At 46.1% G+C, this 70,210-nt stretch overlaps 5 protein-coding genes and 1 long non-coding RNA gene across 12 annotated transcripts in view; 2 read left to right on the forward strand and 4 right to left on the reverse strand.

Moving 5' to 3' along the window:
* Positions 1–14,767, reverse strand: part of LOC100273467 (Protein kinase superfamily protein) — a 14,839-nt gene extending 72 nt beyond the window's left edge. The window contains exons 1-3 of one of the 3 annotated variants that reach the window (XM_020551365.2): positions 14,365–14,767; positions 12,471–13,495; positions 1–595 (exon numbers count right to left, since the gene is read on the reverse strand). The exon at positions 1–595 is cut by the window's left edge and continues 72 nt beyond it. In XM_020551365.2, the coding sequence (XP_020406954.1) occupies positions 256–595; positions 12,471–13,402 (1,272 nt within the window). In that variant the 5' untranslated portion in view covers positions 13,403–13,495; positions 14,365–14,767 and the 3' untranslated portion in view covers positions 1–255. Of the gene's footprint in view, positions 596–12,470; positions 13,515–14,092; positions 14,147–14,364 lie in introns of those variants that run through there. The other 2 variants (XM_035966762.1, NM_001147904.1) reach the window with 2 other exon arrangements.
* Positions 2,877–12,624, forward strand: LOC118476887 (uncharacterized). Its single transcript, XR_004857689.1, has 2 exons — positions 2,877–2,952; positions 7,929–12,624. It is a non-coding gene; the product is annotated as an uncharacterized lncRNA (long non-coding RNA).
* A 16,791-nt stretch (positions 14,768–31,558) lies between the features above and the next one.
* On the reverse strand, positions 31,559–37,615 carry LOC100273562 (uncharacterized). The gene is made up of 6 exons (NM_001147980.1): positions 37,469–37,615; positions 36,510–36,631; positions 34,064–34,162; positions 33,892–33,944; positions 31,981–32,054; positions 31,559–31,899 (listed from the first exon to the last, which is right to left on the reverse strand). The coding sequence occupies exons 2-6, from the start codon at positions 36,562–36,564 to the stop codon at positions 31,848–31,850; spliced, it is 333 nt and encodes a 110-aa protein (NP_001141452.1). The 5' UTR covers positions 36,565–36,631; positions 37,469–37,615; the 3' UTR covers positions 31,559–31,847.
* A 1,477-nt stretch (positions 37,616–39,092) lies between these two features.
* Positions 39,093–46,074, reverse strand: LOC100501714 (putative alcohol dehydrogenase superfamily protein). 3 transcript variants are annotated; one of them, NM_001323298.1, is made up of 9 exons: positions 45,820–46,009; positions 45,244–45,651; positions 45,017–45,160; positions 44,794–44,896; positions 44,503–44,602; positions 42,275–42,351; positions 42,121–42,199; positions 39,592–39,710; positions 39,093–39,460 (listed from the first exon to the last, which is right to left on the reverse strand). In NM_001323298.1, the coding sequence occupies exons 2-9, from the start codon at positions 45,632–45,634 to the stop codon at positions 39,367–39,369; spliced, it is 1,107 nt and encodes a 368-aa protein (NP_001310227.1). In that variant the 5' UTR covers positions 45,635–45,651; positions 45,820–46,009; the 3' UTR covers positions 39,093–39,366. The 3 variants fall into 3 exon arrangements, with proteins under 3 accessions (NP_001310227.1, XP_008677719.2, XP_020407317.1); XM_008679497.4 differs by having other exon boundaries at positions 39,128–39,460; positions 45,244–45,688; positions 45,820–46,046; XM_020551728.2 differs by having other exon boundaries at positions 39,128–39,460; positions 45,244–46,074.
* A 14,975-nt stretch (positions 46,075–61,049) lies between these two features.
* On the forward strand, positions 61,050–61,973 carry LOC100304148 (uncharacterized). The gene has a single exon (NM_001165619.2). It carries the CDS (start codon positions 61,161–61,163, stop codon positions 61,770–61,772), a length of 612 nt encoding a protein of 203 aa, NP_001159091.2. The 5' UTR covers positions 61,050–61,160; the 3' UTR covers positions 61,773–61,973.
* A 698-nt stretch (positions 61,974–62,671) lies between these two features.
* LOC100272473 (uncharacterized) lies at positions 62,672–65,841 on the reverse strand. Of its 3 annotated transcripts, none has more exons than XM_008678518.3 (10): positions 65,609–65,841; positions 65,396–65,489; positions 65,038–65,278; positions 64,775–64,936; positions 63,923–63,964; positions 63,705–63,776; positions 63,525–63,604; positions 63,265–63,359; positions 63,105–63,152; positions 62,672–62,990 (listed from the first exon to the last, which is right to left on the reverse strand). In XM_008678518.3, the coding sequence occupies exons 1-10, from the start codon at positions 65,685–65,687 to the stop codon at positions 62,821–62,823; spliced, it is 1,083 nt and encodes a 360-aa protein (XP_008676740.1). In that variant the 5' UTR covers positions 65,688–65,841; the 3' UTR covers positions 62,672–62,820. The 3 variants fall into 3 exon arrangements, with proteins under 3 accessions (XP_008676740.1, XP_008676741.1, NP_001140417.1); NM_001146945.1 differs by having other exon boundaries at positions 62,679–62,955; XM_008678519.3 differs by lacking the exon at positions 63,105–63,152 and having other exon boundaries at positions 62,672–62,955.
* Positions 65,842–70,210: the final 4,369 nt, after the last annotated feature.

The raw sequence follows: 70,210 nt of genomic DNA on the forward strand, positions 1-70,210 counted from the left end.
GCCGCATGATGATAAACACGCAAACAGCGACCAGCAAGAACAGGCACTTTTACAACGGCGAAGGGTATTTGGTCAAGCATAAAGCTACCTCTATTACAACCACTCTGGTGTACTCTACGGTGACATGTCAAAGACAGAAGGCAGACTGAGGAGTCAGCTTCCTGCTTCTTCTGAAGCACAACTCTAATAATATATATTATAAATACATAGGAGTAAACGGCACTCCAGGTTATTTTCCTGGATTTTGTGGATGACTCAGTCCAGCGTCATCGGTTGGGCGATGCAGCAGCGGAACCGAGCCTTTCGGACGGTGGTCAGAACCTCCATCTCCACCTGTTCCAGCATCCTCACGATCTCAGTGAATGGGGGACGGACCTCAGGGTTTGCGTCCCAGCACCTGGTCATGATCTCCCCAAGGGCAGGGAGGCAGTCGTGGGGTATGGCTGGTCGCACACCCTTGTTCACCACAGCAAATGCAGCTTGCACTGCAGTCATGTTTGCGAAAGGGACATTCCCAGTTACCAACTCCCACAGGACAATGGCGAAACTGTAGACGTCCACTTTCTGGTTGTATGGCCTGTGCTGGATCATCTCGCTGCAAGTGGGAAAAAAGCAAGTTGTCACATTGGAAACAAACGAAACAGAACATGATAAATGTATAAAAAAAACATCCAGAACGGGTATTCTAAGAATAGTAAAGACCACCTACAGACGTTAAATACATATTACAAACCAAGGAACCAAAAAACAACCAAGCTCACATGCCTATCAAAAAAAAAAAGATTGTTCATCAGTAATCATGTGGCTCACTAAGTTACCAAATCAGCAAAATCTAATGTGATATCAAGGAAGCTGAACACACAAGATTTGTTGCGCAATACCTTATAAAACACTTCAAAGATGCTATTAATAGACAAGAAAATAGTAATAAAGAGAAAAAAAAGAGTTTATATGAAACGGGGAAAACATGGAAAAGGAATACAATGATGTGAAGATTCTTATCATTATTGACTTGAGAGCATCAGCATCACCAAAACCAGCCACCTAATAATGAATTTGAACATACAACTAGGGACCCTATATGTGGATCTTTAGTGGATAACATTTACAGTATGCATCCATGCAGATATACTACAACTACAAACCAAGTGGCAAATGAGAACATTTGAACATGCCAAAACCTTATGCTCCTCAAAATATACTTAACATAGTGTGGGCTCTGGTCATTTCACGCCATCCAATAATGCTATATTACTTAATTGGGTGAAAGGATGTCATACTATTCAATCCATACTGAAATTTCTATAATGGTGTTTGCATTTGATCATCATTTGAATATCTCCAAGAGCCACATCCATGGGCAATGGCTTTCCACTAACACATGGTAGAGAAGGGTCAGATTTAGGCCATGTTACCCAAGTTGTTTGTGGGCTTTGAAGTTACATCAGAGGACAAAGGAATAGGCAAAAAAGCAACCATCTTCAACATGGACATTTGGGATTGGATCCTCTGTAACTTTTATCTAGCTGGTCAAGACCAAACTTGCCAATTTTAGGATAGATGACACAACCTCTTCAACATGGACATTCCGGTAAGCTAGGAAAGTTTTTTTTCGCCATTTATTGTTGTGAACTGCGATGCACTCGCAAGATAGTCCTGGTACTCAGCCCTCCCATAGGAGACCCTAAGAGTAAACCAGATCTATTCTTCTTGCTTATCCCTACTAACACCCTGCCCCTCCTTATATAGAGAGGTAACCCTAAACTTAATAGCTAAGCAACATAACAAACGACACTGTTCACGTGCTATAGTAACCGCGCGTGAACAGTGACCACTGCTAACCTAACCCTAATGACCTAGCGAATGGGCTTAAGGCCCATAACATTCATTCATATTGCAGAAAAGATAGGAAAACAAGCTTGAGGACGATGCTTAGTGACAAGGACAATGGTATCCCAATAGTCCATCTTAGCGAAGGAGATCATTGGTTGAGTTGTCTAACCTTAAATAGCTTGAGTGCTTGGATATTATGAAGTAGGGGCCACAATAAACTCAAACCATAGAACTATAAAGCTTGGTGCATAAATAACCAGTCACGGTCATTTTTAGAATGATAAGCACAATGCACATAGGTAATGTGTCTAGCTAGCCGAGGAATTAAATGATGAATTGACAACAAATGTTCATCTACCAATGGTGCCATTTAATTGTCGTGAAAGGTACAATGGCTTGGATATTTACTAAGGTAGTGTTTGGTTCCACCCCTAGTCCCCTACAAACGTAACTGCAATGATATCATATCATAAAGGGAATCGAAGAGGATGAGGCAAAACGAGATGTGCAAGGTTTAAGCATGTAACAACATTTGTTACCAGTAGTTCATATTTGCCAAGATAATTCGAATCTAACAAGATGATGCATAGGCCTTTTAAACATGAACAGGAATAGATAGTGGGGCACAACCTCACTACCTTGGTCTTCAGATGCAGAGCTGCCCCGATCAAGCACATGGGCCACCGAGCACATCTGCATCCACCACTCAAGCTAATTGCTAGCAAGCGAAGCAACAATCAACGGCAGTGAGACCACCATGGAAGCTTCATTGTGTGGGTGGTAAACAGAGAAGATGCAGGATTGAAGCCACTAATGCAGCCAAAAGGAGAAAGGAAAAGTACTTTGCAATCACAATATGATTACACCATGGCGGGAAGGGTAACAAGTTTACATATGGCGGCATATGATTAGGTGGGAAGCAAATACAACCGACGCCGAAACAAACATCTAATGGAATCGGTTAACGGTGTTATCCGTTTACATTACAAATACGATAACCAAACACTACTTAAGTAGTCGAGTGGACCTTCGGGATTGTTAAGGCCCATTAGGCCTGGCCCACTATCTATATGTATATAATAGTCCTTAGGGACTGGGTAATTATCTATCAATTCTCAGGTTTGTAACATGGTATCAGAGGAGGTTTAGATTAGGGTTTTTTTCCTTGCCGCCGTCGCGGCTTCCCTGCCCGGCCGCCGTCGCGGCCTCCCTGCCCGGCCGCCGTCGCGGCCCTCCCCTGCCCTGTCCTCACGCCATCCGCCGTCGCGGCCCTCCCCTTCCCCGTCCGTCTGCGCGTCCGCCGCCTCAGTCCGCCTCGTCCGCCGCCGTTTGCGCGCCGTCCTGCGCGCCGTCCTCGGCCATCCGCTGGGTCGTCCGCCGGATCTGCGCGCCGCCGTCCGCCTCGTCCGCCGCCGTCTGCGCGCCGTCCTGCGCGCCGTCCGCGGCCATCCGTTGGATCTGCGCGCCGTCCGCGGTCGTCCGCCGGATCTGCGCGCCGCCGTCCGCCGCGTCCGCCCCGCCGTCAGCGTTCGCCGCCGTCTGCGCGTCAGACTCGCCAGGGAGGATCCTCTGCCTCGCCAGGGACGCCGCCTGTGTCGCGGCTGTCTGCGCGCAGCTGTCTGCGCATCCGCTGCGTCGTCTTTTGGCTCCCCAGAGTCGTCGCCAGGGGTCCTCTGCCTCGTCAGGGACCGCGCGCAGCTGTCTGCGTGTTCGCTGCGCCGTCCCCAGGGACGTCGCTGACTTCTTCTCTGTCGCCGTCCGCGACGTCTGCCACGTCTGCGAGCTCTCGCTGTCCGGGCAGCCATCTGCGCCCAGATCTGCTGCGCATCAGATCTCCTGCTCGCGCCGTCGTCTCGGTTGCGGCGGCATATCCACTGTTCATCACCTGCAAACAGGGGTTTTTGGTACCATCAAGACAGTCTTTCTCAGATCCGTTATTCTTTTGTCCTTTTCCTGCTCTTCAATATGACGTCCAATGCTATTGTTGTCAATATTGTGCTTGATGGGCAGAATTACCCAGAGTGGGCTTTCTGTGTTCAAACTGCATTAAGAGGTCATGGTTTACTATTCCATTTAACTAAAGATTCACCAGTTTTAGCAACTGATAGAAGCAACGCAGCTGCAATCAAGACTTGGCAAATCAATGATGGCAAAGTAATGGCTGCAATGGTCAATAGTACTAAACCAACTATGATTATGAGTCTGTCCAAATTCACCACTGCTAGGGCTATCTGGTCTCATCTGAAGGATCGGTTTGTTCAGGACAGTGGGGCTCTTTTACATACTCTTATGCAGCAAACTCATGTCATTGAGCAACAAGATATGTCCATTGATGATTACTATTCAGCTTTTGATCGTCTTATGAGTGCTTTGACCTCCATGGTGCCTGCTTGTACAGCTGTGCCTTGCCCAGCCCATAAGTTCATTGAGAAGTTCTTTACCTACAGATTTGTTATGGGCGTTCGACCTGAATTTGATTCTCTTCGTGCAAGGTTACTACACACTTCTGATACTCTCACCATGGCTCAGGCGTTGTCTGAATTACTTGCTGAAGATACTCGCCTTAAGTCCATGTCTTCTATTACTGGTGTCAGTTCGCACAGTGTATTGGCTACTGCTCAGAAGTCCAGGAGCACCTCCTTTCTGCCTTGTGAGCATTGTAAGAAGACCACTCATCGGTCTGAGAACTGCTTTACTAAGTATCCAGAGAAGCTGGCTGATTTTCGTGTCCGTCGTGCTACTCGTGGTCGTGGTACAGGACCATCTCCTAGAGGCTCAGTTGCTGTTGCTGCTACTTCATCTGCTGGTGCTTTGTCATCTACTTGGGTTCTGGACTCTGGAGCTTCATTTCATGTGACATCTGATCAGTCACGCCTGGCTTCTACTGCACCTGTCACCGAGGGTACTTCTGTTCAGACTGCTGATGGTACATTATGTCATGTCACCCACAAGGGTTCTCTTTCCAATTCAAACTTTACTGTCCCAAATATTTTCTTTGTACCTGAATTATCCATGGATCTTTTATCAGTTGGTCAAATTACCGATCACAATTGCTTTGTTGGATTTGATGACTCATCTTGTTTTGTACAGGATCGGCTCACAGGGGATGTGATTGGGACTGGCCGTCGCCGTAAATCTTCGCCTCGCCTTTACATCTTGGACACATTGCGTCTCCCTTCCCATCATGCCTCTACAGCTCGTGTGCTTGCCGCTTCCGGTCCCGCACTGTCGTTTGCCCAGTGGCATCATCGTCTTGGTCACTTATGTGGGTCTCGTCTGTCTACTCTAATAAAGTCAGGATGTTTAGGTCCTACACATGTTGAGTCTAGTTTTCATTGTAAAGGTTGTCATCTTGGCAAACAAGTACAACTTCCATACTTTACTAGTGATTCTCATTCTGCAAAACCTTTTGATCTTATTCATTCTGATGTTTGGGGTCCAGCTCCTTTTGTTTCCAAAGGTGGTCATAAATATTATGTCATTTTTATTGATGATCATTCTCGTTATACTTGGATTTACTTTATGAAACGCCGCTCAGAATTGCCTTCTATTTACAAGTCTTTTTCTCGCATGATTCACACCCAGTTTTCTGCCACTATTAAAATTTTTCGTTCTGATTCTGGTGGTGAATTTTTATCTGATAATTTTCGCCAGATATTGTCCTTAGAAGGCACTTTAGCTCAACTTTCTTGCCCTGGTGCTCATGCCCAAAATGGTGTTGCTGAACGCAAACACCGTCATATTATTGAGAGTGCTCGTACTCTTTTGATATCTTCTTTTGTTCCTTCACATTTTTGGAGTGAAGTTGTTTCCACTGCCGTGTATCTCATTAATAGACAACCATCCTCAAAACTTTCTGGCAAAACACCGGGTGAAATTCTTTTTGGGACATCTCCACGATATGATCATCTTCGTGTGTTTGGCTGTCTATGTTATGTCCTGTTACCACCACGTGAACGGACTAAATTGACTGCTCAATCTGTTGAGTGTGTCTTTCTTGGATACAGTCCTGAACACAAAGGCTATCGTTGTTATGATCCATCTACTCGTCGTATTCGAATTTCTAGAGATGTGAGTTTCAATGAAAATCGCCCTTTTTTTACAACAAGTCCACTCACCCCTCATATTATCCCACAGAATCCACTTCTTTCATGTGTCTTCCTTCCGTTCCTGATTTTTCATCTGAACCATCATCTTTCACAACCACACCTGATGTTCTTATTCCCATAACACCACCTTCCATCTCCACATCATCTTACTATTCCAAACCACCTATCACCCAAACCTACATTCGTCGTTCCTGCTCTATTCCTACGGCTGGTCCTGATACTGATCCTGTACCTGATTCTTGTGCTAACAATACTGAGTCTAATGATGTTTTTAATCAGGGATATCGTCTTCGTGACCGTGGTACCATTGAACCTCCAGATCGCTATGGTTTTCCACGAGCTAGTGTGGCAATTGTTGAACCAACTACTTATCAGGAGGCTTCTGGGATTCTTGAGTGGCAGCTTGCTATGGTTGATGAATTAGCTGCTCTTGAACGCACTGGCACATGGGATATAGTTCCTTTACCCTCACATGTTGTTCCTATCACTTGTAAATGGGTCTTCAAAGTTAAGACAAAATCAGATGGTTCTATTGAGAGGTATAAAGCTCGTCTTGTGGCTCGTGGTTTCCAACAGACTCAAGGACTTGACTATGATGAGACTTTTGCACCAGTTGCCCATATGACCACTGTACGAACCTTGATTGCAGTTGCAGCCTCATCTTCTTGGACTATCTCCCAGATGGATGTCAAGAATGCTTTTCTCAATGGTGATCTACATGAAGAAGTTTATATGCATCCCCCTCCGGGTGTTAATACTCCCTCAGGGCATGTTTGTCGTCTTCGTCGCGCATTGTATGGTCTGAAACAAGCTCCTCGTGCTTGGTTTCAGAGATTCATCTCTGTCATCACAGCTGCTGGATTTTCTTCGAGTGAACATGATCCTGCATTGTTTGTTCATGTCTCTCCAAAAGGCCGCACTTTACTTCTATTATATGTGGATGATATGCTGATTACAGGTGACAACTCAGACCATATTTCTCATGTCAAGAAGCACCTTAGTAAGGAATTTCAGATGTCTGATTTGGGTCCTCTTAGCTATTTCTTGGGTATTGAAGTTCAACAGACTCCAAAAGGATTTTATTTATCTCAGTCCAAATATATACAAGATCTACTTGATCGCTCTGGACTTACTGATACACGCACAGTTGCGACACCAATGGATATTCATTTACAACTTCGTCCGAAGGATGGTACACCACTAGCAGACCCAACTCGATATCGCCATATTGTGGGTAGCCTTGTTTATCTCACCATCACCAGACCTGATATTGCTCATGATGTTCATATTTTGAGCCAATTTGTATCCACACCGACCTCAGTTCATTATGGTCATTTGCTTCGTGTGCTTAGATACTTACGCGGGACAAGATCAAGATGTTTACTCTATGCCTCTGATAGCCCACTTCAGCTTCATGCATATTCCGATGCCACATGGGCAAGTGATACTGTTGACCGTTCTTCTACTACAGGTTACTGTATTCTTCTTGGATCCTCACCTATTGCCTGGAAATCCAAGAAGCAAGCAGCCATATCTCGTTCTAGTGCTGAAGCCGAGCTCCGGGCTCTTGCTACTACCACTGCTGAAATTATTTGGTTGCGCTGGCTCCTGAATGATCTTGGTGTCTCTTGTGACACTCCTACACCTCTGTTATGTGATAATATGAGTGCTATACAGATATCTCATGATCCAGTGAAGCATGAACTTACTAAACACATTGGTGTCGATGCATCTTTTACTCGATCTCATTGTTAGCAGAAGACTATTGATCTTAAATATGTGCCCTCAAAATCTCAGTTGGCAGATTTCTTCACCAAAGCACAAACAAGAGCACAACATCAATTTCACTTGATCAAACTCAAAGCTTCAGATCCTCCATTTCCACCTTGAGTTTGAGGAGGGGTGTTAAGGCCCATTAGGCCTGGCCCACTATCTATATGTATATAATAGTCCTTAGGGACTGGGTAATTATCTATCAATTCTCAGGTTTGTAACAGGGATCTCGTTTGGATATTGATTCAAAATTGGAGTGAATAATGTTCCTATTGACAAAATAGATAGAAGATATGAAACAAATAACTCCAAGGTTAACCTTCAACTATTTTGATATACTAAAGATGCGAAAGGGCCTCTAGCTGAGTTGGTTAAGTGGTCTGAGTAGCACTCCTTAGGTCCTAGGTTTGACTCTTCATGGAAGTGAATTTCAGGTCGAGGTTAAAACAAGTCACTCGCTGGTTTCCTTGGTTGGCATGGGTGGACCGACCTATGGTAGACGGGCCCTCATGTAAGGGGCTGGTCGTGTGGGTTAGGCCCCAAAGCACGGGTCAAGGCCCGAACCATAGGGGGCAACATCACCATGTATGAGGGTGCTAGCTTTTCTCGATCAGGCTCCCGTTGATCTTTTCTTAGTGAAATAGTGTGGGGCGGTCTTTCCCCCACCGGCCGAGTTTTGATATACTGAAGATATTTGGATATCAACATATTTGGTATCCTTGTTGGTTCCTAGCAAGCTTTCCAGGAACAAGGAGCCAAGTTGGCTCCCTTTCTACAGAAATATTATTGCTACTCATCAAGGATTAGATGAGGGATTCCTCTTTTGAAATCTTGCAAAGAAAGAATGAAATAGTCAATATTACATAATGACTTCTTGCTCCATCAAGAGTGTGGCAAAGCACCTTGGTTTGTTTTCAAGTTGGAAAGTTAAGCCACATCGCTTTGGCGTCGACTAGTTGTATACTTGTCCTATCATGATTAGACAATGACTAGCCATGATTTATCGATGAGTACAAATCTGGAGAGCACATCTCTTCATTTTGGGAGAAAGATTACTTGGAAATGGCAGTGAAGCATCACCACTAACAATTACAGCCCAATGTCTAAAACACAATTGACTTCAAGATTGGGAAAGAGAAAAACTTTGACGCTCAAAGTCATTGCAGCCCAATGCCTAATCAACTCCCGATGAAAATTAAGCATCTAGCTTGCCTCTAGCCCTCTCTAGGCCATGTTATTATGTTGATTCGCAAGTGCTATTTTTTGACGTCTAATCACTAACATATCAATGATTAGAAGAGGATCTGGTATCATCTTGCTCATTTTGCATGGCCATCTAAAAACTAATCAAGCTACAACTACAAGGAATACAACAAGGGAGGATAGAACATTTGAGGTGCACTCATGACTCGTCAAACCTACTAGCCCAACAAAGTAACCGAGTATAGACAAAAAATGCATAAGCCCTAATGGTATGGTTGGGGGAATAGGAGTTTAGAAATACATAGTTTGAAATCTCTCGTTTATTTTGTGGCAGTGGGAGGGACTGTTAGGGCACAAACGACATGTGGTTTTACCATCTATTTAGGTTAAATTAACCACAATTACCTTGCTAAATGAGGATACGGAAAGCCTATCATTGTCTCACGAGGCAATGAGCCTAGCTCGTGCTCCCAGAGACTTTCACCGACGTTGTGTGAGCGAGCGTCATTAGTGCAAGATCGAGTGCAGGCGCAATGGCAGCAAATTGTTCCTCTCACTCGCGAAAGCTTCCATGTAGATGCATGTTTTGCCAATGGCAACCATTGTTAATACAGAAGGGCACAAGGTTGTGGCCATGAGCTGATAGGGTGATGGTGACACAAACATAAGCAGATATACGGCGCAAGGTGATATATCTACCCTTAGTGTTACATAGAATAGGGTCTATGGAACTAGGTCCCACTAGTCACTTCTCTTACCAAATAGAAGATGGATACATCCACATTGTTATTTGTGATTAGATGCATGCCCTACCCATCAGTTGCCAAATGCACCATAAGGCTCCCCATTACCAATTATTGTGTTTGGTTGCCAAAGAAATTACAGAATAATAATCACATGAAAATTCTAGATCATGTTTGATTGCAAAAGAAATTGAAGTTGCCATTGATTCACACATCTTGTTCATATTCCGTTCGGCTTCTCTCCGGCCATTGTCGTCGTCGCCACCATGGCAGGGACCATGATCATTGTTGGGCCCATTCATGGAACCTAATGGGACCAAAGCTTCCTTCGTCCCATAATGATCCACCTCTTCTTACTCTGCAACCCCTTCGCCTTTGCTTGTACCACCACTTCTCAACTATGAGAACAAAGAGGACATGGTGGACCTTGACGAGAAAGGTGATGCCGGTAAAGGATCTCAACAATATCAACTTGCCTGCACAATGCTTGACATCACCACCATCTCATGGATGGAGAGGACAACTATAACAGAAACACTGACGCCCAAGCGGGCGAGAGGGTGTGGCACAAATGTTTTATTGCTAGTGCCAATGAGGACCCGAAGTCCCGAACCACATCTTGGGTGGCTAATTTAAATGGTAACCCTCAAAATTATGGCCTACCTATTTCAATTCCAATCCAACTTAACAACCAAACACTCAACATGAATTGGGACCATTCCCATTCCACAAAGTGGGGCTCAATTCATGGGACCAAAGCTTCTCCAATCCCATATTGCTCCACCTCTTCTTAGTATTGCATTGCCAACCCTTGACTCCAATATCCCTTTGCCTCTACTGCCACTTCTCTCAACTATGAGAATGAATACAAGGACATGGTGGATCTAGGTGGGAAGTTGATGCCAACAAAGGATCTCGGCACTACCAATTTGGCCACCACAATGCTTGACATCACCATCTCATAGCTAGAGACACCAACTATTACATGATTTCAGAGACAGGTGGGTGTCAACAAGGAGGTGCAAATGTTGGCCGTGGCAGCACCAGAATCACCAAAAAGTGGAGCTTACGGGGCAGAATGTCATCATCACTGAAGACGAGGGCCACATCTGTGTTGAACAATTCAGACGATGACCCCAAAATTATGGCCTACATATTTTAGTTGTCCATAATTCAAACACATTTCAAGTCCAGTCCAACTTAACAACCAAAGACTCGAAACGAACTAGGCCCATCAATTCAAAGTTGGGTCCAATTCGTGGGACCAAAGCTTCCTTCATCCCACACTGCCCCACCTCTTCTTACTGTTGCATTACCAACCCTTGACTCCACTACCCCTCACCTTTGCCTCTACCACCAATTGAACCTGGAGCAACTGATCACAGAATGACAAATTCAGCAAAGGTAGCATAATTAGGCCAATATGAGGCTTCAATTGCAGCATGGAGGCGTCAACTGACCACTGATCTAGGTCAATACTGTTGAAGTGTATAAATGGATTGGCCACCTTCTCCTATCAGCTTAAGCTTTTGGGTTGAACTGGTTAGTTCGTCCACTCTAACATGCTATCAAAGCCAGAGGCCTCGAGTTTGAATTCTGGCAAAGACTTTATTTGTGCCTCCACACATTTATTTCCATGTTTGCGCCTTTCTCTCTGGCTGCACGTGAGTGTGGGTGTTGAAGTGTATAAATGGATTGGCCACCTTCTACTATCAGCTTAAGCTTTTGAGTTGAACTGGTTAGTTCGTTCACTCTAACAAATATTGTGTGGTTGCCAACCCCAACACCAATTACTTTGCATTTTGCCTAATGCCTAATGCAACTAGGGGCATGTTAAACGCCTGTATCTACGAACCTTCCCTTCTCATCAACCGCCTTTAATTAAGCGAGATGTTATCATGCATCACATGATTGTTTAAATTGCACTTAATAAGACAACAAAATAAATTAAATTTGTAAGTGAGAAAAAAAGACAGAAAACATATTCCTGACATGCAATTAAATTGGCTTTAACTAGAAGAGATGCTATCATGCATCATATAATTACTTATTTATCCTTCATACACTAACAAAGTCATATTTATGTTATAAGTGAAAAATACTTGTATAAAACATTGAATTAAACCACCTCACATATTCTGGAGCTGAGGGAGATCAAATTTCCTTGACCAACAAGTAGAAGCTAACATAACTTTAAGTTATAACTAAAATACAAAATAGCATGTTGGATCTATAGTATTTACAAATGTTCCTAAAAGACATACTTTATGGACCTCTTGGCAGAAAAATGCTAGTTCATAATATCAGAAAAACGCAGTGAAAGATCAAATCACAACCATAAATAGCAATAGTTATTAATCATTAGCATCTGTCTAAAATAGCACATCCAAAAGGTAAGGGAGCATAAAGATTCCTAAAATAGCACCCCTACTTTAATGTTCCTAAGTACTCCAAAGCAATATGTGGAATAAAGTTGGTAGTTCTAGAGAGCAGAAGCATGCATATTTCACATGCAAAAACACATTCTTGTACAATCCCCTACTCAAAGCATGCCATGCAAAAAAGAAATAACTCGATTTTGGAGAAACAGACCCAAAAAAGTACATTAAACTATTAAGTCTAACAAAGGAACAATGAATATAGCTAGTAAAAGTTATTTGCTTTCACAGTACCAGTCATTAGCATATTACAGGCAAAGAATTTAACAGAAAGTGTAAGTAACCACATAAACTGCTTATTCTTGCCTTATTTAAATAACATAACAACTGATTGAAATAAACATGACAAAATTAAGGTTTGATCAACTTACGGAGCCATCCAACGGTATGTTCCAGTTTCAGGTGTCATCCCCTCAGTCTTGACTTCAATCCTAGCCACACCAAAGTCGGCAATCTTAATGGACTTATCACCAGAAATCAGGAGGTTGTCCGACTTAAGATCTCTGTGAATGAACCCAAGGCCATGGACATAGGCCATGCCGCGTGCAACATCCAATGCCTGCTTGACTGCCAACTTCAGTGGAACAGACCTGTTCTGCCTCCTGCTCAAGAAATTCTTAAGAGATCCACCCTTTGCATACTCTGTCACAATACACCAAACCAATGGCTTCCTGCATGCACCAATGAACTTGACAATATTCGGGTGCCTCAGTGTTGCAAGCATCATAACTTCTTGGACAAACTGCTGCTCTAACAGTTGAGCTTTCTCAGGGTCAGCCTCAGGTCGCTCCAAAAGCTTAATAGCAACATCCATCCCATTATATGTTCCCCTGTAGAGCTTCCCAAAGGCACCTTGTGCAAAGGGCATCCCAAGGTGCAGCTTCCCCAGATCAATAGTCCACTCCTCATAATCCTTGAGTGTCTCAGTTGGAAACTTATTGTCCATCAGAGCATGTGCCAGTGCATCCTCACTCAAAGCATGGGACACCCGCCCGGGCCGGAAGATGCTGTGCCCAACCGAGTAGCTGCCCACAATGACAGGCCCTTTGAGACCAGGATGTCCAAGCATGCCAGTGCGGGAGTCACTGTTAGAGCCAACACTGCTGTTGTTGTCCACAGACATGGTGATGGATCCGCCATGCATGCTGGTCTGCATGCTGTTGAGGCTGTCAACCGACATGTTGGAGCCCTCCCCTAGCTTCTGGTAGAAGGCCATGTCACAGAAGTTCCCGCCAAAGTTCACACCGCCATCATGGCCACCCACGGCGCCAATGAAACCAGGGAAATTGGCGCCTTGCGCCATCACTCGACAACCTAAATGTTAGCCTCTGCAGTAACTTCACTCTTCCCCCCGGTCCCCCCAACACAGCTCCCAAAAAGCCTGACGATTGATTGCCTGCAATCACGGAATAAAACTGAGATAAAAAAACAAGGGGCAAGTTAGTTCTCTACCAGATACAGGTAGAACAAAGAGAGAGGATCAAAGATCCCATTTCTACAATACACAAAGGTTTGCACTGCCATCAAGATATAGAACCGTAAGTAAAATCATCCATCCAAGAATTGCTACTTAAGGAACTAACCCAACCCACCACCAATGACTAGAAAAGCATATATACTACTCCCTCCATCCTGTAAGTAATACAGCCCATACAAGCATTGCAAAGTTGTACTCAGATAATGGATTCTAGGTGGGGCACAAACCAGTTTTGCATCAAATACTTTCCATTTATCAACCAATCGCTATTAATCATGTTGTTGGTAGCCTCTGATTAGGAACAAAGTGAGGGCACATGCGTCTTATGTGTTCTCTCTTAACAGCAGTATATGTCCTAGAATCTGTAAGTACAATGGTAGAAATGATGATGTATCTTTCCGTAGCTGCAGCCTGCAAGAGCTAGAATCCCCACAGCCGCCAACGTGGGACTCCCCAGGAGTGGAAAAAAATTCGACGGCGGCCGAAAGAGGTAATCCCTAATCCGTAACAAATTACCCCTAAAATGGCAATTTTGGCACCGAACATGCGTCGAACCACCAGACAGGAACCTGAAACCGACCACCCCAAGGTAGCATGAACGAGAGCCCGAATCAAAGCGAACCCCCCCCCCCACCACCACCACCACCCACACACACACAGTCCTGCGGTGCAGAGGACGGGTGGCACCAAATCGGTGTCGCCAAGCCGCAGCGCTCGGCCGTGGTGGACCCCCAGGAGGAAGGAAGAGCGGTTCAAACCCCGTGCGGAGGGAGAGCAGTAGCACTGACCCTTTCGAAAGCTGGCTGGGAACCCGCCGCCGCCGCCGCTTCCGATGCCAACCGATGGAGGACGAGGTCGGAGCGGAGCCGCGCGCGAAGGTACCTCCGATCCGGGGGTTCCGATCGAGGTCGAGTGAGGACGGCCGTGGGAGCAGGCGGTGATGTGGTGCGGCGTCGGGACCGGACGGACCCGCTCGCCGCTGGACCGAGGAGGCCGGGGCGACGGGGTGGGGTTAGCGGGAGAGGATGGCGAGGGCCGGGGGAGGGGAATGTGGGAGACTGGAAGGGGAAAAGATCAACAAAGGCGAGGCAGAAGAAAGCGAGTGAACGAACGAGAGGCTCAGTGGGGTAAAGCAATCGCGGGGGGTCATTAGCTAGGAGGTTAGCCACGTGGCGGGGGAGATATGGGATCAGCGCGGGACCCGAGGGATGGATGGTGGGCGGGGGATTTGTAAGTGACCCAGGGGCCTCTGTGCAAAACGGTCGCCCTGTCGGAGTCTAGGCTGCCAAGGGCCCAGGCCAAACGGCGCGGCGTTGGTCGCAACGGGCCAAACGGCAGCGCGTACGCCGACGTTGGCGTCGCGTGCCGAACCCGCACCCGGACCTGGGCCGCGGCCCGCCCCCGGTCCTGCTGCGCACGAGTGAGGAGAGGCCCGGACCCCGGAGGCGTTCTACCTATCCACAGTGACGTACTGTTGGACTGCAGCTGCACCAGCGTCATGGGCTTGCGTGCCGGGGCCGCTTATTTTGCCTTTATTATGGATATAATAAAGAATAGCGGGAGAGAACAAAAATTTATGCGCATCCATCTCCACGCATGATCAACGGGGGAAGACATGACATTGGTGTGCCGTGGGCTTTATCGAATGATCGAATCCATCTCCAGGTTCCAGTTTTCCTGCCCACGGATTGTCCACGTGGTAATGACATCAAGTCAGGCTGTCCAAAGTAGACAAAAAAATAGAGAATTCTGTTAAGTAACCTTAGTTAGGGTTATGTGGGCAAATACCTGCTTTGCCCCTGAGGGGTCTCACATCTCTATATAAGGAACTTATACACCCCCTCATAATACAGAGAAGAGAAAGAGGCCAGAGGCCCAACCCTATATCCAGTGTCTCGTGTGTTTCCTCTGTCGTGCTTATGGGAAGGGAGACGAGTTCTCTACATCTTCTTGCGCCTCTACTGCTGACGGAAGGGAAGGGAGCGGATCTGGTGATCCATGGTAACGTAGTTCTCAACACGTTATCAGCACGCTCTACCTCGACGTTGCTGCGAGATCAGATCTGCATCAACTCTCCGTCAAGCCGGCAGGTCCCCGGCCTAGCCGAACTGTCCTACGCGACAGTCTTCGATTACTCCTCTACGCAATCGAACGGTATAATTGTTTTTTAATCTAATGTTGGTGGAATCTCGTCATCGCCCACCATGTCCAGTGGGGCTCCTCTCGATCTGCCCCGAGCACCATTGTTCGTGCTCGCCTTGGAGTCACGACCGCGCGTCGGACCTGCACCGCTCGTCCGCACATCAGAGATACTCACGTCGCGTCGAAAGTCGTGCGCCTGAGCTGTGGCCGCGCCAGGAGCCGCACCCACGCCAACAGTCGCGCGGCCCTGGCAACCGTGCCGGCAGTCATGCCGTGCTGGCTGTCACTCCAGGATCAGCGCCCGCGCCTGCAGTCGCGCCGGAGCGGACTGCCCTGGGAGCCGCATCCGCCAGTCATGCATGTCGTGGTCTCGTGGAGATGAAAAGTCCTATCCTATTCTTGTGCGCCTGGAGTCGTGGAGATGAAAAGTCCTATTCTTGTGCTGCATGGAGATAAGGACGTACGAGAGAAAAAAAGTGTTCGCACTATTCCATGCGTTCATGCCATGAAAAAAGGCATGTGGGCCCACTTCCCTTTGACCAGTGAACGAGTCAACCAGATGCAGCGGTCTATCCATGCAAGACTCCTCGAGTAGGCCCCCTATTTTATATAAATAAATTCATGTTGAATTTAAACAAGTTAAAGTTGTATGTTTACTTTTACGTAGTAATTTCTACTTTAATTAATTATTTCCTGCAGTAAATAATTAGTAGAAAATGCATGCTTAAATATGGAGAAATGTCTTTTACACCTGATGTGTTATGTTCATATATTAATTATGATGTTCATTTTTTCTGCATTAATAATTATTTTCCGTAGTAAATAATAGCAGAAAATTATTAAAATGCATGTGAAGGTTATATTGTGTATACTCAAATCGCTCTAAATATTTGTGTTGCGTTGAGCTTTTGAACTCACGCCGAGCGATTAAATTGTATAGTGGGTACTCAGACACGTCGATCAGACTACGTTATTAATCGACCGAGTTATGGCATTGGCTGAGCACTGGTTACGCCCTGGCAACACGACGCAGTATTTGTGTCGTTCGAACTTGGCTGTGTCATGTGATTGCGATGTCGCGCTCTCCATTAATCGGATCGCTCCTGTTGAGTCAGACCGCCATCGCTGAGTCGCGTATTTTTCGCATGCCCTATAGGCATTGTCTGTCTGCCTCGAGCCACAATTGTGCCTATTGCGCACGTTGCGTGGACTTGTCTTGTACCCCGACTATCGAGTCACAACTGCGCCTGTTGCGTTTGTTATGAAGGCTTATTGTGTTGTCGTAGCCCAGATGGCCACACACGCGTTGACGCCAGATACAATAGAGCTTGTACTCGCGTAGATTGTGGTGGGTTGTTCAAGCCCCTAAAATTACATCATAACGCAACCTTCGTAAACAATTTTATTTGGCTCTATATTTTATTTGATTGTGTTGTGTGGCATCATATATTTATATATATCGCCAAGTGGCCTTAACAATTATATCAAGCTCTATAGTGCTTGGAAATCTGGGAAATTAAATTAAAATACAATGAAACACAGATAAGTTAATTCTTTGCTCTCTCCTCATGCATAAAGTTTTACCCGAAGTAACCCGAAGATATATAATATAATGCATGAAAGCCATTTTGGCATAGAAGACATCACGAATTGGGATTCTATTAGTAAGCAAAAGGCCTTACCAAATGATTTAAAACTAAATCTCAGCCATACATTGTTCAACCAGATGTTAGCACATTGCTCTCTTTGTCGCTAAATGACATGAAGCAAACTATGAGATAAAAGGACATGTAATGGCCAGCAACACGAAGTTGCGAGTATACCGAGGGGTTATTCTGAGAATTTTTTCACTATGTTGGTGTGAAAACCATAATGTGTTCCTGTCGAACCACTTTACTCGTTCTATCTAGGACCTATATGCTTGTGTCGCATACATCTCTCGGAATTGTAAATACTTATAGTCACTGAATTGACTCGGGATAGTTCTTTGACAATTTGGTATACACTGTAAGCTAAATGGTAAAGGTCGGTCCTGAATGGACACATACCTGGGGTTTATGTAGCCGAACTACACTGAATTCCACCCTTTGGCATGCTTACCATTATCTACCTCCGATCTACTAGAAGTGAGAAGAGTAGACAAATAACTATGAAATCCCACATCACCACAGAGCTTGAAGCTAGATTAGACATTAACATGTCATTGGTCCTCGAAGCCAGAAGAGTCATATGTCTTGACCACTAGACTATTAGTGATGATAATTTATGATAGAAATATGAAGATCTTGTGGAGACCTGTTGTATCCTCTCTACTCCTGATGATTTCTTCTTATGAGAGCACTACTATCTGTTGTTGAAGCCTGGTCCCAGACGGATATGGTCTTGTTTCGCTATTGCCAAGCAGTTATCACCATTTGCTTAATCGAAAGCTTAGCAATCAGGTGGTTTTTCCCAGATAAAATGAATTCTTGGCCTTGTCTGTTCTATTCCAAAGCTTCTCTTTTTGTTGAACAATGAAGAGATCGAAATAATGCTATATAGAACAATTTGGTATATAATATGAGGAGAAATGTTTGCCCTGCTGGCAACACCAAAAATTAATTATTGTTATAAGTTCTCTCTCAAAATTATAATACCTAAAAATATTGCATAAATTGATACCCAATTTCAAAATGGTATGAGTAATTGGGTAACCCATGGGCAATGATAAAAACGAGTTGGACTATACATCTCTGCATATAAAAATCTCTGCTTGGCAGCATTGGCAGGATACCGTGCACTTTACCACCATTATATATGCGCAAACTCTCCTATGTGCTTGAAAGCACAATGCAACCAATGAATGTTCTTGTGAGCGCTAGACCTGATGGTCATTGTCCTTGTTGATCTGAAGTCAACTACTTGCTCCAAACGACAAATGGTATGCATGAGCCCTAAAGTTTTTTTGTTTTTATGGCTAACTGAGAGCACCTAGAGGGGGGGTGAATAGGTGATCCTGTAAAACTTAAACTTATAGCCACAAAACTTTGATTAAGCGTTAGCACAGTTTATGCCAAGTGGCTAGAGAGAAGTCAAAACACAATAACTACAAGAATTCAATCACAGAGATGACACGGTGGTTATCCCGTGGTTCGGCCAAGTACAAAACTTGCCTACTCCACGTTGTGGCGTCCCAACGGACGAGAGTTGCACTCAACTCCTCTCAAGTGATCCAATGATCAACTTGAATACCACGGTGTTCTTGCTTTTCTTTTCTCAATCCCGTTTGCGAGGAATCTCCACAGCTTGGAGCCTCTCGCCCTTACAAAAGATGTTCACAGAGAATCACAGAGCAAGGGAGGGATTAGCAACTCACACACGACACAAAGATCACAGCGAATACGCACACACAAGACCCAGACTTGAGCTCAAGAGACTAGCACACTAGAACGGAGCTCAAATCACTAGAATGTCGAACAAGTGCGCAAGATTGATGTGTGAGTGATCAAGAGTGCTCAAGGAATGCTTGGTTATCTCCTCCATGCGCCTAGGGGTCCCTTTTATAGCCCCAAGGCAGCTAGGAGCCGTTGAGAACAAATCTGGAAGGCCATCCTTGCCTTCTGTCGTCGGGCGCACCGGACAGTCCGGTGCACACCGGACACTGTCCGGTGCCCGATTTCTTTCCTTAACAGGCGCAGCCGACCGTTGCCGACCGTTGCAGATCTGGCGCACCGGACAGTCCGGTGCACACCGGACAGTCCGGTGCCTCCTTCCGACCGTTGGCCAGACCACGTGTCGCGCGCAGATTCCGCGGCCGACCGTTGGCTCGGCCGACCGTTGGCTCACCGGACAGTCCGGTGAATTTTAGCCGTACGCCGTCGGCAAATTCCCGAGAGCGGCGTCTTCAGGTCGAGGCAGCCTGGCGCACCGGACACTGTCTGGTGCACCACCGGACAGTCCGGTGCCCCAGACCGAAACAGCCTGTTGGCTGTACATAGCCAACATTGTCCTTTTCTTCTTCCCTCTGTTTCTAACACTTAGACAAATATATTAGTACACAAAACCAAGGTACTAAGGCTTAGAAACATACCTTTACTTGTGATTTGCACTTTGTTCATCCATGGGCATAGATTTACATTTAAGCACTTGTGTTGACACTCAATCACCAAAATACTTAGAAATGGCCCAAAGGCACATTTCCCTTTCAATCTCCCCCTTTTTGGTGATTTATGCCAACACAACATAAAGCAACTATAACAAGTGCAGAATCACTCCAAATAAAATAAATTTTAGTTTTATTCAACTTTGGCATATATGGATCATCCTTTGCCACCACTTGGTTTGTTTTTGCAAATCAAACTCAAATCTCTATCTCTAAGTCAAACACACATGTTGAAGCATAAAGAGAGTCATTCAAAAAGAGATTGATCAAAGATTTCAACAACTCCCCCTTTTTCCCATAATCACTACTTCTCCCCACATGAAGCCAACTTTTGACAAGAGAGACAATAAGAGAGTTTTGACAAAACAAAAGGCTCTATTTCACTATTTTCAAAATTTCTCAAGTGGTAGCTGATCCATTTATTGCTTTGGCCTTTATTTTCTCCCCCTTTGGCATCAAGCACCAAAACGGGATCAATCTTGGCCCTTTAATCCCATTGCCTCACCAAAATCTTCAATTAAGATCAAATGGCAATAAGAGTTCATGAGATGGACTTGGAATAAGTTACCCTCTCATCGGAGTGCAGTGGAAGTCTTTCATGGTCCAAGTCCACCTTTTTCCCTTTCAATTCTCCTTCGAGACTAAATCAAGCAAACTCAACTACATAGTTAGTCTCAAAGGGTCAAGTTGTAACACAGCTCCCCCTAAACTTGTGCATCACTTTGCAACGGACTTGTGAGGTCCAGGGAGTGTTTGTACAACTTGAGCACCACAATAAGCAACAAAATGCAGAATGAACATGATCAAAAGCATAAACACATGTATGCTACAATTCAATCCAAGTTCCGCGAATCTAAGACATTTAGCTCACTACGCAGCCTGCAAAAGGTCTTCTCATCTAGAGGCTTGGTAAAGATATCGGCTAGCTGGTTCTCGGTGCTAACATGAAACACTTCGATATCCCCCTTTTGCTGGTGGTCTCTCAAAAAGTGATGTCGGATGTCTATGTGCTTTGTGCGGCTGTGCTCAACAGGATTTTCCGCCATGCGGATAGCACTCTCATTATCACATAGGAGTGGGACTTTGCTCAGATTGTAGCCAAAGTCCCTGAGGGTTTGCCTCATCCAAAGTAGTTGCGCGCAACACTGTCCTGCGGCAACATACTCGGCCTCAGCGGTGGATAGGGCAACGGAAGTTTGTTTCTTAGAGTTCCATGACACCAGGGACCTTCCTAAGAATTGGCACGTCCCCGATGTGCTCTTCCTATCGACCTTACATCCAGCATAGTCGGAATCTGAGTATCCAACCAAGTCAAAGGTAGACCCCTTTGGATACCAGAGCCCAAAGCAAGGCGTAGCAACTAAATATCTAAGAATTCGCTTCACCGCCACTAAGTGACACTCCTTAGGATCAGATTGAAATCTAGCACACATGCATACGCTAAGCATAATATCCGGTCTACTAGCACATAAATAAAGCAAAGAACCTATCATGGACCGGTATGCTTTTTGATCAACGGACTTACCTCCTTTGTTGAGGTCGGTGTGTCCGTCGGTTCCCATCGGAGTCTTTGCGGGCTTGGCGTCCTTCATCCCAAACCGCTTTAGCAGATCTTGTGTGTACTTCGTTTGGGAGATGAAGGTGCCGTCCTTGAGTTGCTTCACTTGGAACCCAAGGAAGTAGTTCAACTCGCCCATCATCGACATCTCGAATTTCTGCGTCATCACCCTGCTAAACTCTTCACAAGACTTTTGGTTAGTGGAACCAAATATTATGTCATCGACATAAATTTGGCACACAAACAAATCACCATCACATGTCTTTGTAAAAAGAGTTGGATCAGCTTTCCCAACCTTGAAAGCATTAACAATTAGAAAGTCTCTAAGGCATTCATACCATGCTCTTGGGGCTTGCTTAAGTCCATAGAGCGCCTTAGAGAGCTTACACACATGGTCGGGGTACCGTTCATCCTCGAAGCCAGGGGGTTGCTCCACGTACACCTCCTCCTTGATTGGCCCGTTGAGGAAAGCGCTCTTCACATCCATTTGGTACAACCTGAAAGAATGATGAGCGGCATATGCTAGCAAGATACGAATTGATTCTAGCCTAGCCACAGGAGCAAAAGTCTCCTCGAAATCCAAACCTGCGACTTGGGCATAACCTTTTGCCACAAGTCGAGCCTTGTTTCTCGTCACCACCCCGTGCTCGTCCTGTTTGTTGCGGAACACCCACTTGGTTCCCACAACATTTTGCTTCGGACGAGGCACCAGTGTCCAAACTTCATTCCTCTTGAAGTTATTGAGCTCCTCTTGCATGGCCAACACCCAGTCCGGATCTAGCAAGGCCTCCTCTACCCTGAAAGGCTCAATAGAAGAGACAAAGGAGTAATGCTCACAAAAATTAACTAATCGAGATCGAGTAGTTACTCCCTTGCTAATGTCACCCAGAATTTGGTCGACGGGATGATCCCTTTGAATCATTGCTCGAACTTGGGTTGGAGGTGCTGGTTCCGCTTCTTCCTCCATCACATGATCATCTTGTGCTCCCCCTTGATCACATGCCTCCTGTTGATGAACCTGTTCATCGTCTTGAGTTGGGGGATGCACCATTGTTGAGGAAGAAGGTTGATCTTGTTCATCTTGTTCCTGTGGCCGAACTTCTCCAATCGCCATGGTTCGTATAGCGGCCGTCGGAACATCTTCTTCATCTACATCATCACAATCAACAACTTGCTCTCTTGGAGAGCCATTAGTCTCATCAAATACAACGTCGCTAGAGACTTCAACCAAACCCGATGATTTGTTGAAGACTCTATACGCCTTTGTATTTGAGTCATAACCTAACAAAAACCCTTCTACAGCTTTGGGAGCAAATTTAGAATTTCTACCCTTCTTCACTAGAATGTAGCACTTGCTCCCAAATACACGAAAGTAAGATACATTGGGTTTGTTACCGGTTAGCAGCTCATACGAAGTCTTCTTGAGGAGGCGGTGAAGGTAGACCCTGTTGATGGCATGGCAAGCCGTGTTCACGGCTTCCGTCCAAAAGTACTCGGGGGTCTTGAACTCTCCTAGCATCGTCCTTGCCATATCGATGAGCGTCCTGTTCTTCCTCTCTACCACACCATTTTGCTGTGGTGTGTAGGGAGCGGAGAACTCGTGCTTGATCCCTTCCTCCTCAAGGAACTCCTCCACTTGAAGGTTCTTGAACTCGGACCCGTTGTCGCTTCTTATCTTCTTCACCTTGAGCTCAAACTCATTTTGAGCTCTCCTGAGGAAGCGCTTGAGGGTCCCTTGGGTTTCAGACTTATCCTGCAAAAAGAACACCCAAGTGAAGCGGGAAAAGTCATCAACAATAACTAGACCATACTTACTCCCTCCTATGCTCAGATAGGCGACGGGTCCGAAGAGGTCCATATGCAGCAGCTCCAGAGGTCTTGAGGTGGTCATCACATTCTTGCTGTGATGCGCTCCTCCCACCTGTTTACCTGCTTGACAGGCTGCACAAGGTCTATCTTTTTCGAATTGAACGTTAGTCAAACCTATAACGTGTTCTCCCTTTAGAAGCTTGTGAAGGTTCTTCATCCCCACATGTGCTAAGCGGCGATGCCACAGCCAGCCCATGCTAGTCTTAGCTATTAAGCATGCATCTAGACCGGCTTCTTCTTTTGCAAAATCAACTAAGTAGAGTTTGCCGTCTAATACACCCTTAAAAGCTAGTGAACCATCACTTCTTCTAAAGACAGACACATCTACATTTGTAAATAGACAGTTATATCCCATATTGCATAATTGACTAACAGATAGTAAATTATATCCTAGAGACTCTACTAAAAACACATTAGAGATAGAGTGCTCATTGGAAATTGCAATTTTACCTAACCCTTTTACCTTGCCTTGATTCCCATCACCGAATATGATTGAATCTTGGGAATCCTTATTCTTGACGTAGGAGGTAAACATCTTCTTCTCCCCCGTCATATGGTTTGTGCATCCGCTGTCGATAATCCAGCTTGAACCCCCGGATGCATAAACCTGCAAGGCAAATTTAGGCTTGGGACTTAGGTACCCAACTCGTGTTGGGTCCTACAAGGTTAGTGCAAATATCCTTAGGGACCCAAATGCAAGTTTTGTCTCCCTTGCATTTTGTCCCTAACTTCCTAGCCACAATTTTCTTATCCTTTCTACAAATAGCAAAGGAAGCATTTAAAGCACAATAAATTGTAGAAGGTTCATTTACTACTTTCCTAGGAACATTGTGAACAACATTTCTCCTAGGCATTTGATGAACAACATTTCTTCTAATCACATTTCTACCATGCATAACATGAGAACTAGAAGCAGTCATAGCATAAGAGTCATAAGCATGTGAATCAAAAACATCATGACCTCTAAAAGCATTTCTAGAATATTTCCTATCATAGTACATGAAAGCATGATTCTTCTTAACACTATTAGCCATAGGAGCCTTCCCTTTCTCCTTGGTGGAGATGGGAGTCTTATGGCTTGTTAAGTTCTTGGCTTCCTTCTTGAAACCAAGCCCATCCTTAATTGAGGGGTGTCTACCAACCGTGTAGGCATCCCTAGCAAACTTTAGTTTATCAAAATTACTCTTGCTAGCCTTAAGTTGAGCATTAAGACTAGCTAATTCATCATTTAATTTTGAAATAGAAACTAAGTGTTCGCTACAAGCATTAATGTCGATATCCTTACACCTAGTGCAAATTTCAACATAATCAACACAAGAGTTGGATTTATTTGCTTCTACTAGTTTAGCATTTAAATCATCGTTTATGCTCTTTAAGTTAGAAATAGAATCATGGCATGTTGACACTTCACAAGCAAGCATTTCATTCCTCTTAATTTCTAATGCAAGGGATTTTTGAGCCTCTACAAACTTATCATGTTCTTCATACAACAAATCCTCTTGCTTTTCTAAAAGTATATTCTTTTCATTCAAGGCATCAATTAATTCATTAATTTTGTCTATCTTAGATCTATCTAAGCCCTTGAACAAACATGAATAATCTACTTCATCCTCATCACTAGATTCGTCCTCACTTGAAGAAGCATAGGTAGAGTTGTGAGTACATACCTTCTTCTCTCTTGCCATAAGGCATGTGTGACGCTCGTTGGGGAAGAGGGCTGATTTGTTGAAGGCGGTGGCGGCGAGTCCTTCATTGTCGAAGTCGGAAGAGGAGCAATCCGAGTCCCACTCCTTGCCTAGATGCGCCTCGCCCTTTGCCTTCTTGTAATGCTTCTTCTTTTCCCTCTTGTTTCCCTTTTCCTGGTCACTATCATTATCGGGGCAGTTAGCGATAAAATGACCAATCTTACCGCACTTGAAGCATGAGCGCTTCCCCTTCGTCTTGGTCTTGCTTGGCTGCCCCTTGTGACCCTTTAGCACCGTCTTGAAGCGTTTGATGATGAGAGCCATCTCCTCATCATTAAGTCCGACCGCCTCAATTTGTGCCACCTTGCTAGGTAGCGCCTCCTTGCTTCTTGTTTCTTTGAGAGCAAAAGGTTGTGGTTCGTTGATCGGTCCATTCAAGGCGTCGTCCACGTACCTTGTCTCCTTGATCATCATTCGCCCGCTGACGAATTTTCCTAAGACTTCTTCGGGCGACATTTTGGTGTACCTGGGATTCTCACGAATATTATTCACCAAATGAGGATCAAGAACGGTAAAGGACCTTAGCATTAGTCGGACGACGTCGTGGTCCGTCCATCGTGTGCTTCCGTAGCTCCTTATTTTGTTGATAAGGGTCTTGAGCCGGTTGTATGTTTGAGTTGGCTCCTCGCCCCTTATCATCGCGAACCGTCCAAGCTCGCCCTCCACCAACTCCATTTTGGTGAGCAAGGTAGCGTCATTTCCCTCATGAGAGATCTTGAGGGTATCCCAGATTTGCTTGGCGTTATCCAAGCCACTCACTTTATTATATTCATCCCTGCACAATGAGGCTAGAAGAACAGTAGTAGCTTGTGCATTCTTATGGATTTGCTCATTAATGAATATAGGACTATCCGAACTATTAAAGTGCATTCCACTATCTACAATCTCCCATATGCTAGGATGGAGAGAGAATAGGTGACTACGCATTTTGTGGCTCCAAAATCCGTAGTCCTCCCCATCAAAGTGTGGGGGCTTGCCGAGTGGAATGGAAAGCAAATGTGAATTTGAACTTTGCGGAATACGAGAGTAGTCAAAAGAAAAGTTAGAATTAACCGGTTTCCTTTGCTCGTAGTCGTTGTGGTCGTTGTCCTTTTGGGAAGATGTAGACTTATCACTGTCGTCGTAGTAGACGATCTCCTTGATGCGCCTCGTCTTCTTCTTCTTCCCTTCCTTTCGTCTATGACCTGAGCCGGAGTCGGTAGGCTTGTCATCTTTGGGCTCATTAACGAAGGACTCCTTCTCCTTATCGTTGATCACGATTCCCTTCCCCTTAGGATCCATCTCTTCGGGCGGTTAGTCCCTTTCTTGAAGAGAACTGCTCCGATACCAATTGAGAGCACCTAGAGGGGGGGGGGGTGAATAGGTGATCCTGTAAAACTTAAACTTATAGCCACAAAACTTTGATTAAGCGTTAGCACAGTTTATGCCAAGTGGCTAGAGAGAAGTCAAAACACAATAACTACAAGAATTCAATCACAGAGATGACACGGTGGTTATCCCGTGGTTCGGCCAAGTACAAAACTTGCCTACTCCACGTTGTGGCGTCCCAACGGACGAGAGTTGCACTCAACTCCTCTCAAGTGATCCAATGATCAACTTGAATACCACGGTGTTCTTGCTTTTCTTTTCTCAATCCCGTTTGCGAGAAATCTCCACAGCTTGGAGCCTCTCGCCCTTACAAAAGATGTTCACAGAGAATCACAGAGCAAGGGAGGGATTAGCAACTCACACACGACACAAAGATCACAGCGAATACGCACACACAAGACCCAGACTTGAGCTCAAGAGACTAGCACACTAGAACGGAGCTCAAATCACTAGAATGTCGAACAAGTGCGCAAGATTGATGTGTGAGTGATCAAGAGTGCTCAAGGAATGCTTGGTTATCTCCTCCATGCGCCTAGGGGTCCCTTTTATAGCCCCAAGGCAGCTAGGAGCCGTTGAGAACAAATCTGGAAGGTCATCCTTGCCTTCTGTCGTCGGGCGCACCGGACAGTCCGGTGCACACCGGACACTGTCCGGTGCCCGATTTCTTTCCTTAACAAGCGCAGCCGACCGTTGCCGACCGTTGCAGATCTGGCGCACCGGACAGTCCGGTGCACACCGGACAGTCCGGTGCCTCCTTCCGACCGTTGGCCAGACCACGTGTCGCGCGCAGATTCCGCGGCCGACCGTTGGCTCGGCCGACCGTTGGCTCACCGGACAGTCCGGTGCACACCGGACAGTCCGGTGAATTTTAGCCGTACGCCGTCGGCAAATTCCCGAGAGCGGCGTCTTCAGGTCGAGGCAGCCTGGCGCACCGGACACTGTCCGGTGCACCACCGGACAGTCCGGTGCCCCAGACCGAAACAGCCTGTTGGCTGTACACAGCCAACATTGTCCTTTTCTTCTTCCCTCTGTTTCTAACACTTAGACAAATATATTAGTACACAAAACCAAGGTACTAAGGCTTAGAAACATACCTTTACTTGTGATTTGCACTTTGTTCATCCATGGGCATAGATTTACATTTAAGCACTTGTGTTGACACTCAATCACCAAAATACTTAGAAATGGCCCAAAGGCACATTTCCCTTTCACTAACATATTGTTGCGCGTATCAGTCTAAGTCCTGATGATTGACTGTATATTTGGTGATAATAACAGTAAGTTTGCAGAATTGTAACCACAAAGCGACTTGTTGTTGCGTGTCTTGCTAGAAGTTGAGACTAATCCTTCACGTTGAAGGACAAATATGTAGTATTCATGCCACTACATCAATCTAAGTCCAAAGCTCACTGCATAAAACCCCTATCTGTAATGTGCGTAAGAATTTCCCAAATAAATCACCACAATAGCATACATTGGCCACAACTGGTTGATTGTGGTTGGGGATTTTATCTATATGCTTTTTAGAACATCTCGGCATTAGGGGGAGGAATGCCCATATAGTATAATGCCTCAATATTCTATTAAACGCACAAAAGCCAAACTGAATCTGTCATTCTATGTGTACTCCTGTGTATATGGAGTTTGCCAGAAATCGTTGAGGAGTAACCATATTGGTCTGAATGCTTCTACCTGATGTAGATGTGGATATACCCGGGATTAATATAATATCCACATTTGACTTATTGGCATTTGATCTATTCTCGGGGACGCCTGCGAATATGATCTGTTGGTCTTAGTCAAAGCATATATTCTGATTGCAGATTCACGTGGTCTGTAATAACTCTCCTCCGATGAACTCGCCCTGCTGGTGAGTTACCTCACGAAGAGGTTCATCATGATGATGAAATTCCTAGTAATGCGCACAATATCATTGTGCTAGGAATACGGAACAATGAATCTTTTGTTTTTGGGAAATGACGAAGATCATTATTAAATGTGGGAGACAAATGTGTCGACACCTATCTTGCCTCTATAAATTGCAAAGGGATCCAAAACAAAGTCCTAGGCATGAGTGCTTTAAACTCTCTTATCGGGTCATTGATAAATGCAATCGAGGCTGAACCAAGAATCGCAAAATGAAAGTCGCGAGCTTGAAGTTCGGACATTTATGGGCACTATTGAAATAATGTGTGGTGAATGTGATGGTTCAAGTGGTCTAGTGAGAGACCCATCCCACATATGTGTTGAATAAACACTGTTCCGCTATGTAATATATCTGGCAAATGGCATGAATTAAAATATGCAGTTAATAGGATTCTGAAGATCCATCATGAGATCCTAGGAGGACTCATAATCTTGAATTATAAATATGCAACATATAAATCTCATACCGAATAATGCATTCCTAACGAATGACCACTCTCATATGTAGGGAGAATATCTCCTAGTTGAGATTATAGTTCTCAGATGGAACCTTTCCAGAAGAAATAAAGTCTGTGTTAAACACCAAAGTTTGATAATCCCTATAAAGGGATAAAGACCCATACAGACCCGAAAAGGAATAAGATGAGGTACCAAAGGACTTGAAGTTTACCGAATAAGCACATGTGCATTCCATGAGTTTTACTCATAGTAATTTCCACTAGATGTGGAATTACGGTATCCTCTAAAGCCCTGATGGCAGAAACCTATAAGGTTTAGGTGTTACTGGCAAAATATCCCCATTGTGCCAGAATGACAGACTATAACGATGTATCTGATCGATGAAAAATCCCTGATGGATTACGATCTTAGATGGACTTTTGTTACACCATCATAGATGTTGCAATGGATGAACACCTCGAGCGATGTGTCATATTTATAATATGTATTATTGCAACTATATTATCCCCTAAGTCCTATTGAAGGACATGTTATTTGCTTTGCACAACTATGTATAAATTGTGGTGTAAGATAGAAAATGATAGCACCCCAACCTCATCGATTCTCGTTATTCCAGATGAACAATGAGACGTATATCTTGAAGAATATGCTTGAGTTATGAGGGATAACGACTTTGACAGATGTCATCGTCAGGGGGAGCACAATCGTGAGACAATAAATGTCATATTTTATGCCCTGAAGGCATGAGCTTGATGATCAATATGTGAACCTTTATGGAACTTTCTATCAAATATATAGATCCAGTCGATCGAACACCATCAGTCAAAGTGGCTTATTTATATTGTTACGTGCACTTACCTCGTATATCCTAGAAGTGAGTAGAGGTAAAGTTCCTGAAATAGTCCTTGCAAGGATATGCAATCCGTTTGCTAAATCTTTATGTGCATATACTTCTAGAAGAAGTTGTTTTGCCTTATTGATACAGTTTTGCAAGGATCAGGGGGAGCACATTTCTAAAGTTAGCCCTTGTAGAAGATTCGATAGAATCTAGATCCCAAAGGATCGAAATCTGTCCCGATGACAGTTGTTGTACTCTTTTTTCCCTTGGTGAGTTTTCTTGAAGTTTCTCACATGAGGTTTTTAACGAGGCAACAAAGTGCAAATGCAAATTTGTATCACCATGCACTCTTTCTCCAAATTTTTCCCACTGGGTTTTTCGGAGTTTTAACGAGGCATGTGTTGGTCACGGTATTCGCCCAAGGGGGAGTGTTAAGTAACCCTAGTTAGGGTTATGTGGGCAAATACCTGCTTTGCCCCTGAGGGGTCTCACATCTCTATATAAGGAACCTATACACCCCCTCATAATACAGAGAAGAGAAAGAGGCCAGAGGCCCAACCCTATATCCAGTGTCTCGTGTGTTTCCTCTGTCGTGCTTATGGGAAGGGAGACGGGTTCTCTACATCTTCTTGCGCCTCTACTGCTGACGGAAGGGAAGGGAGCAGATCTGGTGATCCGTGGTAACGTAGTTCTCAACAAATTCATCGTAAATGACAATGTTGGTAAAGTGTAGTTTAAAATATGGGATAAGATTGAGTATAAGATAAGAGAGCCGTTGAAGACAGGCAGATAACGTTAGTGTAGAAGAATATTGATTGGTGGTACGACAAGATACTAATAGGTCAACACTCATACTACACGACAACTACTTCGACTTAAAGAGTAGGGACGCAATTTTTCGATCATACAAATATTATGTCTCCTTTGGAGCGCGGGAAATTTTCTCGTTTTCTATGTTTTTCTTGTAAAAATAAACCGATTACTGTGAAATTCTTGTATGTTTCATGTGAAATTCCTGTGTTTGAAACGAGACTTTAGTCTATTTGTATATTAAAGTGTATCGATTTGTATAATATTAAATGTAAAGTGCATTGTGAAATATATTTAGTGTTGTAAGTATGAACACTTTTAGATTTTATCAAATTCAGGTTCTATTTAGTTTAGATGTAGAAATCTTATTCCAAGTATGAAATGTGAGTAAGCTGTTGTACGTGGGAAATATGAGAGAAAGCTAAAAATTGTTTGGTTCAAACAGCCTTCAACTATATATTTTATAAAAAAAAACATGATGACTTGTAACATGATAGGAGGGGCGTTGTTCACATAAGCCAAATCGACAGCATGCCATCAATGGCAATGGGGCGATACACCATTGTCGTGGGGCCCTAAGTCCATAGCGCTAGATCCAAACGTTATGCACACTCAATCCAACGTATCCATGGCATACACAAAGCCGCACGTATGACGATGGTAATAGCTAAAGCAATGTGTTACATCGCCGGCTTATATAGAGATGGACCATCATAGGCACTGCACATCAAAATGAAAGCTATAAGCTGAAGAACAAGTAACGCTGACCTTCAACGAACCACCGTTCAGCGATGTCGTCAGGCGGGAGTCAAACAACACGTCGAGCAAAGGACTCCGAATAGAAAACAAAATAATTAAATCACTAGTTAAGTGACCGTGTCTATAATAACTTATGAACAAATGTGTGTTATACTATTATATTGAAAATATTTCGTAATTAATTTGTGATCCTAGCCATATATATATAATATCATAATAACTCATGAACAAGTGGATTGCTAGAGGAATCTGTATATTTTCATAAATCTATTCAACCTTTATATTATGTCTCGTTGGCTGAGATTCCAGATTTTTTTAGATTTTTACCAATGAATCGAGCAAAGGCTGGATTATGGTCAATCAGCTTGGCAACAATTTAGCGTTTTCCCAAATAAAGCGGTTGAAGGAACAAAAGAACAACAGATAAACCATGTACTTTCATGACTTGTTCCCACAAAAAAAATGCTCAAAACATCACTTCATTGGTTTTCTTTTTTGGCGGAAGATTTTCACATTAGCCTGCTCACGATTTCAGAATAACAGGAAAACAAACATGACCCATCCGTTATTCTTTGCTTGCCCAGAAAAAAAAAATCAAGAGTAGACTCCTAGGATGCAGGCTTTCCAATCCGTTATTCTTTGCCTGTTGTCATTATCTATGCTTCCAGTTGTGAAGCAGCATCTTTCTCATCGGATAAGTAATCTTGCCTGTAAAGGATATCGATAGGTAAATCATGTTCTTAAACATATCAACAATATGACACTCGCTGGCTTGGCTTTGGGACAAACCTGATCTTCCGTGAAAGCTGATACAGGCCTGTACCCGCCATTGCAACGTTAACACTGAAAAGGTTCCAGTTTCTCTGCAACAATATAAATTTCCATGGCAATCAGGTAAGCACCAACTAACATACCAAGGCTACTATATTAGCAATTAACATATTAGGCAATCAAATCGGAAAACCAGATGTAAGGACACCAATACTATCTCAGCTATGAAAAAACAATCATGCATCACTGCATAACTATGAGCTCATTTCGAAGTGTGAAAGGGCCTCTAGCGTAATGGTTAAGGTTTCCGAGTAGCACCTCCAGGTCCTGGGTTCGATCCCCCTCGGGAGCGAATTTCTGGCTTGGTTAAAAAAAAAACCTCGTTGTGCCCCGCTCGCTCCCGGGTTACGTCCTGCGCGCCACCCTCCGGCTGAGCCGTTGCAGAGTGGGCGGTGACGGCCCGCTAGTGATGGGGGTCAGGGTTCGGGGATTTTCTCGGCCGGGATCATGTTTCGGTCTCTTCTTAATATAATACCGGGAGGGCGGTCTTTCCCTCCCCGGCCGAGTTTTTTTTAGCTCATTTCGAAGTCATAAATAATCAATCAAGTGAAAAAAGGTTTTTTATATTGTCTATTAAGAGTCCAAACTCCTAAGGACAATAAATTTTATATAGATAATCAGTATGTTTAAAATGTTTGTTGTACGTAGAGTACAAACACATCAGAACAAGAATTGTTGTTCACTGAGATGATTAGTCTTGTTGAACATGTGTGAAGAAGACAGAAGTATCAAGCATAAACTATACAAGCAAATGGATATCAAATTATCAACCAAGTTCTCATCCCAGTCCCAGTACTTCAAAAATACACGTCCAATTCCCAAAAATTGTATTATTGTACCATCCCAGTCCATCCTCTCCCCACATCGTGTTGCATATGCAAACCTAGCTTCCTAGGACCTGCTTCAACACTTGGCGGCCCTTGTCATGCTTGCCCTACCACATGTCTCGGGCTCTCGGCCCTTGTCATGACATCAGACCATGCCTCACGACAATCGCGTTCAACACCACCACCGCACTCTTTCTACTCCCTCTTCAAGCAGGAGCTCATGCTCATTCTCATCATCTCTTCGCACTTAGGGCTTGTTTGGTTCTAGCCCTAACAAACCTGCCTGGGCCAGGCAGCTCCCCAAGGACGTTGATTTTGAGCGCAGCGGCTGGATCGACCTTCCTAGCCGAGCACTCCCAGGCCAGGTTGGCAGGTTCTGAACCAAACAGGCCTTTAGTCCCACACTCCCAACCTTCCTCACCTCCCTTGACAACGATAGGACCATCGCTGTAGTGCACTAGGGTGAGTGGAGCATGTGGCATGACGGCGTAGCGGACACGACATGGCCTAACGTGGCAACATGGATACGGCACCACACAGATGATGCAACATAGGCAGGCGCATGGTAGGAGGTCGAGCATGGTGAGTGCTATGTGGCTACATGGGCAAGGCAGGCATGTGTGGTTTGGCGAAGGTGATGACTATGGTACATGGGTGGATGGGACCATAATGTTACAACAATACAACTTCAGGGGCCTGAGTGTGCAATTTAAAAGTACCGGGACCTGCATGAGAACTTGGGTCAAGTTTAGGGGGCTAAATGCATAATTTAGAAGGATGGGGACCTGGATGAGGACTTAGGACTCGTTTAAAGAGCTAAATATGCTATTTAAAAGTATCAGAACCTGGATAAGGACATGGGGCAAGTTAAAGGACCGGCAGTGAAATTTACTCTTAGAAAAAAAACAAGGTCAGAATCAGAAGATTAATAGAAGTTCCAGTAAATTTCCAGTGAGATCAAATACAACCATACCACCTTGTATGTTTCAGTGGACAACAATAGAACCAATGGACAAGTACCACAAACTGACTAATGGCTTACCGGTGTGATAACCAAGCTGTACCTTGACCAAATGAGTCCAGTGCATGCAACAGCTAATCATCATGTAAAAGAGTAAGCAGACCAGAATTATACAATAATGCACTTTAACAAATGTACATGTTATATGGAATGCAGGATTACAACTTAAACTGATTGAGCAGCTTATCCGTACCAACTTGCTGAGGGTAAGATATCTTTTCAGGTGGTTTAGCAAAGTCGGCTATGTTGGCAATGCTGATGCCCCATTTGAATGTTGGCGCCCAGAAATGAACTGCAATGGAGGTCAGCTTTAAAGTTACAGATTATGGGGATAATTTGTTAAGTGCACCATGGATCACATTACTGACAAATGAATGCAAATAAGTTTGGGCATTTTCATTGAATCGTACTTTGCATTTCTGCAGTACAAAGCAAAATTACATTTCCCATCTAGAGGACAACATAATAACAAAAACTACAAGGAATGCAGATCAGTCATGATTTGATATATTAAAATTGTTATGAATTGCACTATATTCAATATGGGGCACTAGGCCCAAATATATACACTAATACAGGATAGAGACTGAGACTGTGTAGAATAAGAACTCTATATATGAGACTGAATACAACAAGGACACATGCATAGACATATAACAAGGACTCTATATAAGAGATCGAATACAACAAGGACACATGCATAGATATCTAACCTCCCTCCCCTCAAACTCAAGGTGGATCAAATACACTGAGTTTAGAGAGGTAAAACCTATACTCAGCTCTAGTCTATACCTTCACGAAGGAATCAATCAACTAACGCTTTGAAGGCACATATCGAAGATCAAACATATCATCTTGAACCTGTACACAATGTGTAATAGGCATCACACCTATATGCTTAGTAAGTTCATGCTTGATCGGATCACGAGCAATACTAATAGAACAAGTATTGTGAGACAAAAGAGGAGTCGGCGTAGAAAAAAAAACACCAAAATCCTGAAGCAACCACCGTAACCAAGTAACTTTGTAGTCACAAGAGCCATAGCATGCAACTCAGCCTCTACACTCGAACGAGAAATTGCTAGCTGCTTCTTAGTATTCCAAGCAATGAGGGAACCACCAAGAAAAATGCATAGATAGAAAGAGATCAAAGATCAGAGCGGTCACTAGCCTAGGTAGAACGTGAAAAGAATAGGCGTCTAGATATAGTCCGACAAATATATTGTAGGACATGAAGCAAGTGACTAGTGGAGCTGGACGGGAGCAAAAACAAACTGATTCAGAATATATACAAAATACAAAATATCAGAATGAGTGACACAAGGTAAACAAGGCTCCATAGAATGCATTGATAGCGAATAGAATCCTCAATAAGTTCACCATCTGTGGCACGAAAGTGAACATTGAGTTCTATAGGAGCCTCAATTGTCTGTTGATCAGTAAGAGAAGCCTGATCAAGATCTTGAACGTACTTCGCTTGAGATAGAAAAAAAAACTCAGATGAAAAGAAAAAATCTATCCCAAAAAAATAACGAACAGGACCAAGGTCAAAGACGTCAGACATGAGAAACTCTTCATTAAGATGTGCCTTAACAAAAAGGTTGTGTACTCAAGCTCATCTCCTGTGATGATCATATCATCAACATAGAGAAGAAGATATGCATCGATGGGAAATAGCGGAGGCAAAAGGCATTTCTTACCTAGCAGCCCCCTTAGCTGAGTCCTATGGACTTCCCTGGCAATGTGCGTGTTTCTGGCCCCCGAAGGGGTCTTTTGTATCGGGCCTTCTTTAGACCCTGATTACTTTTTCTTCTTAATATAATGAGGTGCAGTTTTCCTAGGCGTTTTTCGAGAAAAAAAGAAGAGTACGACCACGAGACGAAGTATGCACAAACCAATCATAGTGATCACAGATGCAAAGCGCTAAAATCAAGCATGTGGAGCTTGCTTGAGGCCATAAAGGGAGTGTCGTAGGCGACAAAACATGCCCGCGGGGACATGATACCCAAACGATGGCTACATGTAGACCTCTTCATGTAGCTCACCATTTAGGTATTCTTGACATCAAGCTGAGAGAGTATGAAGAGTGGTCATGTGAGCAACAGACGCAAACGTCTCGTGACAAGTAACTAAGCGAGCCTTTGAACGCTCAAAAGAGCCATCAGAACAGATCTTAACCTTATAGACCCGCTTACATATTATAGGACGGACACGTGGTGGACAAGAAACAAGTTTCCACGTGTCGGTGCTCAAGAGCAGCAATCTCCTTAGCCATCACATGTTGCCATTTCCAATAAAGGGTACCATCACAATACGAGATCGGCTCAGAAAGAACAGTAGCAACAAGAACTCTATAGATGGACCAAATACGATTGGGATTTGGGAATATTGATATCATTGCCTGCAGGTGGCAACAAGGACGCATGCATAGACATCTAACAGAAATAAACACAAGCTAAGAAGACATCACTGTGCAAGATGGTGATGGCCATTGCCAGTCTTTATACAGCTTGTCACTGCAAGATGGTGATGGCCATGACCAGCAATGACGAACAGAACATTATCTAATATGAGGATGCTTTTGTTCACCGTTAACCCAAAAAAAAGAGAGAAAGATTAAAGTCCAGAAAATGACTAACTGGTTTTGGGGCCAGCCGGGTGGTTCCAAAGGGCCTGAAGCTTTGTAGCAGCCATTCAAACTAGCACACAATTCCCTGCCCCCTTTGAGTGGGTTCACCCAGCTAATGCTTCTGTGGTCCCCCTGCAAGCAGGAAAATCAAATAAAGTCTGTGAGCCGTTCATCATCATTTGATCTCGCTTACTTTTTCAACGAAGCAAGTAGAAACTTCGCATGAAATATGTTTCGAACAAGCATGGCCCACAGAGTAACACACTGAAAAATCGATTTATCATTCCATCGATCGAGAAGGAAACTAGTACAGATAGCCCTCCAAGCTCAATTCAATCCTGGTTCGTAAAAAAACATCCAGATACAGCGGTTCCATGGACAGTGATTGCAAAGCACTGTTCCTTACCGTAACGCCGATCAAACTACTTGTCGCCAGTGACGACGACGGAGTACAAGCACTCGAGCAGAACTGCCCGGGCGAGCAAGGGGCGACAACGTGTCGAGTTTACTACAAGCCAAAGCGCAACAGCTCCGGGCAAGAAATGGCGGCAGCAGATACTGAGGGTCGAGTGCTTCGCCCACGGTCAGCCGGTCAGGCCACAGTTCGGATCGGCATAGCTAAGGATCAGGTGCTGTGCTGCCGCACTCGGACCAGAAATGTTGTGGGGAGGAAAACATGCTGCTACGGCAAGCAACAACCGGGCAAAATCAATTCCACCACGAACCGGGGCGCACGGAACCCCACCTCAGCCTGCGCAGGCGCAGCCCAGCAGGAGCTAAGATTAAGGCTCGATCGCCGTCGCTCAGAGGAACAACCGAAGCCACAGGCACAGAAACGGACACAAACAACGAACACAAACGGAACGATCGGCGCAGGTGGCGCCCTGTCCCCCGCGCACAACCCGATACGGAACAAAACAGCGCATGCGGAGGGAGAGGAGAGAGGAGGAGGGTGGGTCGGTTTATTACACTTGCTTCGCCTCCGGCGACGGCGGAGGAGGGGAGCCGAGTCAGCGAGGAGAAGGGGGGCTCGGGCACGGTCCGATGCGGCGGCGGTCGTCTCTTTCGCGAATCGATCTGCTGGCGGTGGGGATGGTGGGGGTTCTTGAGGGCGACAGGCAGTGGTGCCCCGTCCGTCTGAATCTTTTCCTTTTTTCCTTCCGTGTTGCGTGTTGGTGACTCCTCCTTACGCATCAGCCGTTGGATGGGGTGAAGGACGGACGAGAGATGGATCCCGGCGGCGGCGGGTATGTGACGGAACAGTTTGTTTGTTAAAGGCTTTTTCAAGTTTTGATTGTGACCACACGACGAATCACGGTTGCCGTCGCGTTCGTCACACTATATTTGGCTGGCCTATAAGATTGTCTACAGCAAAAGTCTTCTATATTCATTTATCTATATCTGTCTTTTTACAGTGCTCTTTAAAACAATATCTCATCTATATCTTTTTTCTCTTTAACAAAAATTTTTATACCTTATCCTCTATACTTAAATATTTATATTAAAGATATATTTTATTTTATATTTTTATACATACGTATTTGTCATATTGTATAGGATTTTTTAAAATATCTATTAAAGACGGTCTAATCTATAGGTGTATATTCGGGCCGCTCGGCCCGGCCCAAGCCTGAAAAGACACGTATTGTTTGAATTTCGGTCCGTTCCGTCCCGTTTGAATTTCGGGCCGTGTCGAATTGGCCCACAAGCCTAGCTCTTGGCCTTATTTCGGGCGGCCCAAAATTATAAAAGCCCGAAATTCAATTTTTTGCCCGAAATTCACATTAGGGCCCGGAATTTACATCAAAGCCCTAAATTCAAAATAAATTTAAAAAAACCAATAAAAGATAAGACAAATAAATTTGAACAAAATCAAAATTAATATTTATATTAAAGTTACCAGAGCTATGCAATGACTACCTCGTTTACAAATCATTTTGTTAGAAGGAAAAAGATTATACCAGCTCTATACAAAGTTCGTAAGTTCGGTTTATTATCTAATGTTCATAATAAAAGTAAAATTATATTACATACTCTAATTTAAAGCTAAAAACATCTAACTATCATTATCTCTAGCTTTGTATTCTTTATGAAGTACATGAAATTGTGGATTTAATAAATATACGAGCCTTTTCGTGCCTCTGTATGAGCCATTTCGTGTCTACCTTAAACGGGTCGTGCTCGTGCCCGCCCATGAACCGCAACCTCATTCCAACCCGATCCGGCACTAAAATATTCCGTGTCGTGCCTACGTCATGCTTTTTTTCGTGCTTCGATCCAACCCATCAGGTCCGGCCCAAACGTACACCTATAGTCTAATCCTACTAGCTGTAGAACTGTCTGCATGCGATAGCCTATAATGTGACAATTAAATGGTCAACTAGCTACGCTCACGGGAGAAAGTAAAGAAGTGCGCTTGTTTATCTAATCAGGAGTGGTTAATGCTGGCGATTATACAAGAAGCCAGGTTAGTACCGGTTAAGGCAGTAGCACCATTGTCTACGCATTCCAGGCTTGTTTATTATACTGTAGCTGTGGGCATGTGGCTGCAAAAGAATTGACATGTCCAGAATTTACGATGCGCTCTGCAGCTGACCAGCTGTGGCTGCAAAAGAATAACACTGTAGATGCAATAGAAATTGACGCACCCTTTACTTGACATATAGCTAAGCTGCTGATTTCATTGCAAAATCAACACAGCGCTCAAATATAGCTAAGCTGCTGATTTCACAATTCCATTAAACATTGCTGCCTTTACTTTATTTGTATTTAAAACTCTGGCACTTGACATAGCTAACTGTTGGATTCATCATTCATACAGATCGATGGCAATCGCATGCTCTCAGATCCTCTAACCCGCCCTGGTCTCAGAACTTGATAACTTGCTTCGGCTGGCTTCCATGTTTGCCCAGGGCCTTCTCCAGAGCCAAGCTGAACTCGCCGAAAGAAATGGACTCCATCCTACAAACAAATTAATGTTTCCAAGGACACACTTAATTTTTCCCCTTTACAGAGACGGCAATGTCTAGATGAGAGTATGTCAACAAGATCTGAAAGAAACTCAACAACAGAACAACATTAACATTACATACTCGTATTTGAGTTTGCCTTCATGCACAAGGCCCAAGAGGTAGTCAATCATTCTTCTGCAGTCTTCTGTTTTGTCTGAGTTCAGCCACTTCTGGAGCCAGAACCCTCGTAGGGATAGATCCTTTCAAAACATCTCTCTCAGTGTATTAACCAAATTTTAGACATTTAGAAGCAAAATTATATAAATGATAGGAACTCACCATCCCTTGTACACAATGTGAAACCATCTATCAAATAGTTTGTTTGTGTCGAATGATTAATCACGATTAATCACCCTTACGGTTCCTACCACTTGTTTAGGTACTCTGATTCGGTCAGAGTGATTAGAAGTGTCCGATCAATTTATCACAGTTAATCGTCGACTTATCGCAAATCGTGATAATGCGACCATGTGCCCTGACCAACTAGACTTCAAATAGGCAGATATGCTGGGGTAGCTCTGTTTGGGCCAAGACCATTAGTGTTTCTCTTTTATACCTCTCCCACTCTTTTCCTTGCCTCCTCAGTCCTCACTCCTCACCCCGCAGCCTCCAGATGTCAGATGCAGTTGCTGTGTGTGCAACTGCATCTCTTCCCCTCCTCCATCCTTCCTCGGTCTATGTCAGTACCACACCAAAAAGAGGAACAGATTGGAGCACAAGAGGTTAAATAAGTTGGTCTATGTCAGTTACTACGAAAATATATCAAACAGGTTTCAAAAAATTAAAAAGGTTGGTTGCAAAGGACAGAAGAGCAACCCTCTCATGCTAGATGAATTTCAGTGGGAAAATGAATGGGTTGATGAGAATTGTGATGAATTGACTTGGGGTGGGATGAAGCTATTGGTGCATCTGACAATCTATGGAACCATAACTTGCCTATGGCTTCTGCTGCTCGTGCAGCAGCCTCCGTCAGCCAGACGTATAGCAGGAAGCGCCCAAGGATTGCTGCAGCTCCAGATATCACTGAAGAAGACGACGATGACCATGATGCAAGAGATGAAGCACAAGATCAGATGCGTCTAATTCTGAAGTAGGCGAAAGGGCCTCTAGTGTAATGATTAAGGCTTCCGAGTAGCACCTCCTGGTCCTAGGTTCGTTTACCCTCGGGGACGAATTTCTGGTTTGGTTAAAAAAAAATCTCCTCACTGTGCCCCGCCCACTCCCGGGTTACGTCCTGCACGCCACCCTCCGACTGGGCCGTTGCGCAGAGTGGGCGGTGACGGCCCGCTAGTGATGGGAGGCCAGGGTTCGGGGATTTTCTCGACCGGGACCATGTTTTAGTTCTTCTTAATATAATACCGGAAGGGCGGTCTTTCCCTCCCCGGCCGAGTTTTTTTTTTAATTCTGAAGTAGAAATGGAGGAGGATGTACTTTTTTGGATCTGGATTGAGCATCTACCGCTGTAATGCTACTGTCACACTATTCTTTTACATCTACTTACTCAAGTTATCTGTTATTCCTGCATAAAATCAGCAAACATATGGAAGCTAGGACAAGAATATGGAGTTCTGATCTTCTGGACACTTCACAAATCACATCTCACAGATATGAAACCAACTAACCAGAAATAGTCTCAATGCTCTATTTCTACTATATAAGTATATAGTATATGGTATATATAGTAGTGTTATTAAAACTACGTTTAAACGTCAAAACTCTAATTAGAGATTGAAACCGTGTTTTGACGTATTGGCGTTCTAAACTGTAAAATGCAGTTTCATGCGTTTTAGACCATTAGCTACTTTTGGGCCCAGTCTGTTAGTTACTTTTGGATCCAATCCGGCCCAGTCTCCACACGCTTGCCCTACTCCCCTACCATGAAGCCCAATGGCTAGTAGCACACCGCTCTGCTCTCTATCATCACCGCCGCCTGAAGGTGTTGTTGCTGTCGGCTGTTGCACCTTGTGCGCCCTCTCCCTCCGCGCCGAGTGTGCCCTCCTTTCGCGACGTGTGCAGCCGCTTCTCCGTGCCATGTGCCGTCCATGCCGCTCCTCTCCCTTCGTTTTGCCCTCTCCCTCTGTGCTGCCCTCTCTCCACGCTTCTGTTTGCTAGCAGCCGGTGGCCAACACCCAGCAGTCGACTCCTCTCATCCTCTCTACTTTTGTTTTGGTAAGCTACTAATCTCTCTGTTTTGGTATTTAACTTCATGTTATTGTCTGAAATTATGATGATATATTGGTATTTTTCCTATGTCGTTTAAACTTCATCCATGAACATTTTATCGTTTTAATAACATACATATATGTCCTATTAAATACATGATGATTATATAGATGATTGAGGTTGATCAATCGTCCTGGTCATCGACTAATCATCCTGGTCGGTACCAGGGCGACTAGCGATGACTAGCAGATATAATAACATTGTTTGTCTCAACATGCTCATACTTCAGCACTAGTTTCTTACCATTGTCATCTGAGAGTAACATTGCTCACATAAAATAGGCAGTTTACTATAATAACATTTACAACGTTTGAAGTGGCCTAACAAAATAAGTAGAGTAAAACTGCAGATGCATAAAGTCTCACAAGCAGGGTCTTCTGTACAGACCTTAAAAATGAAATATGAAGTAGGGACAGTGACAGGTCTCTTGGACATTCCACCATATGTCACCATGGTGCCTCCTTGCCTACAGAACAAGAGTTATGTCTATGCGTGGGAGAAAAAGGATTATTCTAGTTGTTTTTCCAATTCAAAACATTACTTCAAAAGCTTGAGTATTAGAGAAGCAGCATTTCCTCCAACACAGTTAAATCCTAATGCAGGCTCTGGCAAAGCACCCTGAGAACACAGGAAAGAAAACATTAACTAGATACATGTTGGTTCAAACTTGAAACAATCCTACTCTTTATAGGTAGAAAAACTGTAATTTGAATGTCACAATGTCAATGTCAGGCAGTAATAGCACTACAAGAAAAAAATCGAACTACACGATGCTGCTGCATTTGAGATTTGGTTTCCATAAACTACTACAACTAATCTCTAATAATACAAATCTTGCACCAAAAGCAGACACTCGACAGTGCCACTCATCCGATGCGGATCGGTTTGGGTCTTGCCCACTCAAATTGTTGTGAAGTTTTGTGGCACATCCCCTCCGCTGCTCGAGCTTGAAACACCATTCCCCTCCACCACTTGAGCTCGAGACACCCTTCCTCTCTGCTACTGTCGTCTCTACCTGCTCATTCTCCATCGTCCAACCCTATCAAGCCACCATGCACATTCAGCATCTCCAGCCGTGAACCCCTATCCAACTTGCCACCGACGCCAAGGCTTCCTAACGCCCAGGAGTGCCGAGCAAGGCCAAGACACAGCACCACACTCTCCACCGCTCCCCTCATCGCGCACCTTATCCCGCCATGAGGCGCCTCATCGGCCATTCAAATTAGTATCCTCATTGCAACCAGGCTGAGTAAACAATTGATCACTTGCTCACTAGTTGTGTGTTTGCAAGGCAATTCTGGTTCTCCGGCCTAAATAGATTTGGGCTGCAAACTCTAGAGCCAACAATGAATGATACTTCTTTCGAGGACTGGTGGAATAGAATTAGTGAGATGGTGATGGACAATTGCAAAGAGGCATCAATCCCATCATTATCCTAGGTCTTTATGGCTTTGGCACCAATAGGGCTACTGGCTTGCTGCTTGCTGAGGAGGAGGCCAGCTTTGGGCAACAGATGGAGCGCAGGGGATCTGATTGTCGGACCTCATTCCTAGGGGCCAGGTTGTGTAACAAAAAGGTGTGTATGTAATTATGTGATCCTCTGTGTGTGTGGTGGGTGTAACTGGGGCTCTTTACCCTTTTTAATTCTTCTTTAACAGAATTATACACAGCTCTCCTGCATCTTGGAGAAAAAAATGTATGCATTCTTTCCTTCCAATATTTTGTTGCTGATTTCGTACAGTCCCATTTCTATCAGTTGTGCTTGGCATATTCAGGTTAGAATTCAGCAGGGTTCCAAAAAGCAGCACTAAGCAGATGCTTCAGTTGTATGATCTTTGTTTTGGGGTTGCCATAGTCACGGGTCTAGCTGGTTATATTTTTGTAATTATACCTATAATCTAGTGTGTGTGGGTTTGTGTGGAGTTGTATGAGGTTTCTTTTTTTACCTCACCTTTCTTCTTAAATATAATGATACGCAGCTCTCCTGCGTTTTCGGAAAAAAACAGACGCTTCAGCGCACTGAAGCACGCTTCGCTTTGTGGCATAACCACGTAAGCGCTCCCATAGCGACGCAGACGCCCTAGTGGAGCAGCGGCTACTTGCTCCCGCTGCACGGGTTCCCACACACGGCGCAGCCGCCGGGGCCTGGTGCCGTTGACAGTACACCGTAGGGGAGAGGAGAGCGGAAGGCTCACACGCAAGGTCGCCGGCCGGTGTGCGGAGGACTGGAGGCGAGGGCGCAAGGCTACTGGCCGGATGGGGAGCTGCTGACACCGCAGCCAAGCCTGCGTGCCGAGCGCGAGTGGGGGAGGGAGCGGACGATGGAGCACCGGTGCGGAGAACTGTGCTTCGTTTAGGACAAAAACTCCTATTCAAGTTTATATGAAACTAACCTTTAAAATTCTCCTGATTCTCTTTTTTTAAAAAAAATCTCCCGCTGCTGGATCCCTGCTTCTACATCGCTGCCATACTTCTACTGACAACAACTCCTAATTACAACGCTGCATCTGAGCTATTGAATATGTGATGAATGATAACGCAAAAATTGGCTGAAACTGGCAAGCACTCTAAGCACGTGCACAGCAACACCACACATTGCTTTCTAGTCTAAACTGCATTTGTCAACGTCAGGTCGCAACCTTCCTATATTGGCAAAAAAAAATGCTTTTCAGTTCTCACACAAAGATTTTTAATTTCCACGCGCACCTAAACAAGTACTAGCTATCAAGGATGAGCACCAGTTTGGGAAAGCAGATAGTGGAGCAGTACCAGCAAGCTCTTGACATTCTTCATGTCTAGCTGAGTTTCTGTGAACACCTCATCTGCACCAAGTTGTTTGAGTTTGTTTTTTGCTTCCTCTGACCCAGGCCTACATCAATTCAGCCACTACTGATTACTAGTGAACAACAGTGGCATAAGAAGACGGGTAAATAATTCAAAAGTGAATCATGAGGCTATGAGAGAAAATTGGCACTGGAATCATGTAGGAAGGCAAGACACCAACAGAATCCTTATCCCTGTTGGTGGCACCTAACTTTGAGAAGGAACTTTGTACTGTACCTGTCCCTTATAATGTTGATGGTGTGGATTCCATGTACTTTGGCAAGCTGAATAACACACTGGCCAACAATGCTGGTAGCGCCATTCTGGACTATGGCATCACCTGGTGACAGTAGAGACTGGAGGTCACAAGATGACTGACATGGGAATTCCAGGATGTGTCAAGTGTCGAGGGAAGGAAGAAACTACTATAAAGCATGGTCGAAAGAAGCAAAAAGAGCACCAGGATTGAGTTTTACAAAGTCTTGGAGCATCCTAAGTGCGGTCAATGGGTTGACGGTGATAGTGGCAGCGTACTCCATGGGTACATCGCTGCGGACCTTGTGCCAGACGTTCTCATGCTTGGTAATGTACGTCTGCCAGGTCCCTGAAGATCATAAAGCGGTACTAGTTGAAATTCGAGTCGAAGGGATTCCCCTCCCGAAGCAGCAAGACAAGGCAATTACCGACCGAACGATGGCGGGGACGGTATGACCCAGTCGCCCGGTGACAGCCGGGCGGTGACAGCAGGGCCGAGGGCGTGGACCTGGCCCACGCCCTCGTAGCCTCCGACGGCGGCGGGGAGCGGGGGCCTGACGGGGTAGACGCCCTCGATGCGGTTGATGTCCGAGGGGTTGATGGGGGCAGCCATCATCCTGACGCAGACGTCGCGGTCACCGATCTCCGCCGGTGGTACGTCCACCAGCCTCAGCACCTGCTCGGGCAGGCCATGCTCGTCGTAGACCACGGCCTTGGATGGTGGCGAGACAAGAGAGGGGGCGGTAGAGAAGTGGGAGCGCGATGCGCGGCAGCGGCGAAGAACCTGCAACAGCGGCGGCAGCAACCGGGACTGCGGCGCCATCTGCCTGCTGCGATAAACTGATACATTCGAGATTGAAGTGTCTGCTGCGATAAACTGATACATTCGAGATTGAAGTGCGCATAGGGGATTAGGGGTGATAGGGCATCGAACATTCTAATTACGGAAGAGGAGAGCAGGGAGCCGAAAATGAGGCAGTGGAGTAGCTGGAAGGGGGAGGAACTCACATTGGAGGGCGGAAGGAGAGGCCTCCGATTGCGCGATACGAGGGAGCGGCAGGGCAGCCCTAGAGGGACAGGGAGGAGTGGCGGCTGAGGCGGCCGCGGCGGGATCAAGCAGGAGGGCGAGCGAGGAGGGGATTCCGGATTCGTGGTCGGACGGCGCCGCGGGGCTATCCGGGACGCAGCAGGCGTAGGCGGCGCGGGTGACGATGGAGTTGGAGAGAGACGACGACGGGCTGGGGGGCGGGGACGGAGGCGTGCGCCGCGGATGACGTCAGCTCTAGCCGATGCAATCCATTTAGCATCGAACGGCTGGTGACCCTTCAGCATTCCCGGTGCCATGCCTGCTCAACCCAGGTGTAAATGGCAGCCCAATAAGGCCTAGTTAGCAGACTCCCGTGCAGTGCATTACTCATAAATCAAGCAAGCTCCCTCTAAAAACATGTCAAGCAGGCCACTTGACCGTGGGCCGTGGGCCAGCAGCAGCACCGCCGGAAGCGGTGAAAAGGTGAGCGTATGATTTGAGTCACTAAGGGCATGTTTGGTTCACTACCTCAGTTGTCACATTTTGCCTAACTTTTCTGTCTAAGGTTAGTTATTCAATTCGAACGACTAACCTTAAGCAAAGTGGGACACATTTAGCCACAAACCAAACAGGCCCTAAAAGCATCTCCAATTGACTAGATAAATGGTTGGTCAAGCCAAATTTTTTAGTATTAAACAGCAAAATAACTCTCCAACATGCTAGATATTTAACTTGTTAAATTATCTGGCTCTCTAAATTGGTTTTCCCACTAGCCAAACTTGGCTAGCCACTCTAACTAGCCAAACTAGATAGATAGTCAGTTGAAGTAATATGCTACATATAAAGTTTAATCCTTATGTAAAGTTAAATAGACAGAAAAAATGAAGAGTCACTTGAAGATGCTCTAAGAGCTAGTTTGGAAATCTATCCTTAAAAAAATAAGGTTCCCAAATTAGCTAAAAAATATGAAGAGAAAGAGGCATTGTTAGAGACATCTAAAGATGAGTTTTCACCCTAAACACATTTTTAGAGTTGATTTCTATCTGTTGGAGTTGCTCTCATGTCCCGTGTTTCATTCTGTATTTTACACGATCTAAAACTTTTATTATATAATCACAATAAGTAGGTGCATTATGTTTCACAAAAATATGATTAATAAAAAGAAAAATTACAGTTATATAACTTATATTTGTATTAGTCCTTAGATATGTACAGCGTGTTCAACTGTTGCATACATGTGTGGCATTATCCATGTCGTATAAAAAAACTAGATCCCATCATGCTGCATCGTACACGATAGTTTGATTATGCATCCATAGTAAATCCGGTAGAAATGATTTTTTATATTTATTTTGTTATTTTGTTTTATGTATGTACGTGATAACTCTCTATCTATCTACTATATTAATCTACCAGTTTCAACGATCATTTCACATAATTTTTTTTATAAATAACCACTCGCATCTATTTCAAATTAATTCGCGCGTCCCTTCCGTGCAACCAACCTTCACGTCTCAAACCACACCTCCACAGGCCCGTTAGGCCCAACGCCCGAGGGCCACAGCTCTGGCCCAGACCAGCATAAAATATTTAAAAAATGATGCAGAAGATGAGTTTGAACCCACGCCTTATATAATGGAAGAAGGGCAGGAGAAACTAGGTGAAGCCGTCTAACCAGTAGAACATCATGCTCAGTGTATTTAATATTGAATATAAATTATACATATGTATATACGATTTGTTGTAAAATAAAAAATATAATCGGATCGGGCAGCACTACGGGCCGAGGCTACGGCCCAAGCACGACACAGCGCTCGTGCCGGGCTAACCCGAGCACTATTAAATGGGTCGCGCCCCAGGTCGGCCCGTTAGACACGGCTCATTTGACCATCTATACTTCCGCACGATAATGATGGTCCATGCTTCAGTTATCGACACCTTGTTCGCCATCTTGTTTCTTTTCTCTCTCGGCTCATGTCTCCGCCTCCGCGCCACCCATTCTCGGCAGAGGGCATAGGAGCAGGCGCCTCCTCCTCGTATCCGTCTGACACCAGTCTCAACACCGACCCGCGCAGTGGCTATTGCATGTCCACGATAACGTTTCACAGCATGCGTGCACCACCGTTTTCGCCTCACCCTGTTCTTCCTCCCAACCTGCTGCCCCCGCCCATAGTCGGAGCCACGAGCCAATCGACGCTTGTCGATGAGAGCACCTAGAGGGGGGGGGGGGGTGAATAGGTGATCCTGTAAAAACTTCAAACTTAAGCCACAAAAACTTGTTAAGTGTTAGCACGATTATTGCCAAGTGGCTAAGGTGAAGTCTCAACAAAACACAGTACCACAAGAGAATCAAGCACAGAGTGACACAGTGGTTTTATCCCGTGGTTCGGCCAAGACCAACGCTTGCCTACTCCACGTTGTGGCGTCCCAACGGACGAGGGTTGCAATCAACCCCTCTCAAGCGGTCCAAAGACCCACTTGAATACCACGGTGTTTTGTTTTCCTTTCACTATCCCGTTTGCAAGGAATCTCCACAAATTGGAGTCTCTTGCCCTTACAAGTATATGATCACAAATGAAACACAGAGTAAGGGAGGGAAGCAACACACACAAATCCACAGCAAAAGCGCACACACACGGCCAAGAATCGAGCTCACAAGACTATCTCAGAGTTCTCACTTAGAACAGAGCTCGAATCACTTAGAAACACAAACGAATGCGCAGAGACTTAGTGTGGATGATCAAGAATGCTCAAAGGTTGCTTGTTTTTCTCCTCCATGCGCCTAGGGGCTCCTTTTATAGCCCCAAGGCAGCTAGGAGCCGTTGAGAGCAAATCCGGAAGGCCATCCTTGCCTTCTGTCGTCGGGGGCACCGGACAGTCCGGTGCACACCGGACACTGTCCGGTGCCCGATTTGTTTCCTTAAACGGCGAAGACGACCGTTGCAGACCGTTGGCAGATCTGGCGCTGTTGGCGCACCGGACATGTCCGGTGCACACCGGACAGTCCGGTGCCGTCTTCCGACCGTTGGCTCGGCCACGTGTCCCGCGCGGATTGCGCGGCCGACCGTTGGCCCTGGCCGACCGTTGGCTCACCGGACAGTCCGGTGCACACCGGACAGTCCGGTGAATTTTAGCCGTACGCCACCGGCCAATTTCCCGAGAGCGGCCAGTTCGAGTCGCGCCAGCCTGGCGCACCGGACACTGTCCGGTGCACACCGGACAGTCCGGTGCTCCAGACCGAGCTGGGTCTTGGCAGCACACAGCCAAGTCCCTTCTCCTTTTCTCTATTCTTCTTCTTTCTGTTTCTAACACTTAGACAAATATATTAGTACTTAAAACCAATGTACTAAGGCTTAGAAACATACCTTTACTTCATGATTTTCACCTTGTTCATCCATGTACATAAATTCACATTTAGGCCCTTGTGTTTGCACTCAATCACCAAAATACTTAGAAATGGCCCAAGGGCACATTTCCCTTTCAATCTCCCCCTTTTTGGTGATTTATGCCAACACAACATAAAGCAAGTGGAACAAGTGCAAAATCACTTCAAATAAAAACTCAAATTGGTTTTGATTCAATTTTGGCATATATGGATCATCCTTTGCCACCACTTGGTTTGTTTTTGCAAATCAAACTCAAATCTCTAAGTTAAACACACATGTTGAAGCATAAAGAGAATCATTCCAAAAGAGATTGATCAAAGATTTCAAAAACTCCCCCTATTTCCCATAATCAATACTGAGATTGATCAAAGATTTCAAAAACTCCCCCTATTTCCCATAATCAATACTTCTCCCAACAAGAAGCCAACTTTTGACAAGAGAGACAATAAGAGACAATAAAAGCTTTTGACAAAACAAAAACTCTATTCTACTATTTTCAAAATCTCTCAAGTGGTAGCTGATCCATTTATCACTTTGGCCTTTATTTTCTCCCCCTTTGGCATCAAGCACCAAAACGGGATCAATCTTGGCCTGTTAACCCCATTGCCTCACCAAAGTCTTCAATTAAGAGCAAATGGCAATAAGATTTCATGAGATGAACTTGGAATTAGTTACCCTCTCATCGGAGTGCAGTGGAAGTCTTTCATGGTCCAAGTCCACCTTTTCCCTTTCAATCCTCCTTCGAGACTAAATTATCAAACTCAAGCACATGGTTAGTCTTAAAGGGTCAAGTTGTAACACATCTCCCCCTACACATGTGCATCACTTTGCAACGGACTTGTGAGGTCCAGGGAGTGTTTGTACAACTTGAGCACCATAATAAGCAACATAATGCAAAAAGGAACATGATCAAAAGCATAACTACATGTATGCTACAATGCAATCCAGGTTCCGCGAATCTAAGACATTTAGCTCACTACGCAACCTGCAAAAGGTCTTCTCATCTAGAGGCTTAGTGAAGATATCGGCTAGCTGGTTCTCGGTGCTAACGTGAAACACTTCGATATCTCCCTTTTGCTGGTGGTCTCTCAAAAAGTGATGCCGGATGTCTATGTGCTTTGTGCGGCTGTGTTCAACAGGATTCTCCGCCATGCGGATAGCACTCTCATTGTCACATAGGAGTGGGACTTTGCTTAGATTGTAGCCAAAGTCCCTGAGGGTTTGCCTCATCCAAAGTAGTTGCGCGCAACACTGACCTGCGGCAACGTACTCGGCCTCAGCGGTGGATAGGGCAACGGATGTTTGTTTCTTAGAGTTCCATGACACCAGGGACCTTCCTAAGAATTGGCACGTCCCCGATGTACTCTTCCTATCGACCTTACATCCAGCATAGTCGGAGTCTGAGTATCCAACTAAGTCAAAGGTAGACCCTTTTGGATACCAGAGCCCGAAGCAAGGCGTAGCAACCAAATATCTAAGAATTCGCTTCACCGCCACTAAGTGACACTCCTTAGGATCGGATTGAAATCTAGCACACATGCACACGCTAAGCATAATATCCGGTCTACTAGCACATAAGTAAAGCAAAGAACCTATCATTGACCGGTATGCTTTTTGATCAACGGACTTACCTCCTTTGTTGAGGTCGGTGTGTCCGTCTGTCCCCATTGGCGTCTTTGCGGGCTTGGCGTCCTTCATCCCAAACCGCTTTAGCAGATCTTGCGTGTACTTCGTTTGGGAGATGAAGGTGCCATCCTTGAGTTGCTTCACTTGGAACCCAAGGAAGTAGTTCAACTCGCCCATCATCGACATCTCGAATTTCTGCGTCATCACCCTGCTAAACTCTTCACAAGACTTTTGGTTAGTAGAACCAAATATTATGTCATCGACATAAATTTGGCACACAAACAAATCACCATTACAAGTCTTAGTAAAAAGAGTTGGATCGGCTTTCCCAACCTTGAAAGCATTAGCAATTAAGAAATCTCTAAGGCATTCATACCATGCTCTTGGGGCTTGCTTAAGTCCATAGAGCGCCTTAGAGAGCTTACACACATGGTCGGGGTACCGTTCATCCTCGAAGCCAGGGGGTTGCTCCACGTACACCTCCTCCTTGATTGGCCCGTTGAGGAAAGCGCTCTTCACATCCATTTGAAACAACCTGAAAGAATGGTGAGCGGCATATGCTAGCAAGATACGAATTGATTCTAGCCTAGCCACAGGAGCAAAAGTCTCCTCGAAATCCAAACCTGCGACTTGGGCATAACCTTTTGCCACAAGTCGAGCCTTGTTTCTCGTCACCACCCCGTGCTCATCCTGTTTGTTGCGGAACACCCACTTGGTTCCCACAACATTTTGCTTCGGACGAGGCACCAGTGTCCAAACTTCATTGCGCTTGAAATTGTTTAACTCCTCTTGCATGGCCAACACCCAGTCCGGATCTAGCAAGGCCTCTTCTACCCTGAAAGGCTCAATAGAAGAGACAAAGGAGTAATGCTCACAAAAATTAACTAATCGAGATCGAGTAGTTACTCCCTTGCTAATGTCACCCAGAATTTGGTCGACGGGATGATCCCTTTGAATCATTGCTCGAACTTGGGTTGGAGGTGCCGGTTGCACTTCTTCCTCCATCACTTGATTATCTTGTGCTCCCCCTTGATCAAGCGCCTCCACTTGAGGTACCTGTTCGTCATCTTTGGTTGGGGGATGCACCATAGTTGAGGAAGAAGGTTGATCTCGTTCATCTTGTTCCTGTGGCCGTACTTCTCCAATCGCCATGGTCCGTATAGCGGCCGTCGGAACATCTTCTTCATCTACATCATCAAGATCAACAACTTGCTCTCTTGGAGAGCCATTAGTCTCATCAAATACAACGTCGCTAGAGACTTCAACCAAACCCGATGATTTGTTGAAGACTCTATACGCCTTTGTATTTGAGTCATAACCTAATAAAAACCTTCTACAGCTTTGGGAGCAAACTTAGAATTTCTACCTTTCTTCACTAGAATGTAGCACTTGCTCCCAAATACACGAAAGTAAGATACATTGGGTTTGTTACCGGTTAGAAGCTCATACGACGTCTTCTTGAGGAGGCGATGAAGGTAGACCCTGTTGATGGCATGGCAAGCAGTGTTCACGGCTTCCGTCCAAAAGCACTCGGGGGTCTTGAACTCTCCTAGCATCGTCCTCGCCATGTCAATGAGCGTCCTGTTCTTCCTCTCTACCACACCATTTTGCTGTGGTGTGTAGGGAGCGGAGAACTCGTGCTTGATCCCTTCTTCTTCAAGGAACTCCTCCACTTGAAGGTTCTTGAATTCGGACCCGTTGTCGCTTCTTATCTTTTTCACTTTGAGCTCAAACTCATTTTGAGCCCTCCTGAGGAAGCGCTTGAGGGTCCCTTGGGTTTCAGACTTATCCTGCAAAAAGAACACCCAAGTGAAGCGGGAAAAGTCATCAACAATAACTAGACCATACTTACTTCCCCCTATGCTTAGATAGGCGACGGGTCCGAAGAGATCCATATGCAGCAGCTCCAGGGGTCTTGAAGTGGTCATCACATTCTTGCTGTGATGCGCTCCTCCCACCTGTTTCCCTGCTTGACAAGCTGCACAAGGTCTATCTTTTTCGAAATGAACATTGGTTAGACCTATCACATGTTCTCCCTTTAGAAGCTTGTGGAGGTTCTTCATCCCCACATGTGCTAAGCGGCGATGCCACAGCCAGCCCATGCAAGTCTTAGCCATTAAGCATGCATCTAGACCGGCCTCTTCTTTTGCAAAATCAACTAAATAAAGTTTGCCGTCTAATACACCCTTAAAAGCTAGTGAACCATCACTTCTTCTAAAGACAGACACATCTACATTTGTAAATAAACAATTATATCCCATTTGACATAATTGACTGACAGATAGCAAATTATATCCAAGACTCTCCACTAAGAATACATTTGATATAGAATGCTCATTAGAAATTGCAATTTTACCTAGCCCTTTTACCTTGCCTTGATTCCCATCACCGAATATAATTGAATCTTGGGAATCCTTATTTTTGACGTAGGAGGTGAACATCTTCTTCTCCCCCGTCATATGGTTTGTGCATCCGCTGTCAATAATCCAGCTTGAACCCCCGGATGCATAAACCTGCAAGGCAAATTTAGGCTTGGGTCTTAGGTACCCAACTCATGTTGGGTCCTGCAAGGTTAGCACAAATATCCTTAGGGACCCAAATGCAAGTTTTGTCTCCCTTGCATTTTGCCCCTAACTTCCTAGCAACAATTTTCTTATCCTTTCTACAAATAGCAAAGGAAGCATTTAAAGCATAATAAATTGTGGAAGGTTCATTTGCTATTTTCCTAGGAGCATGAATAACATTCCTTCTAGGCACATGATGAATAGCATTTCTTTTAGGAACAACATTTTTCCTAGTAACATTTCTATCATACACATAAGAGGAACTAGGAGCAAACATGGTATGAGAATCATAAACATATGAATCATAAGCATCATGACTTACATTTCTAGTTTGTCTTCTATCATGATACAAAAATGCATGGTTCCTTTTAGCACTAGTAGCCATAGGGGCCTTCCCTTTCTCCTTGGCGGGAATGGGAGCCTTATGGCTTGTTAAGTTCTTAGCTTCTCTCTTGAAGCCAAGTCCATCCTTAATTGAGGGGTGTCTACCAATTGTATAGGCATCCCTTGCAAATTTTAGCTTATCGAAATCATTCTTGCTAGTCTTAAGTTGAGCATTAAGACTAGCCAGTTCATCATTAAGCTTGGAAATTGAAACTAGGTGTTCACTACAAGCATTAATGTCAAAGTCTTTACACCTAGTACAAATTTCAACATGTTCTACACAAGAATTGGATTTGTTTGCTACTTCTAATTTAGCATTTAAATCATTGTTGACACCTTTCAAAGTAGAAATGGTTTCATGACAAGTAGATAGTTCAAAAGAAAGCATTTCATTTCTCTTAACTTCTAAAGCATAGGATTTTTGTGCCTCAACAAATTTATCATGCTCTTCATACAACAAATCCTCTTGCTTTTCTAAAAGTATATTCTTTTCATTCAAGGCATCAATTAATTCATTAATTTTGTCTATCTTAGATCTATCTAAGCCCTTGAACAAACATGAATAATCTACTTCATCCTCATCACTAGATTCGTCCTCACTTGAAGAAGCATAGGTAGAGTTGCGAGTACATACCTTCTTCTCTCTTGCCATAAGGCATGTGTGACGCTCGTTGGGGAAGAGGGTTGATTTGTTGAAGGCGGTGGCGGCGAGTCCTTCATTGTCGGAGTCGGACGAGGAGCAATCCGAGTCCCACTCCTTGCCTAGATGCGCCTCGCCCTTTGCCTTCTTGTAATGCTTCTTCTTTTCCCTCTTGTTCCCCTTTTCCTGGTCACTATCATTATCAGGACAGTTAGCAATAAAATGACCAAGCTTACCGCATTTGAAGCATGATCGCTTCCCCTTGGTCTTAGTCTTGCTCGGCTGTCCATTGCGACCCTTTAGCACCGTCTTGAATCTCTTGATAATGAGGGCCATTTCTTCATCGTTGAGTCCAGCCGCCTCAATTTGTGCCACCTTGCTAGGTAGCGCCTCCTTGCTTCGTGTTGCCTTGAGAGCGAGAGGTTGCGGCTCGTTGATCGGACCATTCAAGGCGTCGTCCACATATCTCGCCTCCTTGATCATCATTCGCCCGCTAACAAATTTCCCAAGAACTTCTTCGGGCGACATCTTGGTGTACCTGGGATTTTCACGTATATTGTTCACCAAGTGAGGATCAAGAACGGTAAATGACCTTAGCATTAGGCGGACGACGTCGTGGTCCGTCCATCGCGTGCTCCCGTAGCTTCTTATCTTGTTGATAAGGGTCTTGAGCCGATTGTATGTTTGCGTTGGCTCCTCGCCCCTTATCATTGCGAACCGTCCAAGCTCGCCCTCCACCAACTCCATCTTGGTGAGTAAGGTGACGTCGTTCCCCTCATGAGAAATCTTGAGGGTGTCCCAGATTTGCTTGGCGTTATCCAAGCCGCTCACCTTATGGTATTCATTCCTGCACAAGGAAGCTAGAAGAACAGTAGTAGCTTGTGCATTCTTATGAATTTGTTCATTAATGAACATGGGACTATCCGAACTATCAAAATGCATTCCACTCTCTACAATCTCCCATATACTAGGATGGAGAGAGAATAGGTGACTACGCATTTTGTGGCTCCAAAATCCGTAGTCCTCTCCATCAAAGTGTGGGGGCTTGCCGAGTGGAATGGAGAGCAAATGAGAATGTGAACTTTGCGGAATACGAGAGTAATCAAAAGAAAAGTTTGAATTAACCGGTTTTCTTCTCTCGTAGTCGTTGTGGTCCTCGTCCTTTTGGGAAGAAGTAGACTCGTCGCTGTCGTAGTAGACGATCTCCTTGATGCGCCTGGTCTTCTTCTTCTTCCCTTCCTTCCGTCTTTGGCCCGAGCCGGAGTCGGTAGGCTTATCGTCCTTCGGCTCGTTGACGAAGGATTCCTTCTCTTTGTCGTTGATCACTATACCCTTCCCCTTAGGATCCATCTCTTCGGGCGGTTAGTCCCTTTGTGAAGAGAACGGCTCTGATACCAATTGAGAGCACCTAGAGGGGGGGGGGGGTGAATAGGTGATCCTGTAAAAACTTCAAAGTTAAGCCACAAAAACTTGTTAAGTGTTAGCACGATTATTGCCAAGTGGCTAAGGTGAAGTCTCAACAAAACACAGTACCACAAGAGAATCAAGCACAGAGTGACACAGTGGTTTTATCCCGTGGTTCGGCCAAGACCAACGCTTGCCTACTCCACGTTGTGGCGTCCCAACGGACGAGGGTTGCAATCAACCCCTCTCAAGCGGTCCAAAGACCCACTTGAATACCACGGTGTTTTGTTTTCCTTTCACTATCCCGTTTGCAAGGAATCTCCACAAATTGGAGTCTCTTGCCCTTACAAGTATATGATCACAAATGAAACACAGAGTAAGGGAGGGAAGCAACACACACAAATCCACAGCAAAAGCGCACACACACGGCCAAGAATCGAGCTCACAAGACTATCTCAGAGTTCTCACTTAGAACAGAGCTCGAATCACTTAGAAACACAAACGAATGCGCAGAGACTTAGTGTGGATGATCAAGAATGCTCAAAGGTTGCTTGTTTTTCTCCTCCATGCGCCTAGGGGCTCCTTTTATAGCCCCAAGGCAGCTAGGAGCCGTTGAGAGCAAATCCGGAAGGCCATCCTTGCCTTCTGTCGTCGGGGGCACCGGACAGTCCGGTGCACACCGGACACTGTCCGGTGCCCGATTTGTTTCCTTAAACGGCGAAGACGACCGTTGCAGACCGTTGGCAGATCTGGCGCTGTTGGCGCACCGGACATGTCCGGTGCACACCGGACAGTCCGGTGCCGTCTTCCGACCGTTGGCTCGGCCACGTGTCCCGCGCGGATTGCGCGGCCGACCGTTGGCCCTGGCCGACCGTTGGCTCACCGGACAGTCCGGTGCACACCGGACAGTCCGGTGAATTTTAGCCGTACGCCACCGGCCAATTTCCCGAGAGCGGCCAGTTCGAGTCGCGCCAGCCTGGCGCACCGGACACTGTCCGGTGCACACCGGACAGTCCGGTGCTCCAGACCGAGCTGGGTCTTGGCAGCACACAGCCAAGTCCCTTCTCCTTTTCTCTATTCTTCTTCTTTCTGTTTCTAACACTTAGACAAATATATTAGTACTTAAAACCAATGTACTAAGGCTTAGAAACATACCTTTACTTCATGATTTTCACCTTGTTCATCCATGTACATAAATTCACATTTAGGCCCTTGTGTTTGCACTCAATCACCAAAATACTTAGAAATGGCCCAAGGGCATATTTCCCTTTCAGTCGACGCGGGTATGGGCGAGCCGATCTTGCTCCTAGCCTTTCTCCGTGTGTGCCACCGAGGAGGACACGGTGGCGCCTGCCACGCTTAGATTATCTTAGCGATGAGGAATCCAGATTTGAGATATTGGACAACCTAGGCCCGTAGCGCGGCAGCAGTCGGCATATGCTACAGAGTTGGTAGTGGTGTTGTGTCACCTCGACGAGTCCAGGGCCAGGAAGGCTAGAAATAAACAATAATTATATTTATAGACTAGATGTCGCTCCCCACGCTCCCTCGTCTCGTGGCAACGCACAAGCACATATCTAGTATTTATTATATGTATGTTCGTATATATAGTTATGATGTACAATTATGATGTACCAGTTTAATTAATTCGTATATACAATTAATATAGTAAGCCATCATTAGTATGTTTTTCACCTTGTTATATAATTCAATACCATAGGAATCTGCTACACTGTAACCAAACACAGGGTGGAGCAGCTCCATTCTACTTTACTCTAGAACCAAACAAAAAATAGAGCACTACCAAACACATAACTGAATCGTTTTATCCTCATAATCAAGCATATGTACTGTTCCATTCAACTAGGCTCCAGAACCAAACGCTATCTAAGTGTGTTTTGGTTCACATACTTGTAACGTGATGAGTAATTGATAACGTTAAACTATGCTTGTTCAAATCGCTTTGTAATGAGATACCACACTAAAAATAGATAATGATCTATTTAAATTTATTGTCGTTGGTTATGCATACTGTATTTGAACCAAACATCACACTAATACAAGTAGGCAGCTGTTAGTTGTTAGCGTGTGTTTCGGAGCGAGCTAGTTGTTTGGCCCTCTCTATTTTATTACATTTTAGTATCTAAATTACCATATACATAAACTAAAATAGAGTTTTAGTTTTCGTATCTAACAAGTTAGATTAAAATGGAATAAAATGAAATAACTAAAATTTAGTCTCTAGCAACCAAATATCCCTTAATTAACTTTTACCGACCCAAGCTAAACAAGCTAGATCTCTCATGTGGAACCATTTTTTTCGAAAATCGAGAGTCGATCTCTCTTTTGCTGCTGCGTGTTCGCGTGACATCTCGAGTGTGCAAAGTTTTCACGATTCCTTTGAAATGGAGAATTAGTAAAACATAGGAATAGAAAAAATATAGTTATATAGTTGCATGTATAATGAGGTTAAACCTTATGTTGAAAATCCTCCAAAATATCACTACAATACTTTAGTTTCGTAGAAATTTTATAGAATTTATAGCAACTTAATTCTTTGTTCAAAGGGTCATATAAGAAACTTTTCTATAGAGTTTTAATCCTTCAAAACTCCTTCATTTTTCCTTTGTTTCAAAGAGGCCTCAAAGCGTTGACAGACGTCACAGACGGCAAAGGGCATCAGCGGGCGGGCGCGGCGCCGGACCTGGTCAAGTCCACGCCATGCCACACCACGCCAAGCCAAGCATAGTAGCCGAAGACGCGGCGCGGACAAGGTGGGCGGCGGCACGTTCGCCCTGTCCTGGCAAGGACACCGAGACTTCGAGGCAACGCAGTCGTGTCGTGTCGGCAGCCAGATCCGGGACCCGGCCCGCCAGCCCTGACGGCGGGAATTTTAAAAAAAGCGACGTGTGGGTGCGCGCGGGAGGGCACCGTCCAACCCCCTGACAGGCTGACAGCGGCGTGCGCGTGCGGGCAGGAGCAGGGGCAGGGCACTCGAAAGCCGCCGCCGCCGCCGCGCCAACTGCCCACAGCCCACCTGCAAGTACACTTCCCTCCCGCTGCGTTTCCTTTTTTTTCCCCTTCTCACGACTCACGACGGGGCTGTGAGCCTGGCTGGCACTGTAGCACCGTTGAGTACCCGTGCTCACCTCGCAGATTTTTTTTCAGTTGTTTTGATTGAGCAAAACCACGTCCTGCCGACCTAGGTGTAGGTAGTTTGAGCTTGCACACTGTCCTTAATTAGGGCCAGATTGATACTAGGAATTAAAGTAAAAGTGACTAATAAAATTTAAGAACTAAAGATTCAAATAAAAGAGCTAAAAGTGACTTTGTTATCATTTTAATCAGTTTTAGCTCTTCTTATTTGGATCTTTAACTCCTAGGTGACTAAACTCTACTGGTATCAAATAATTCATAGTCTTTGTTTGGGTACTCTAATATAGTATTATTTACCTTAATCCACATGTGTAAAGGTAGATTGAGTTGGATACTAGAGTATCGAGACGATTCCTTAGGCGAGTACGCTTGGACTTGGACAGTGGCGGAATTATCTCCCGGGCGGACGGGGTGGGCAACTGGGCATATGCCCCCGGGCCCGGGCTCGTGCCGTGCGAGCGAAGCGCATGCATATACAGATACGTCGGACACGACTACACGAGCTACACACCTGGACGGTTGCACCTGCACGCTGTGGCTGTGCCTCACGGCTTCTTCGCGGCCACGGCCACGGCCACGCCAAGTTAAACCGTGGTCCAATTTCCCGCAAGCAAACTGCACTTTGCCCGCTTGCCGAGAGCCAAAAACGTTACAGTATAACGTATGTGACGCTCGAGTCTGCGTCTCCGCCGGCGCAAGCCACCAACGTTGCACTTCGCCTCTTCCTCAGTTTATCGGACGACCTCGCCGTCGACACCGCGGCTTCTCCTGCAGTCTGCGGATTTGCAGTCCTGCACTATTGCCGGTAGCTGCAGGATCATGATCGGCTCCACTCCACTCCACGCCTCCAGACAGGATCTAGTAAGGTAGTGCATCCTTTTACAGTTTTTACAGTTTTAAGGTGGGTTTGGTTGAGGAGCGTGAGAAAATAGAGTGACTCCGTTTTAATTTTCTAGACGTTTGATTTCCAACAAAATAAGAGTGAAGCGACTTTTGGATCTCTATATAGAAATTTACTATAAGTAGTTGAAATGTTATCGCTCCACAAAAAAAAACGAACGGATGCGAACGCTCTCCTGGATGTGAGCGCTCCCCCTCCTCTCCTTCCCTCTACACTCATACGGCTCTCGAACCAAATAAAGAATGGAACGGCTCCCTCTATTCTACTCTTCAAACAAACAAACAAAATGGAGCGGCTCTGTTCTATTTGCCAAACGCGAATAGAATGACTTCATTCTCAAAAACTAGAATCTCAAAAACTAGAATGTAACCGCTATATTCTAGTTGACTCTCCAACTAAACGCGTCCTTAATTTTTATTCTTTCGTTCAGCACGCACACACGCACGCTGAAATTCCAACATGGACAGTCTCTGACATTCTAATATCCCACTTGCATATTTCAGAAAATCCATTAAAAATGAGGTACTATCATTATATTTTTATTTTTCCAGATTACATATTCGCATATGTATTAGATAATATATTCAGTCAAAAAATATTTATGACCATAAATATGTGCATGTCTTCATATATATATATATATATATATATATATATATATATATATATATATATATATATATATTAGCCCAGGTTATTTATAAATATCCGCCACTGGACTTGGAGACGAACCTGCGGCGACCTCAACCTTTCAGACAACAGCACAGCACGGATCATGAAGCATCAATCACGGATCCGACGGCTGGGCGTGGGCGGGCAACGAAGTACGCGGGCGCGTCCCACGTGAGCCACGAGACGGATCCGAGCGAACCAGCGGCGGAGCAGACACGGTAGCTCACGCGCCTCACGCGCCGACGCACAAGAAACGAAGAAACGGCCGCCGAAACGCGCTTGGTTGGGGGCGGCGCCCCGGGCCCCCACTGCCCCCACGTACGCCCAAGCCCGGTCCACAGACAGATCAGACCTCACCTTCCGTGCGTCTGCTCTCCTCCTCCCACACTCCACCTCACCCTGCCTGTCACCGTCCGCCGCCCTCCCTTGGTCCTGTCCCGTCTGTGTATATATATTCCCGCGCCTCGCCAGCGGCAGCGGCATTCCCATTCCCACCCGTCCATCCATCCTCCGAAGCTCCTCGGCAGACAAGCAGCAGCGAGAGAAAGCAAGCAAGGCAGAGGCAGTTGTGTTGCTGGTCGGTCCGTCCATGGCGCCCAAGAGACCAGTGTCGGCGGCGGCGGCGGCGGAGCAGCCGAGGCTGCGCGGCGTGCGGAAGCGGCCGTGGGGCCGGTACGCGGCGGAGATCCGCGACCCGGTGCGGAAGGCGCGCGTGTGGCTGGGCACCTTCGACACGCCGGAGCAGGCGGCGCGGGCGTACGACGCCGCCGCGCGCAAGCTCCGCGGGCCCGGCGCCGCCACCAACTACCCCGCCCCGGAGCCGACGGCGGAGGCGTTGGCGGAGGCTCCAGCGGCGAGCGGGAGCGGGAGCGCCGTGGTGTACGAGTCGTCGTCGGCGTCGGCGTCGGCGTCGTCGTGCTCCCTGCCGCTGGCGGCCCCGTCGCTGGACCTCAGCCTGGCGCTGCCGGCTGCGGCGGCGGCCGCAGAGCCGTACCAGCTGTTCGCGGACCCGGCGGCGGCGGCCGCCGTGACGCCGGCGCTGCTGCACTTCTTGCCGCCCAAGAGCGAGGAGCAGCAGAGCTACTCTGGGTCATCGTCGCTGTCCTCGTCGTCGTCGTCTGTAGTGTTCGACGCGGCGCCGCCCGTGGGCCTGCGGCTGGACCTCAACCTGGCGCTGCCGCCGGCCGAGATGGTGATGTGATTGCTGCCGTCCAGGAGGCTAATCGATTGCTCAGTTAATTAGTCACCATTAGTAGCTAATCGATCAAGGCAGCCGTCAGGCAGAGGTGTAAATAGGATGCAGATTTGCTCGGTTTTCGTTGACTGTGATGGCATGGTTTGTTTCTTCGCTGCGAGTCACGCAACAATGCAAAAGCAAAATGAAAAGAGAGAGGGAGAGGGATAATTATGCCCCAGCGGCTCTCATTTTATTCCCTGGATTCACTTCTGAGCTCTCGTTTTATTTTTTACTCGACCCGCTTCTGAAACCTCTCAAGGTCTGAGAGCTGAACCGTAACGTGTCACGCAGCGTGGAGTTCGCAGACGCAGGCACGGGGACGCCGACGACAGCACGAATGGATGGATGGATACCGTAGAGCAGCTACAGCCACATGGCCCACATGGGCATCGCAGAAGCATCGATCAATAGACTGGGAGCGCCGCCGCCGCCTGAACGCGTCGCTGGGCGGCTGGGCAAGCACGGTGAGGTTTCGCTGCAGGTGCGTGCGCCCCATGTCGGCAGGGAGGAATAAATAAATTTATTATTGGTACGGCGGGCGGTGGGGAGGGGCGCCGGGCGCGCGCGCGGCAGACGCGGCACCGCCCAGACCTGACTGACGACATTTGCGTGGCGTGGCGATCCGGTTGCCCGTTCCACCTCCCACCTCCACAGATGGCAGACGCCAGCAGGGGATGCACGCGCGCGTCGCTTTCGGGGAAACTCCAGCAGGCAACTACCCACGGAGGCCGGAGGCCAGAGCAGAGCTGGTGGCAGGAGCTCCACCGCTCATCGGCCCCACGGCGCGTGGCGTAGCGTAGTGTGGCTGTTGGACCCGCGGCCGCCGCGAGCGCTCGTGTGCTGCCGGGCCGGGGCCCGGGTGATACGGCAACCGTCCAACATAGATTTTTAATAAAATTGTCAGCGTGCGCATAGCTGCATGCCTGCTCCTGCAGTTCCGTCCCTCGCCGACGCAGTGGCCCACCCAGGCTCACCGCTCACGTGATGCGTGCAGGCAGCTACGGGAACCCGGTCAGGACCTCCGCGCCGTCGCCGGTGACCAGCACGGTGTGCTCGAACTGCGCGCTGAGGCTGCCGTCCGCCGCCACGGCCGTCCACCCGTCGTCCCACACCACGCACTGCGTGCTCCCCATCGACAGCGTCGGCTCTGCATCGCACGGGTTCTCAGCACGTGACCATTCCCTGAACGATGATAAAAGATCATGGGAGAGAGAGAGAGAGAGAGAGAGAGAGAGAGAGAGAGAGAGAGAGAGAGAGAGGTCCTGTGGGACGGACGCTTTAGCTGCTCTTTCTTACCTACGGTGAATGTCTGGCCTGCGACCATGAACCCGGGCTCGTAATCGTCTGCCAACAACAATGCCGTACGGACGTGCATTCAGGCCGTGCGTGCTTTGCTTGGACTGGATTAACCACAGCGACCAGGAAACGGTATGCGTTTTTTGTTTTAATCACTTACAGGTATGCCATATGATGGGCTCGCAGTGGAACATCCTCCCAACGCCGTGCCCCACGAAGGGGTCGATGCCGTATCCGTACTTCTCCGCGTGCTCACTGGAACAAAACAACCAAAGCAGAGCCAGTTCACAGCAATGGAAAACAATCCGCGCGGTGCGATCTGTCGGCGTTCTTAACAATCAAGTTCTATTGACTGAAATAAGCTGCTTTTTTTTTAAAAAAGAAACGCTTGTATGTTCGATAAGATCGAGAGACCGAGACCTTATTCTCTGGCCGATTTCCTTGAAACTGGCGCCGTGCCTGCAGGCTGATATGCCGCGCATCATGCACTCTTCAGTGACCTATTGTTATTACAGGGCAGAAAAGATTGGTTCTTCAGATGGAGGTTCACACGGTACGTTAGTCAGGTAGATGAGAGAGAAGAGAACAGCAGAACCACACCTTCACGAGCTGCTTAGTTGCGTCGTCGACTTCTCCGCACAGGTACGTCCTCGAGGTGTCCCCATGGTATCCCTGCAGCAACAGTCCATGCCAACCTTGTGGCGTCAGCATTTATCGTTACTATACTGATCACATTAGAACAGAGCATCGTTGAGGAAAAAAATATATTTATGTGTGTGTGTTGGTTGCAGAAGACAAGAACAGCAGATAGCACATACGTTTAAGTAGACAGTAACGTCGATGTTGATAATGTCGCCATCCTGCAAGGCCATTGGGAGGAAGCAGAACCGTTCAGCTCAAAAATCAAGCAGGTTCAGCAATTACATATATACCTGTTCCATTTCAGGCAAGGAAGCATAACTTGTTCAGCTCAAAACCAAGCAGGTTCAGCAATTGTATATACCTGTTCCATTTCAGGCAACGCATGCATGATGACTAAGAAAAGCGTCTTTGTTCAAGAGAGATGGTACCGGTTTGAGGTTGGTACGACCATGCGATTGTGAACCTAGTTTACTTACGGGAATATCAATGGCCCTGCTTAGACTAACTCCAACAAGGAGCTCTAAAGGGTCCTGTACCCTAAATTTAGAGGACGAGGACGTCCTCTACTCCCTCCAGCAACGTCCTCTAAACAGCCCTCTAAATTTAGAGAACGCTGCTGGATCCTCTATATATAGAGTTTTCTCTAAACGGTTCTCTATCTATTTGAATACTTTAAACAACCGGTTTAATAAAACTAAAATATGTACAATATATTTGAGAGTATGACAAATACGTATGTATAAAAATTTAAAAATTTAAAATGTCTTTAATATAGGTATTTACATATAGAGGACGTGATTTAGAGAACGTTGTTGAAGAGAAAGTAGATATAGGAGATGAAATCTTTTAGAGAAGACTGTAAAGGACGGATATAGAGGACGTATATAGAGGACGTTGCTGGTGACAGTCTTATAATATAAATACTGGGAGCATAAACATTGTTAAGCACACGAAATTTTGCCTCTATGGCTCGACAAGAAATGCTTCTGAGTTCTGACTGAAAAAAAGGAGGAGAAAGGGGGCTGGACCTGTAGCTCGCGTGAGTCGGGGATGCCGTGGCAGGTGCACTCGTTCACCGACGTGCACACGCTCTTGGGGAACCCGCCGTATCCGAGAGGGGAGGGGTAGGCGCCGGCGTCAACGATCATCTGGTGCACAGCCCTGTCGATCTCGTCCGTCGTCACCGAGGGCTGCACACGTGGACAGGACAGGACGGGTCTCAAGTTTCTCCACTCCACCACAGGAGGCGACGAACCAGATCTGGAGGACGCGGTCGCCAGTCGCCACTCACCTTGACCATCGCCCCGGCATGGTGCAGCACCCGAGCGGCGAGCTCGCAGGCGTCCAGCATCCGCATGATGCTCTCGCCGTCGTGCACCTGCCGGTCGGGGCACACCTCCGGGACGGCGGCCGTGCCGACGTAGGGCGGCCGGCGTATGTGGTCCGGCACCGGGAGGCGCGCGCTGACGGCCCCGCGCCGCAGCGGCTCCCTCCTCCTCCCTCCTCCAGAGCCCGGCTGCGCCTCTGCGCCCCTTCGGTTCGATCGTGTCAGAGCCCTCGCGATTGTCAGGGAATTCGAGGAGCGGGTTTGGTTTTGGGCGCAAATTGGAACGGCACATCGCGGGTAGGATAGGAGTGATCGTGAGCACCTGCAGAGGATCCTCGTGGTCGTGGATTCCGCGCGTCGCCGCGGCGTTCTGGATTTGATGCGTACGCTGAGAGGCGCCTCGAGGGCGGCTTCACCTGCGATGCGAGAAGCGGCGGTGGAGGCATGGAAAATGTCAGCAGCAAGGAATAGGGATTGGGAGGGGTTAGCTTATAAGCTAGGTCCCCTGAGTTAATGAGAAAGGAGAGGCATGCACCTGGGCCGTGGCAGCGCCGTGCGATGAACGGCGAGGAGAGGTGCTGGTTGAGATCGGCCGCCGGTACCCTCGCCGCCATCGCTGCTGTTGCCTGCAGGGTATAAGCGCAGTGCAGGGACGGCAGATGGCGGGAAGTGGGTGACGAGTTGAGGATAAGACGAGCGCGGTTGGAGGGACCGAGAGAGGGTATTCACTGCGCCCACTCGAGTACAGAGGCAGGGACAGTTTTTTTCTCTCCAAATTGCTGGGACACTCGGCGAGTCGGCGTGTCTAACTCCATTAATTAAACGACCTCATGAGATGTAAGGTAAGTGAAAAAAAGTCTCTCTGACTCTCTATATCAGGCTCGTCGATAAGGGCGTGCGAACTGAGCATGTTCACAGGGGTCCCAAATTAATGGCCTCCAAATTTTTATTTAGTCCATCAACGAAGAGCCTAAATGACCTCTTTTATCTGTCTGTAGTTTATTAGTATCAGCGTTTCGACCCGGGGGTCCCTGGACCGATGAGTAAAAATTGTCGCTGCGTGTCTCAGTCTAGATGAATTGGCGCGAGATAGAACACAAGGGGGAAAAACGTGGCTCGTGTTATCCTGCGCCAGGGGATGCGCTTGCAGTAGGGGTTACAAGCGTTCGCGCGAGAGAGAGAGAGCGAGCCTGCTCGTCAGCCCGTCCTCCCGCGCGACCCTCTCGCATGAGTGCCCTAGACCTTCTTTTTATAGATGCAAGGTGATGGTCCAGGTGTACAATGAGAGTGTAGCTATGCGCTAACGTGTCCGGCAGAGAGATGCCTAAGCCCTGTGTATATACCAACGTGGCTGTCGGAGAGGTGCTAGAGCCCTGTGTAAGCGGTATCGTGGCCGTCGGAGGAGCGCCTGAGTCCTGTAGAAGCACAACTGTCGGGGCTGCGGGGATGTTGCTGACGTCTCCTTGCTTCCGTAGGGGGCTGAGAACCACCGTCGTCATGGACCCACGCGGGGAGCCATCATTACTTGATACCGGGGCGAGCCTGGATGGGACGCCGGTCTTGTTCCTCCGTAGCCTGAGCTAGTTAGGGGTAGGGTAATGAAGTACCCCCGTGGCGTGGTCGGCCCGAGCCCAAGGTCGGGCGAGGCGGAGACTCCTCCTGAGGCCGAGGCCGGGGTCGGGCGAGGACGCGATTCTTCCAGAGGTCGAGATTGAGGCCGAGCCATGGGGTCGGGCAAGGCGGAGACCACCTTCCGAGGCCGAGGCGGGGGCCGAGCCCTGGGGTCGGGCGAGGCGGAGACCTCCTTCGGAGGCCGAGGCCCAAGGTCGGGCGAAGCGGAGCTTCCTGTTGCGCCTGAGGCTGGACTTAGTTGTTGTCAGCCTCACCATGGCGGGTGACGCGGCAGTCGGAGAGGGGCGAGCGACGCTGTTTTCCTGTCAGGTCAGTCAGTGGAAGGGCGAAGTGACTGCAATCAGTTCGACCTTGCCGACTGAGGCGTGTGTGTCAGGATAAGGTGTCAGACGATCCTTGCATTGAATGCGCATGCGATACGGTCGGTTGGTGTAGCATCCCAAAAATTCAAATTCTGAAATATTCTCAAACTTGCTCTAAATTCAAAATGAATTTCAAATTTTGTTTTAAGATGTTTGTTTGCAAGTTGATATCAGCAAGTAAAATATAGTGGTCTATATTCTCTCTAAAATCCTCCTCAAAATATCCTACAAATATTTTCCCAGTGATCACCCTCAAACTCTTTCAGAAATACTACCCAAATATTCCACCGATATATCTCCAAGTATTTTCTTCCTAAGAAACACCTTCAGAATCATTTTTCAAGCCCCCACAAATATTTTCTTCATAACTTTCTTCATGCTCATATGTATACGTATGCCTCTGGTGTCGTACGGTGAGCTCTACAAGCTAATTACACTCATATAAGACAAATCCATGCTAATCTCCCACTAATCCTCTCATCCTCCCACTAATCCTCTCATCCCTCCCCCTAATCCCCCCACCATGGCTATAAATAGAGGGGCAAGGGCCTCCTCTCAGCCCACCCCAAGCCATTTCATGGCAACTCTCCCCCCCGCACACACCCACTCCATGTTCCACACAAGCACACACTAGCACAAGGATCGTTCGGTCGTTCTTCGATCATTCGTCCCCCAGTTCTCAGTTGTTCGTTCGTTCGTCCGATCGTTCGATCGTTCGTCCGATCGTTCATGGTTCGTTCGTCCGTTCGTCCGATCGTTCGATCGTTCGTCCGTTCGTTCGTCCAAATAATCTTTTTCCTGCCGTTATGCTGCCGAAATTCCAATCGTTCGTTCGTCCGATCGTTCATGGTTCGTTCGTCCGTTCGTCCGATCGTTCGATTGTTCGTCCGTTCGTTCGTCCAAATAATCCTTTTCCTGTCGTTATGCTGCCAAAATTCCGATCGTTCGTTCGTTCGATCATTCGATCGTTCATCGTTCGTTCAGAGTTCCTATTCATCGTTCATCGTTCGTTCATACGACTATCCACATCACTATTTACCGTTACTATTCACCGTTACTATTCATCGTTACTATTTACTGTCACTATTTACCGTCACTATTCACAGTTACTATTCATCGATCATTCGATCACCCCAAATTTCAACTACTCATCCATCATGCTGTCCAGTCCACCTAAGACCAGCCAGACCCATATTCCAGTTATACAAACTCCGGTGACTGTGATTTTCCTTCCAGTGGGAACTTCCCATCTGGTCACCCATCCTAGGTTTCTCCAAGTTGAGCACGCTTAACTTGAGATTCCTTCGAACCAGGCTTCCAAACTCAGATTCCAATAATTCTCGTTTCTAAATTCTTATCAAACTATTCCCTATCCAACCATGTCATCCCTTAAGCATGGTTCATATTCCAGAAAACTCCCAAAATACTCTCGTCCCATATTCTGCCTATAACTCTCCTGTTCATACTAAGTCAGACGATTCATTCGTCACTATTCTCACCAACAGTGAACTTCACTGTGCCAGCTATAAATACACCCAGCTACCCTCTCACTCTCCACACACACTCAACACCCTCAGCCAAGGAAAACACCCCACCCACTCAGTTACTCCGCTCTACCGGCTACACGCATAGTGTCGCTTCGCCTCCAGTCCACCCTCTTGGTAAGCACCTCCGCTCCACCACCAGTAATATCTCAACACCACATGACACAAATTCTACTCAAGACTCTACCCATCCATATATCGCTATTCTAACCACTATACTAAAATATTTGTTGGTATACTTGCTGGTTTGTATGTTTTCTTGTTCATGTTTCATAGTTATCGGAGCGTTCGTGTCGTCTCGTGGAGGTCAGATCTGCAAGTCTACGCCAGGCGGTGGAGCCAGAAGCCAGTTCCGCGAGCTCTCCTTCCCCCTTCACCGGATAAGCACGACAAGCTCACTGGATCCCTTTGATGCATAAATTACCTATGTCTTTCAACCACAACCCTCAGCCTGTTATTTTATGCATGATATGGTTTTGAGACAAGTTATTATGGCCACCCAGCTGCTTGCCGCAATCAATCCCTGATATATTTGTTACAAATGATTTGAGGAAAGGTGTGAGTTTTCAAAAGAAAATGTTTTCAAAATGTGTATGATGAAGGGTTTTCACCCTTATCACCTTTGAGTAGGGATGATCAGGGACTCCCTGGTTTAGGGGAGGGCCTAAGGTGATGGCTCAGCTGGTTTAGGTGTGAGCAGAAGGATTGTCCCCTCACATAAGGACCGGTTTGTCATCCTTCACTACCTGTACTCATGATAAGTACAACCACTCGAGACTGTGTGGGCAGTCACTCAATCTGAACTCGTACGGTCCAACCCCAGGGTTATGAAGGCTGGGGAGCACCGGGAGGATAAGGAGGGGGAATGTTTTGTCCGGTTTGGACATGGCGGTGGCCTGACTCCTTCCGGTATAACCGTTAAGGTTAGGATGTGCGAGGAAAGAAAGAGATTCGGCATTCGGGTCTCACGACGGTGAGATCGCAGAAACCGGACTAGTGGGTAAAGTGTACACCTCTGCGCATAGTTTGAAAACCTATTCGAATAGTCCGTGTCCACAGGAATGGACGAGTCTGGTATGGTATGGCAATTAATGTTTTGTTTTCAAAAAAGGGTGCGTTTGAGAAAAATGATTTTTAAAAGGTCCGGTGGTTGAGCCGTGAGCTATGGTGGACGGGAAGTCCAGTAGCTGTTTTTGAAAATGAAAACGAGTGGGAAACTGCCGAGATACCTGGATGGTTTAGTCTAGGGGATTTTTGTTCTAATATTGAAAAACTTCCTGCTCCTTTGGGAGAGGATGCGCTTTGCAAAATACAAAATGTTTTACAAAACAACCCTGCATAAAATATTGTTGTTTCTGCAAAATATCTTGAGCTCCACATATTCCATGCATTATATCTGATTTCCCCATTCCGTGGGTGAAGGTGGGCTGCTGAGTACGTTTGTACTCACCCTTGCTTATTTGTTGTTTTTCAGAAAAAGGAGATCGGGTAAGAGTAACGCCTGTTCCCAACCTTGCCTGTGGCTGTTGGACCGCTGATTTGCTTCACTGCGTATATCGGGCTGCTTCATCCCCACTCTGATGATATGTCCCGAGTTGT

The sequence above is a fragment of the Zea mays genome, chromosome 4 (genome assembly GCF_902167145.1).
Source record: "Zea mays cultivar B73 chromosome 4, Zm-B73-REFERENCE-NAM-5.0, whole genome shotgun sequence".
NCBI lineage: Eukaryota > Viridiplantae > Streptophyta > Magnoliopsida > Poales > Poaceae > Zea > Zea mays.

What these genes read in the sequence shown, in the direction of transcription:
- LOC100273562 (NM_001147980.1), bottom strand. Translation starts at nt 36,564, where the DNA reads ATGGCTGCTACAAAGCTTCAGGCCCTTTGGAACCACCCGGCTGGCCCC. An exon ending in ACAGCTTGGTTATCACACCG is followed by an intron (nt 32,055 to 33,891) that starts GTAAGCCATTAG and finishes ATATTGTTGCAG; the next exon opens with AGAAACTGGAACCTTTTCAG. An exon ending in CAGCTTTCACGGAAGATCAG is followed by an intron (nt 31,900 to 31,980) that starts GTTTGTCCCAAA and finishes TATCCTTTACAG; the next exon opens with GCAAGATTACTTATCCGATG.
- LOC100501714 (XM_020551728.2), bottom strand. Translation starts at nt 45,697, where the DNA reads ATGTATCAGTTTATCGCAGCAGACACTTCAATCTCGAATGTATCAGTT. An exon ending in ACCGTCCCCGCCATCGTTCG is followed by an intron (nt 45,161 to 45,243) that starts GTCGGTAATTGC and finishes TATGATCTTCAG; the next exon opens with GGACCTGGCAGACGTACATT. An exon ending in AGAATGTCAAGAGCTTGCTG is followed by an intron (nt 42,352 to 44,502) that starts GTACTGCTCCAC and finishes CTGTGTTCTCAG; the next exon opens with GGTGCTTTGCCAGAGCCTGC.
- LOC100304148 (NM_001165619.2), top strand. Translation starts at nt 61,161, where the DNA reads ATGGCGCCCAAGAGACCAGTGTCGGCGGCGGCGGCGGCGGAGCAGCCG.
- LOC100272473 (XM_008678518.3), bottom strand. Translation starts at nt 65,687, where the DNA reads ATGGCGGCGAGGGTACCGGCGGCCGATCTCAACCAGCACCTCTCCTCG. An exon ending in ATGCCGGGGCGATGGTCAAG is followed by an intron (nt 64,937 to 65,037) that starts GTGAGTGGCGAC and finishes CCACGTGTGCAG; the next exon opens with CCCTCGGTGACGACGGACGA. An exon ending in CAACTAAGCAGCTCGTGAAG is followed by an intron (nt 63,605 to 63,704) that starts GTGTGGTTCTGC and finishes TAATAACAATAG; the next exon opens with GTCACTGAAGAGTGCATGAT.